This window comes from Salvia splendens, chromosome 12 (genome assembly GCF_004379255.2).
Source record: "Salvia splendens isolate huo1 chromosome 12, SspV2, whole genome shotgun sequence".
Lineage (NCBI taxonomy): Eukaryota > Viridiplantae > Streptophyta > Magnoliopsida > Lamiales > Lamiaceae > Salvia > Salvia splendens.
Window position 1 is genome coordinate 13,868,852 of NC_056043.1, and position 72,089 is coordinate 13,940,940.

The 72,089-nt window shown below is 40.0% G+C and overlaps 3 protein-coding genes across 6 annotated transcripts; 1 reads left to right on the forward strand and 2 right to left on the reverse strand.

Moving 5' to 3' along the window:
• Positions 1-9,672: 9,672 nt before the first annotated feature.
• On the reverse strand, positions 9,673-16,453 carry LOC121758988 (transaldolase-like). 4 transcript variants are annotated; one of them, XM_042154470.1, is made up of 12 exons: positions 16,361-16,453; positions 16,166-16,244; positions 15,962-16,036; positions 14,750-14,838; positions 14,557-14,661; positions 12,830-12,910; positions 12,657-12,721; positions 11,821-11,872; positions 11,664-11,731; positions 11,245-11,318; positions 10,781-10,878; positions 9,673-10,699 (listed from the first exon to the last, which is right to left on the reverse strand). In XM_042154470.1, exons 4-10 carry the CDS (start codon positions 14,768-14,770, stop codon positions 11,315-11,317), a joined length of 396 nt encoding a protein of 131 aa, XP_042010404.1. In that variant the 5' UTR covers positions 14,771-14,838; positions 15,962-16,036; positions 16,166-16,244; positions 16,361-16,453; the 3' UTR covers positions 9,673-10,699; positions 10,781-10,878; positions 11,245-11,314. The 4 variants fall into 4 exon arrangements, with proteins under 4 accessions (XP_042010404.1, XP_042010403.1, XP_042010402.1 ...); XM_042154469.1 differs by having other exon boundaries at positions 11,245-11,731; positions 14,750-14,833; XM_042154468.1 differs by having other exon boundaries at positions 11,245-11,731.
• Positions 16,454-25,421: 8,968 nt separating this feature from the next.
• On the forward strand, positions 25,422-26,366 carry LOC121757035. The gene has a single exon (XM_042152502.1). The coding sequence runs from the start codon at positions 25,431-25,433 to the stop codon at positions 26,061-26,063; it is 633 nt and encodes a 210-aa protein (XP_042008436.1). The 5' UTR covers positions 25,422-25,430; the 3' UTR covers positions 26,064-26,366.
• Positions 26,367-26,384: 18 nt separating this feature from the next.
• Positions 26,385-30,728, reverse strand: LOC121757034 (peptidyl-tRNA hydrolase ICT1, mitochondrial-like). The gene is made up of 7 exons (XM_042152501.1): positions 30,397-30,728; positions 28,465-28,521; positions 28,311-28,396; positions 27,476-27,540; positions 27,331-27,394; positions 27,142-27,212; positions 26,385-26,801 (listed from the first exon to the last, which is right to left on the reverse strand). The coding sequence occupies exons 1-7, from the start codon at positions 30,623-30,625 to the stop codon at positions 26,735-26,737; spliced, it is 639 nt and encodes a 212-aa protein (XP_042008435.1). The 5' UTR covers positions 30,626-30,728; the 3' UTR covers positions 26,385-26,734.
• Positions 30,729-72,089: the final 41,361 nt, after the last annotated feature.

Consider the following 72,089-nt stretch of genomic DNA (forward strand, 5'->3'; position numbering starts at 1 on the left):
AGAATGTAAACTCAACTTTTACATTGCAGCAGAAGAGTCAAGAGCAGATGACATCGTGTATGGAGACACGACGCATCCAAGTACTATTCTATCGAAGTATCTTCATTTGTCTGTGCTCAACACCGCCCGCCGTCATCACTACTCAACTGCACATTTTTAAAACACATGCAGGGCTGAGTACTTGGTGTACTCAGTGGACACGTGACGAAATATATTTTACTAAAAACTGGTTTTGTCAAGTCACTCCTAGTAAACTCTGAGTTTTAAGTAAAAGATCAGAGAACACTAAATCATTTTCCTTTTCCTTTATAAAAAACGATCTACCGATCTATTTTCCTGGAACATATGCCGTAGCTGAACTAACTCCTGGTTAAATAAATTCACAAAACTCCTGGTGAAACGAATTCACGAAACTCCTAGTGAAATGAATTCACAAAACTCTTGGTGAAACGAATTCACGAAACTCCTAGTGAATCGAAATTCACGAAACTCCTGGTGAACCGAAATTCATTAAACTCCTGGTGAACAAATTCACGAAACTCCTGGAGAACCGAAATTCACTAAACTTCTGGTGAACGAATTCACGAAACTCCTGGTGAACCGAAATTCACTAAACTCCTGGTGAAATGAAATTCACTAACACCTAGTCTAGTAGGGACATCGCCCTCGCTATACAAACAGATAGGCAAAGTTAAAAAAAACATGGCTTGACATAACTTTCAAAACTTCCTTTCCTCATAAACATTTTCGACCAGAACTCATTTTTCTATCTGTCAAAGCTGAACTCAAAATCAACAAAGGCTGACAGTTCGTAAGCACCTGTAAAGCAACACATAATATCACATAACTAAATAACATCACTTTCACTTGGTATAAATATCACTCATCATAAAATACTGTTCATAAAACTGTAATCTTAAACGGTACTTTTCATATCACCTTGGCACTTTTCATAAAAATTGTACTTTAAACATAAAGGCAACAATAGTATATTAAATAGAAAGCCCACAAAATATACTTCTCATAAAAACTGTAAACATATTTTAAACTGAAAGCTCACTAAAATACTTTAGTTCGAAAGCCCACAATCATATATCACAATAGAAAGCTCGTAAAAACTGTATAGTAACTAGAAAGCCCACCTCGCTTGCTTAAAACTCTTTAACTTGAATTTTCCTGACTCCACCCTTAACTCGCGGAGATAGCCTTTTGAAAGCAAACAACGTTCTAATAACACTCGAGAAATTCATATACTTATAGGAATGCATGCCCCTAATTAATTTCTTTTATCCTTTGTTCACTTCTAAGGGAATTTTTTTAGAAACTTGCATATTAATTAAATCGGGAAAATTTAATTAATAGCACTTCTTTCTTAAACTTGATTATTTTCGTGACTCGAGAACGTCGTGTCTCTCTTTCCTTAGCGGCTACCCGAGGCGTCGCGGGGCGATGCCGGTCGGCCCTACGCGTCTCAAACTTTAACATTTTCCATCTTCGGAAACTAAATAAACAATTAACCGGGCTCCCAAATCAAATCCATAATTTCCAGCCCAATCATAAGCAATTTAATCTGGCCCAAAACTCCAATTCAAATTCTGTAGCCTGAACTAAATTAAATCCAGGCAGCTCACTCCTTATTTAATTTCGGCCCAACTGTACTTAAATAAAGGCCCCAATACTCACTGGCCCATATTTCCTTTATCTAAAGAGGCCCACTTTATTTAATTCATTCCTCTAGCCCAATTTGCCTTGCTCCTTTCTCACTTATCGGTAAGAATGAATTCTTAACTTCCCAAACTAAATTCATTTCTTTTTTTTAAATCCCTAATTCCAAGTGAGAACGGTGCCCCTCTTCTTCTCTTCTCCTCTCCGGCGAAATCGTCGTCAACTGCCCATCTCCACCGGTCATCTCTGCCGACACTCTCACTGTGTCGACTCCCTCTTCTCTCCGTCGAGCTCCCCGGAAGGCAGCGACGCCATTGCCCTTCTCTCTATCTTCACTCGGCGGCGCCGGCACCAGCTGTCGCTGCCTCGCGCTGCTCCTGTCGGCTCTCCGGAGCCCTATCGTAACTCGACCATCGCCGGACATCCCCTTATGCCAAGCTAAGCCCTCTATCCAGTTTGCTACTTAACATAATTATGTTCGATGTTTGGGCAGTAGCTATGTGATGTTATTGTTGAATAAGGCTATGTTTTATTCATCTAAGTATCTCTTAATGATGGGAGAATACACGCCTCATATAGGCAGCAATACTATGTACATATGGTAAGATTTACCCTAGCTATAAATCAGGAAATGATCATTCTACATTAATTCTGTAATCTTCGTATAATCGCCGTGTGATCCTCGCGTGATCTTCGCTGCTTTCTAACACTCACCCTCAAGTTGAACAATGGGATCCCCTATGTTCAACTTGCCCAATACTTCACTGAAGCTCCTTGCATCCACTGCCTTTGTAAGTATATCTGCTAGCTGATCTCTCGAGCGAACAAATGGAAGGTCTATCACTCTTGCCTCTATATTCTCCTTGATGAAGTGACGATCCACCTCAACGTGTTTCGTCCGATCATGTTGCACTGGATTTTCGGATATGCTGATCGCTGCCTTGTTGTCACAGAAAAGTCTACACGGCTCGTTTGGCATCAAGCCAAGTTCTGTCATTAGCTTCTTTATCCATAGGATTTCTGTCAGCCCACTTTTGATTCCACGGAACTCTGCTTCTGCACTTGACAAGGCCACCGCCTTTTGCTTCTTGCTTCGCCATGTCACAAGATTACCTCCCACGAATGTAAAGTACCCTGCAGTAGATCTCCGGTCGTTTGGATTCGCTGCCCAATCTGCATCGGTGAATCCATGCACTGCTAAGTTCCCATGATTCTCAAACAATATCCCATGTCCTGGAGTTCCCTTTAAGTATCGCACAATCCTTAATGCTGCTTCCCAATGGTCGACTTGAGGTTTATGCATGAATTGACTTACTATTCCCACAGCATATGCAATATCCGGCCTTGTGTGAGAAAGATAGATAAGCTTACCTACCAGACGTTGATATCTTGTTTGGTGCGTAAGCTCTGCCCCTTCAGTTAGTCGGAGACCATGGTTCTGCATCATCGGTGTTTCTGCGGGCTTGCAATCCAACATTCCTATCTCCGTTAGGAGATCTAGAACGTACTTCCGTTGACTTATGAAGATTCCCTTCTTGGATCGCATTACCCCAATACCAGGAAATATTTCAGGAGACCCAGATCTTTCATTTCAAACTCCGCAAATAAGTTCTTCCTTAGCTGTTTTATTTCTTCTTTATCATCTCCAGTCAGGATCATGTCATCTACGTAGATGATCAGGCAGGTGATTTTCCCATCCTTTTTCTTTAGGAACAGAGTATGATCTGAGTTACTCTGTTTGTATCCGTACTTCTTCATCACTTCAGTAAATCTTCCAAACCATGCCCTTGGTGACTGCTTCAACCCATAAAGAGTCTTCTTGAGTTTGCACACTTCTCCCGTCTTGAATTCTCCCTCAAATCCTGGTGGAGCTTCCATATAGACTGGCTTAGTCAATTCGCCATGTAGGAAGGCGTTGGTTACATCAAATTGGTGTAGAGGCCAATCCTTTGTCGCAGCAATAGAAAACAGTACACGAATAGTATTCATCTTGGCCACCGGTGAGAAGGTCTCTGCATAATCAACGCCATAGGTTTGAGTATAGCCTTTCGCCACTAACCTTGCCTTGTAGCGTTCAATCGACCCGTCTGGCTTCCTCTTGATTGTGAACACCCATCGACATCCCACTAGTTTAGACCCTTCTGGCCTTGTGCACACCTCCCATGTTTTACTCTTCATCAGTGCACTCATTTCTACAAGCATTGCTTCTCTCCAGTGTGGGATCTGCATTGCTTCCTCGGCTGACCTAGGAGTCTCCTCTTCCTTATACAGAGCCGTCATGAATGCCCCTGCCATTTCCGTCAGATTTGCCTTAGCCAGATTTGCCACAGAATATCTATTTTTCCTCGAGATCCGTTCTGGACTGTATCGCTTGGGTGGGACGCCCCTTGTGCTTCGATACGGAAGTGTATACTGACTGGTATCCCCATCGATCACAGTATTTTCTACATCTTCGGTTGGTTCTACAGCTGAGTCATTAGGAATATTTGTACTATTGCCTTCAGTTTCAGAGATTACCTCGGATATCACTGGAGGAGGACTGTCGGGACACGGTATTTGAGGAGGCTCCACAGCAGGTGAGACAGGCTCGGCGGTAGCGCTAGCCGTCTCGGTTGGTTCCGCAACAGAGTCACTTGGAGATGGCACAAACCAGTTTAGGGGTCCACTTGTCCTATCAACATTACCCTTACTACTCTCCCCCTGACCGCTAAGACTGGCGCAGTAGTATTCACACTCCAAAAAATTACAGTTCATGGTTGTGATTATCTTCCTAGACGAAGGATCAAAACACCTATAACCCTTTTGGTTTATCCCATACCCCAAAAAAACACATTTTATGGCGCAAGCGGAAAACTTTGTTCTCTCGTGTTTGGGAACATGAACATACACGGAGCATCCGAAAATCTTAAGGGGTAAGGTAAGAGGTTCAGGCACACTGCCTAGGGAAGATAAAAGTTGTAACGGTGTTTGCATTTTCAAAATTTTCGTAGGGAGACGATTTACCAAATAAACAGATGTGGCGACTGCCTCAGGCCAAAGAAATTTTGGAACGTTGGAATCAAAAAATAGTGCACGAGTTATTTCCATAATTATCCTATTTTTCCTCTCGGCTACTCCATTTTGTTCAGGGGTATATGGACATGAGGTTTGGTGAACTAACCCGTGTTCCGTGAAAAAATTTGCCATTTCCTTATTGACGAACTCCCTCCCATTATCAGATCTAAGGACTTTAATGGTTGTCTGAAATTGAGTTTGAATCAGTTTGTAAAAAAGGAAAAATTTATCATAAACCTCAGATTTATTCTTTAAAAAATATACCCAAGTCATCCTTGAACAATCATCCACGAAAATAAAAAAATATCGAAAACCATGATCACCAATAACGGGCTCAGGGCCCCAAACATCAGCATGCACTAAAGAAAACAAATTCTTGACACGAGTTTCAGAAGACTTAAACGACTGTCTGTGGCTTTTCGCCAAAACACAAGACTCACACTCAAAATCCTTCAGATAGGAAAAACTAGGAAAAAGCAATTTAAAATAACCAAGAGATGGATGACCTAGACGTCTGTGCCACAACCAAGCATCTCGAGTCGCAGATCCGTGAGCTAGCATCGCGGCACTACCTTGGTGAACCATCTCATCCACATAGTAGAGGCCTTGACGCTTAGTGCCACGCCCAATTATCCTCCTCGTCCTGATATCCTGTAATACACAGAAATTAGGATGCATTAGCAAATGTACAGTTTAATTCCTTCGTCACATGGCTAATAGGCATCAACTTGTGAGACAATTTGGGAACATATAGGCAATTCGACAATCTTAATGTTGGTGAAATCTCAATTGTCCCACTCCCCTCTACCGAAGTCAATTCCCCATCTGCAGTCTGAATCTGACTTTTCATAGAGCCACAAAAATTAACAAAATCTTTCCTATCATGGGTCATCGTGTCAGTAGCCCCACAATCAAAAATCCACCTTCCATCTTTATCATCAATTTTACGTTTAACCGTACATGCAATAGGCAGATCGTGCAATATTTTAAAACTATTGGGACTGACTAAAGCAATATCACAATCTGAGGGGTCAGTTTTCGAAATAATCCTAGTGTGGGGGGCAGATTGCAAGACATGGGGTCTATTATGAGATTTAAGTAAACTTGGAGGGTGTTTAGGAAAGAAATTATATGGGTAGGGTTTGTTCAACCCTAGCCCATTACCTCCTTCCCCATACGGAGCGGCGCCGCTCTCCGACCCTCCGACGCGTCCGGCGAATGCAGCCTGCCCCACCTCTTCTCCACGTCTTCCGCCGCCGCCGCCGCCGCCGCCTGGAGCTCCATTCTCTGCACCGCCTCGTCCTCGGACGGTACTCTCTGTTCCGCCATTTTCGTCAACTCCGATGGCCAATTTGGCCTTGCCCCTCTGATTTTCCTCCCACCAATCTGGGAAACCAACCAATTTGAAGCAAGTTTCCCGGGTATGTTTGTTCATACCGCAATTCGAGCACCACAGCTTGGATTTGTTGGGTTTGGTTGCTCCGCGGCAGTTGTTGGAGGCGGCGTGGTGTGGTCCGAGACGGTTTGGCGGCTGCTGGGTCTGCGGCGTCTGGAATCGGGTGTTTCGGGCTCCAAATCCGAGCCCTACCCCATTTGCTGCGGCGATTGAGTCGGGGTTGGCCGGCGGCATTATCTTGAGCCGTATGACCTCCCTCTTCACCCAGCCATATGCGACGTCTACTGGGGGGGCTGGGCTCTCTTTGAGGATGTCCCTTCTTGTTCCTTCGAATTGGGGGTTCAACCCCGCCAAGAATTTGTATAATCGTTTCTGATTTGTGATATCTCGATACTCACCGACTCCTTTGTCACAGCAGGTTATCGTCTTTGTCTGGCACCGATCGATTTTCGATCCATACTCCATGTAGGGTTCTCCAATACGTCTCCAGATCCAAGTCCCCTTGGATGATTCGGCTGGCCTTATCCTCCAGGTCGTAAATCATGTACGAGTCCGACGTACTCTGGTACGTCACGGCTAAGCTGTCCCAGATGGCTTTCGCACTTTGGTGATGCGCGAAATCTCCGACAATTTCGATCTCCATATTGTCTACGATCCAGGAGAAGACCACTAAATCGGTCTCCTCCCATTCCAAGTATTCTTTATCGGTTGGCTTTGGTGGTTCCGGCACCCCGGTGATATGCCGTAGAGCCCTCCTGCTCCCGATGGCTACTCGCATCAGTCGAGCCCATAGGGGATAATTTCTCCCGTTTAGCTTGAATGCTACTGCAACATTCTTGCTTGCTTTGAGTTTAATGTCGCCGCTTTTGACATCGTCTCCTTCTGCCATTTTCCATGTCTCTCGCCGGTTGTCCGCCTTCAGGTCGGGACAGGTATCGGGCGATGATGAAACTATATTCTGAGCCCTCGTTTATTATGCTCTGAATGCTCTGGTACCATTTTGAATAAGGCTATGTTTTATTCATCTAAGTATCTCTTAATGATGGGAGAATACACAGCCTCATATAGGCAGCAATACTATGTACATATGGTAAGATTTACCCTAGCTATAAATCAGGAAAGGATCATTCTACATTAATTCTGTAATCTTCGTATAATCGCCGTGTGATCCTCGCGTGATCTTCGCTGCTTTCTAACAGTTATTACTTGGTGGTTCGACTAGTTCACAGTGGCGCATTATTTGGTTTCGGTTCCATTTGAAAGTTATGGTATTGAACTCTAAAATTCATGTGTTCTTGATCATCTACTGTTCTAAGTTTTCAAACTATAACTGGGATTTCTAACTTGATGCAAAGGGTGGTGTTGTGGAGTTTACCTTAGCTTGGGTGATACTTTGGGACTGCTCTCTTGCAGCCACTGCTCTTCCCTGCTCCCCTCTCAACTCCTTGCTGACTTTTGAAACTTAGAGGGTGTTGGAGTGTGGTGGGAGAAGAAGGGTGATGGTCCTTTATATAGCCACTAACCTTGGCTTCTTGAGGCAGCCCCTTGGGGTTCATACCTTCTATTTTGAGCTAGAGCTTCTCCTTACTTTTGTGCTTACTCACAAGACTCCTCATGCCAAACTTGTGAAGATTTTTGGGGATGGTGCATTTGGCTGATACTACATTTTGTTTGGTTCCTAAAGTCAGGATATGAATCACCATTTTGAGCATACAAAGTGAGCTCATCATCCTATGCCACTTTATTCCTATTTGGATTTGGAAGATACATTGCAGAGGCATTTTTTCAAGGATTATTTGATTCCTTCCACTTGTTTGCAAACACTTTTTCTTGGACTTGGCTAGAATCATTTCTAACCTACTTTTGGAAATCCTTCTTTGCAGGTAATGGCTGTCACTTGGAGTTCTGTGGCTACTTCAAAATTCGAGAAAGATGGGGGAAGGAGAATAGAAGATTTGTGTTGTAGCTTTCTTGACCAAAATCCTAATTTAGCTACTATCCATGCCCTAGATCTTTGGGGCAATTAAAGTGGAAGTGTTCTATTCCATAATTTAGCATTCATGATGTAAGCAAAATATGCATAGTTGGCGTACCCTTCTATGCATTCCCAAGTGTAGACTATTTGTGTCCAAATGTTGACTATGCTTTACTTAAGCTCTCTAGCATAGGAGTAGCTTTATTCCGTAATCTTGTAATTGAGGGCCCCACTTTTGTTTTCTTTACTCCTATTAGCTCTCTAGTAAAAATTCTTGTATAAGGTAGACATATTTTCTCTACTTGTTCCAAGATCCATGTAATCTTTTTCATGAAAGGTAGTTTTCCTACATTGTAAAGTATACCTCCAACTTTTCTTCTTTTGGATAAATTCCAATAAACACTTGTACACTTATTCATGTATATATATATGACATGTATGCTTGTAGCACATATGTAGTACTCTATTTGATTACTTGAAATTTCTATTTTCCAATAATTGTAGCTCATAAATTTGAAATCCCTTAAACTTTAATTCCATGAGGCCAAACAACGAAACAAAGCTTAAGTCCTTCACTTAAGATTAAATCTAATTTAATATCAAAATAAATCCAATCGTTTCTTCGTCCAATATTTTTTTTACTGCCCCAAAATAGGTGAATAAAAACTCTGGTTGTTACAAAACTCAAATCCATTTTTGAGTATACGTCACACAAAAAAGTAGTTTTATTCCAATCATTTATACCAAATTCAAAATTTACACAATTTTTTAGTTTTTGTCTCACAAAATTTTTGCAGTAACACCATATTTGGTATTGTTTCAAAAAAACACCAAAAATGAGTTTGAGTTTAGTGTATGGTTGGAGAATATTTCTACACCAAAACTCATTTTTAGAGTATGGTTGGAGATGGTCTAAAAATAGGAAGCGAACATCGGTTAAGAATATTATTTATTATGAATATCTTAAACGATACTTAATGATCTCCATAATTATAAAATGATTAGTTAATTAATAATGAAAATTATTAGATTTGTTTTTCAAATAGAAAAAATTATACAAAATTACTAATTAAATTCTATTACGACAAATACATTCTATCTCGGAATCGTAACCTGAAATAAAAAAAACTATACAATATTTAAAAACTATAAAAAACGATACTTACGATCAAATCGACGACGATTATCGATTCTATAAGTTCGGTTTCAATTTAAAACCTTTGAACTGATAAATAAGATGCACATAACCACCGTTTTCTGCCAAAAAAAATTGGGAAAATTGAGAAAAAAAAATAGTTGAAAAACAAAAAAAATCAATAAATACCAACTTAAATTTGCTGATTTTATCCGAAACCATAATCATATTCAAGGTTCGAAACCGCAACGATCAAATATGCTGTCTGATCGATTACAATTCCACTTCCCTTAAAATCATAAACACCTACTTTATTATCTCTCTTACTTTTTTCGTATCTCCTATTCTATTTTATTTTCATTTAATCCATTCAAAACAATTTCTTAATTTCAATGTACAAAAGTTTTGCCTCAATTTAATTGAAACAAGGTATACATACGCCATAAATTTGGTGTAATTCAATTTCTTTATTTATTGTTGTAAATCCAACTGACCTAAGTTACATACAATAAAATCTTTATCGAATAACCTGTTGTGGATATTTGTAATCTAGCTCTTACACTACACTACACCGAGAAGGGCATGGCACCCAACCATGTTCACAAATGGTGCCAGGCCGATACATGCTTGCGCCATGCCCACCTTCGACCATGTTTAAATTGCCAATTTTCATACACTTAAGAAGATGGATCATCCAGAAAAATTAAACAAGAGGAGTCGTGCAGCATCAGAAATTGAACTTAAGTCGAACACGAAATGCAATGTCCTCATAAGGTACTCTCAGATTATTTTCTAAACAACGACATCGATAACAACAGCAAATTGTGTGTTGGAGAACATAAAAAGGAGTAATTAGCAAGATCATCACCAATATGCTTCAAACATTAGGAGGTGGCCATATTTTTCCAAACAATTCTTCTACCCGCTTTGACTGGCTAGCATAACTATCCAGGGCAGAAGCAAAGCTATATTGGTCCCATGTCACAAGCTCAAATATTAACTCACAAACTTATATCACTACAACTTTATTTGATTTCTTAACCCTTCCCAAAATACGAAACGCACTTATCTCAATGCCACAGGAAAAAGATGACTTTATTTAACACTTGTTACCCATTCAGCACATACAAACAGCCACTTGGTTCAAAATATGTTACCGGTCTACAATGTTATTTAGTGCAACACCATTAAATACTTCAGAAATTCATTTAATATTATAATGTCAACAATTTTTCATAATACCTAAGGACCAAAGAGTTTTCCACCCGTCATGTTAGTCCGGCTACTAATTGTGCTATCTGACATAGAAAATTATAAAGTGAAACAAGGAAAGCTAACCTCTTCCTCACTGAAATTGTACGAAGCAGCTGATTGTGGTGACAGTCGTCTCACAAAAGAATATTTCTCATCAGGAGGTGTAACAGACTCTTTTAGAGACTGCAATATCTTCAATGCTGATATAATATAATCAACTCTGTAAGAGAAATAAAAAAGAGAATTTTAGATACTCAGAACAGGGACCGCATAACACACACACAAACACACAAGTAGTTACCCTAAAAGATTAAAAACATCCTGTTTGTTACGAACTGCTGCTGCCATTAATTTGGAATTATGCCCATACTTGTGCACGTAATTATAGGCTTTTGTCACCTGAAATGAGATATAAACATCATAAAAAATATTAGCAAATTTTTGGTTCTACTTCATTCTTTTAATACAAGATGAACAAGAGAGGGATGTGTGTGCGTGAGAGAGAGAATCGCCAATTTTGTTTTCTATGGCATTTCAATTGGTCCTCTACCTTGTGCAGAAAACAGAGAAGATGCCTCAGAGTTTGGGCAGTAGAATTAGAGAGTTAGGGGTTGTCTGGCTGAGCTTATAAAATAAAATCCTAAAGAATTTACAAGATTTAAAAATAAGCTTCAATAACTTAAAAGCTCCAAAATATTTAAGTTCATTAACTTCATCTTATTTTTCCATGATCTTATTAGCAACAATCAAATTTACAAAACTTACCCTACTACGACGTATACACTTCCCATTTCATTTGCCCATGATTCGCATATGACTCTCTCTCACTCTCTCATTATCTGAAATTGTGACAGCCTATAAGCTCTTGAGAAATTGCATTTTATAAGCTCTTCAAACATCTTACAAGATGTTGGAGTTTATGAAATGTCCAATATAAGCTTTAGCCTCAATGAAACAAAAAAGAAGCTGTGATAAGAATGCATATTTTATGTCATTTTTTACATTCTTGTTAAGGCTCTAGGTATGAACAAGAAACAAGACACATGCAGCATGACTATTCACCTGAATGCATATAATTGCTATTCACTTTGCCACAACAATGAAGCAAAGTGATGGATGATACATTATCACAGTGTTAGTATTAAAGTAGAGATAGAAAGATGGTTAAAATGACCAAAGCCAACCCGGGATCTTCTCCTCTTTTAAGAGCAGCTTCTATTTCCAGATCACCAGTATGGTTGCGTGCCCAGTCCTACTACCATGTATGACACTTCGTTATTCTATCCTATTTATAGTAAAAGAATATCATTTTAGTATCTACTAACTATAGGAAGATATTACCCTAAGGCGGCCAACAAAAATTTGAATAACGGAAGCACCAGCTTGTACGAAGCTGTTCATACACAACCACAGTGCCAAAAATGTTATAGCAGCAATTAAAACTATTATTGCATACACAAACTTGATGAATATAACTATAGAAACGGTTCAAACAAAAGCTTAACTCGGAGGATTTTTGTTTTTGTTTTTACATCTTCATGTTATAAATCAAGACCACTCATCTAAAATTCATGAACATATAATTTGTATAATGTTGAAAAAACCATAGGCCGCAAATCTAATTTAGAAATTACCACTATGAATGCGAGAAATTGCATAAGATTGCATTAGAATTTAGAAAGAAAGAATCGTCATATAATAATTATATAAGCTTTGAAGAACAAATCCCCCAATTATATGTCTGGACTTCTTGAGTTCTTGTTAGTTGTTTCCAATAAAAAATAAGAGAGAAATAAATAATGACAAAAGAAAAAATAATTGTCTGAACTGTTTGACAGTTAAAAAGGTGGAAATGCAGGGGAATCGATGTCGATTTTTCATTCAGCCAAAGGTTATCCACATAAATGGCAAACTAAAGCTTCCACAGTTACTTCATAATTACCAGCATTTTGAAATATTAAATAAATTATCAAGCTCAAGCACGGCACAAAAGGGAGATACAACATTCTTATTTCAAGAGAATTTTGAAGAGAAAATACTGGAACTGCAAGACTTAGAAGAAGCAAAAGGAATAAAGGCCACGGCTTGGCTCCAGCTAGTGTTAGTAAATTGTAACAAAATTGGAGGCATTGCTTCATATTTCAAATATAAGCTATCTAATACAAGCTTCAGTGTACCTGTATACAAAAGTCATATGAGTCTGTATACCTTCCAACTCTAGCAACCTTGATGCCTCAATTCCCTACAAATAAAGAGGTTAAAGGTAAAGCAGTAAACTAAGTAAAAATATTGATTAAAAGTCCAATACTCCTTCGAGAAAGCATATTGGATATTTATCTGTAATACTAACTTGCCAAGTTGAAGGGATTTTGAACAATAGACGCTCTGGAGACACTCCAATCTCATTATACAGCTTCAAAAGGTCATGCACCTGGGAAGCCGATACAGTTTCACATTTGAGTTGATTGTCAGTGAAAGCCAATGAAAAACTGACTAGATAAAGGCTGCCCGTATCCATCATACATTCATACATATATATATATATATATATATATATATAGGGGAGCGTTATTCTCCTATTCATCCCTTAGATCCTTTATTCTTCTTAATATGGGCCGTTAGATCTCATTCATCAACGGTCCAGGTCCAGATGATCTACATTATTACACTATAATGGTGCATTATTAGTCGGTGTGCATTATTCAACTGAAAATCTGCATTATTAAATGCCACGTGACACCAATCTAACCGTCGGATGACAAAATCGTGGGGCTGAGATTAAAAAAAACAAAGAACAAAAGATACAAAAAGGAAATGAATACATCCCTATATATATATATATATATATATATATATATATATAGGGTTTTGATCTATGCAAAACTAGATTAAATACAGAAACGCAGAACAATATCATACGTAGGGCACTTTTAGGTCATAATTAGTTAATTTTTAGGTCATGCTAACAAAGCATGACCTAAAATGATCTTAGCATGACATTAAACCAAAATATTATAATATGACCTAAAATTGCTTAATTATGACCTTCCGTGTTTTTGGTTAATTATTGACCATTAGATCATCTAATCCTGGGGCCAAGATTTGGGCTGCATTTATGGATTTAAATGCATTTTTATTTTGATCATCTCTCTCTCTCTCTCTCTATATATATATATATATATATATATATATATATATATATAGGACTGTGATCAATACCAAACCACTCTTAAACCTTAAACGCCGAACAATATCATTATATGATAACTTGGAGTTCATTATAATGAACTAATAACAAACTTATAATGAACTTCAAATTTCTAAACTATGCATGATGATGTCATTGTTTTTAAATCTCAGAATTCCCTATAATGAACTACAAATAAAGTTGTAATGAACTCCGCGTTATTATATAATGATGTGTTTGGCGTTTAGTGTTTTAAACTAGTTTGGTATATAATACAACTCTCTCTCTCTCTATATATATATATATAGGGTCATGATAATCTACAAACCCTCTATAATACAAACTATACAAACTTTAGGTGTTGACATTGTTGACATTCCCCCAGTGACGGAATTTGTATTAGGCGTTGACATTGACATATGAATCCCATTGTGAATCCCATTGCTAACCGTTGATTACTTACAAGGAGTGTGTAGGATTAAAGTTTGTAGTTTGTATTATAGATAGGGGTTTGTATTTGATCACACCTCTCTATATATATATATATACATATATACACACATATAACTCTATTCACATCGCTAAAATACAATTCACAGCAATCAAATGAAAAATAAATATAATAGCTGTCGAATAAAGTAGTTATGGCAAAAGAAAAGGAACCACCCTTTTAGCATCTTGGTAACTAAATGTGGCCAAGGAGGTTGTTCGTCAATGATGTCTCTTAGTCAAGCAACTCTCAAGCATAAAAGTACACAGTGGGAGCAATCTTTATAATATAAATCCTAAACATTAGTATTGAGGAGGTATTGAATCAGTCACTTTAACTATGCCAAAAACAAACTGCAGAAGCTAAAGCAGTAATTTGGAATATATCATGTAAAATTTACCTTCCTAATAATACCATGTGTATCATATGCAAGACGAGCGTCGACTTCGGTTGAAACACGACCAGGCACAAGCTTTGCAAGATCACCTCCAACATTTACCAAAGCCTGATGATTTACGCATCAGGAGTTTGGATTTAGTATCAACTAGAAAATAATAGTAATTGATTAAGTTTTCAAGCGTTACCAAACATACCTTGTCAAAGAAACAAGACATTCGATCATCAGAATTTTCTAAGGTGTAACACTCTGAAGAGGCCAATGCAGTATCAACAGCACTCTACTCTATAAAGGACAGTAATAAAGAAAATCAATAAAATATGGTATTGAAATCTATATACACACTATAAAATATGTAATCTTAGTAGGAAAAGTTGAGGGTTTCAAAAGATATTATCAACATTATTATGATTAATCTCTATTCTTTGGAAATAGTCTTCATTGGGATAGATTTGCTATTATATTCATTTGATATTTGAACTAGCTTTTTATTATCATACTGACTTGGTCTTCACCATGAGACCTTTTACCAATTCGTTTTCTATCCATGCCCTCATCATTACTCCCTCTGTCCCAAAAAAATGACATTTGGGATGGCACTGGAATTAATGCGTAATTAGTAAAGTAAATGAGATGGGGGAAAGAGTAGTTAAAATACTGTTAGTGGATAGTGAGACCCACATTATTATAAGTGTTTAACGGTGGGCCCTACTGGTATAAGTTGTAAATAAAGTGATGTATATGGGTAATGAGTTTGGAAGAACTTTCCATAAATGGAAATGAGATACTTTCATGGGACGGACGAAGAAAGAAAGTGTCCTTATTTTTATGGGATGGATGGAGTAAATTTTATTATCATCTTTGACAGCCATTTTGACTAGTAAGAATTGAGGATATGAATGGATGTGTGCATGGGGTAGAAAGGAGATACACATGTTACATGTATTGTAATTTCTCCTCTCCTGGTATCTTCTTCTTTATCTTGTGGAGTTATCTTTTGATATCTCACTGTACCTGGTCCTACGTGTTATATTTGGGAAATTATGCAACTAAATCTACGAATGCTTTCTAACACCAAAGCTTTTTAACACACCTCAGCAATTGTCCACAATAACACAGTTTCACCCACGGTCAAATTGTTTCCAAATTGAGAAACCAGTGTTTCCTTTCCTTTAATGCAGATCAAAGAGGACTAAACATAAATGGAACATCATACAAACACCAATATTACGCACTATAAATTACAAAAAATACATATATTTATCTTCCAAATATCTAAGAAGATACAGGACACATTTATACGTAGATCACTTCCTATAGAAAGGACCATAAGCCTATGTAAATCTAGATTGCTAAAAACCCAATCATGGAAAGCTTAACAGAAAATACAAAGTTAATCTCCGATTACCTTGAATTCTGTGTCGGGAAGCCTACAAATACCCAAGAGCAGAGAGGAGCTGACAGTGGCAGCAGTGGAGGAAACCTATAAATATGACAATGTCACACAATCAACAAACCAAGATTATATATTTTCCTAACAAAGAAGTAAAATAAAACAAAATGATTAACAAACTCAATAGGAAAGCCGTTAATTGATAATACTAAACGCAACCTCTAGAAATCGTCGAAAACAACAGTGTCGGGAACGATCTCGCTGTAACCCGTAACCACATCCAGTTCAGTGCTTAAACCTAACATCATTTTCATAAAAATAAATAAATAGTAAATAAAACAACGGAACGCCCAAATCTGACAATACGTGATCAAAAACCAGCAAAAAAATCAGATCACAACGGCATGAATTTACCAGCGTCTAGAGACGAAGAGGAGCTAGCAAAAGCACGAATTGAAGAAAATATTTCTGATGCTTGAATCCGGAGTTTGGCTTCGCGGATTGACTTGTGAACCCTATATATATATATATATATATATATATATAGGGGGTCATGATAATCTACAAACCCTCTATAATACAAACTATACAAACTTTAGGTGTTGACATTGTTGACATTCCCCCCAGTGACAGAATTTGTATTAGGCGTTGACATTGACATTCCCCCCAGTGACAGAATTTGTATTAGGCGTTGACATTGACATATGAATCCCATTGTGAATCCCATTGCTAACCGTTGATTACTTACAAGGACAATTTATGGAAAGACACGTGGAATTCTCTGATTTGTGAATAGGCGGGTCCGGTCCGGGGCGGACGCGGCGAATAGACATTGACATATGAATCTCATTGTGAATCCCACTATAGCCGGCGCGCCTATTCGCCGCGTCCGCCCCGGACCGGCGCGTCCTCGCCCCGAAGACGCCGATTGATCGTCCGCCCCGGAAATTTCGTCCGCCTCGGGGCGGACGTGCTCTCCACTATAAGGCGCCCCGTCCTCGCCCCGCCGCGGCGTATAGCCCGGCGGTTCCATAGTAGACACCCTAAGGGGTCGTTTGTTTTATAGAAAATGCTGAAATGTGATTTCTTCGATTTGGTCGATGGACAGGAACGATTGTTGCATGTTTTGCCGAACGAGATCGATTTGAACGATTTAAGATGTTTATTTAATATATTTTTGGGTTGTAGAGTTTATTAGATTGCTAATTATGCTTTAAATTGTTAATTTTCACGTGAATTGAGCTCTTATACTAATGTCAACTGTTGTATACCCAATGTCAACTAGTTGTTATACTAATGTCAATTGGTGTATACTCAATGTCAACTAGTTGTTTAACAATGTTAATCAAAGGATGTTAATGATAACTAAATTTTGTTAGTTAAAATTAATTTTTAGAAAATATCTCAAAACTTTAAACACATATACTATCTCGATTTAAACTATTTTTTCACAAAACATATATTGTATCAAATTAGATAATTTTATTAGGATTCTAATAAGATCCTAACTGCGTATGTTTTGACGATAAAATTTGATAATTTTATTCGAATTTTCAATATTTAAAGTTTTATTCCCTCCGTCCGCGAATAAGTGTCTCGTTTTTTCATTTTAGTCTGTCCGCGAATAGGAGTTCCGATTCATTTTCACTATAAATGGTAATAGTGTCTAACATTTCACTAACTCATTCCACTCACATTTCATTTAAAACTAATATATATAAGTGAGACTTATATTCCACTAACTTTTCTCCACCTAATTTTCTTAACATTTATTAAAACTCGTGCTGCAAATAAACGAGACTCTCAATGGCAGAGGGAGTACTAACAAACTAAAAAATTTATACTATAATTTTATTTTAATAGACTAAAATAAATTTATTTATTGGTTAAAACATTAAAAACTACTTACTATAATAGTATTATTACACTAGTATTTAATGTATATGTCCAATAATAATAACAAAGATAAAAAAATATCATTAGTTGTGTATATACATTTAATATATTAGCAAAAGTAACAATTATAACAATAAAATAATAATAATAATTTATAATTAATATTCTAGTAGTAAATTTATTGTGTATATGTAAATATTTATAGTATAAATTTCTAAAAATGTAATGTATATTCTTTAATTATTATTAATGTATATTATATTTTTGTACTGTATAAATTAAATATGTGATGTGAGATTTGACTTCTGAAAATATCAATGAATTTAGATGAAATAAGCATTCAAGGAGTTGGTGGCAAAAACCGAAAAAATAAGTTGAGAATGACCTGAAAAGTGATTAATGATTTTTTCAGATACTTGTATTAATAGTAGTTTTTATGAACTACTCCCTCCGTCCCACTTAAGATGACACATTTTCCTTTTTAGTTTGTCCCAACTAAGATGACACATTTTTTTTTTGGAAACTTTCTCTCTCCAATTAATACATTCAACCACTTTTTCTCATACCTAAAATATTCATATTTCTTTCTCTCTCTATTTTAATACTTACACCCACATTTTCTCTCTCCAATTAAACACATTAATTAATAACTCCTAAAATCCCGTGCCGGCCAAGGAATGTGTCATCTTAGCCGGGACGGAGGGAGTAGTTCAGAGACTAAGAGCATCCACTACGCGTCCCGCGCGCGGCTCATGTTCCGTCCCGGAGGGACGGTTCCGCCGCGGGATGCGTTGCAGCATATCTCCCGTCCCCAGCCTGTCCCGGAGCCCGTCCCGTATCCCGTCGCTGCGCGACTCGGGACGTGACGTCGCGCCACGCGCTCGGCCGACGTGTCGCTCGCCCGACGCATGCGTGACGCCCACTCGCTGGCCCGCGAGTGGGCGTTGTCACGGATGACGCAATTACTCAATTTTTTTTAAATTCTAATTTTAATTAAAAAAAATTTCAAACGGTAATGTTACCGTTTTGTTTTTTTATTTTCAATTTTTTTTAATTTTTTTTATTTCTTTACTCTATAAATACTCCTATTTCATACTCATTTCACACACAAACACACATCTATTCCTCTCAAATCCTCTCTATATCCACTCCAATTTCCATCTCAAATCAACTCAAACTAATGGATCATTTTGAGCAAATGCGTCAAATAATGGAACAATCACTTGAAGAAGATCGATGCCGAGAGACGGAGGAAGCCGCGCCGCCCCCACGACGCTCCCGGACGTACATCCATCGCAGCCGGGAGGAAGCCGCCGCAAGGTTAGTACGCGACTACTTCTGCGATAACCCGATTTGGGGAGAAACCTACTTCCGTCGCCGTTTCCGCATGAGTAAACCGCTATTTCTCCACATCGCGAATACTTTGGCGGCCCGGGAAGAGTTCTTCCGAGAAGGGTTCGACGCGGTCGGTCGTCCCAGCCACACGACGCTGCAGAAATGTACTGCAGCAATCCGTCAGCTTGCGACTGGACAAACGGCCGACATGTTCGACTAATACCTCCACATCGGAGACACCACTGGGCGCATGTGCTTGCTCAAATTCTGCAAAGGCATCCGGGCAGCATTTACCGACGAATTTCTCCGGAGGGCAAGCACGACCGATTGTCAGTTCCTCCTCGACCAGCACGAACAAGTGCACGGCTTCCCCGGGATGCTTGGCAGTGTCGATTGCATGCACTGGCAATGGAAGAATTGTCAGGTGGCTTGGAGGGGGTCCTACACGAGCGGCCACAAAGGCACCCACCCAACCGTTGTACTCGAGGCCGTTGCCGACTACCGGCTTTGGATCTGGCACGCGTACTTCGGGGGTCCCTGGGTCGAACAACGACGTAAACGTGCTCCACCAGTCCGACCTCTTTACCGAAGTTTTGGATGGTAAAGCGCCGGCCATCAACTTCGTCGCCAACAACCGACTGTATAAAATGGGGTACTACCTCGCCGACGGCATCTACCCGAAGTGGCCGACCTTCGTGAAGACGTGCAGCAGGCCTGCGAACCCAGAGCAAGATCTTTTTGCGCAGAAGCAGGAGACTGCTCGTAAGGATGTGGAAAGGGCGTTCGGGGTTCTCCAAGCGCGCTTCAACATCATCAAAGCCCCGGCTCGTTCGTGGTTCATGGAGAGCATGGTCGACATCATGTATACGTGCATAATCTTGCACAACATGATTGTCCAAGACGAAGGACCCGAGGCGGGAAATTGGTTTGACCCCGAATCCCCCGGAAGCTCAACCGCAACTAGTCCGCCGCAAAGTGGAGCGCATCCTTCAATACAAGAACGGTTGTCTATTCGGGCAAGGACACGCGACTCTAGCGCCCACGCCCAACTCCAAGATGATCTAATTGAGCACATTTGGGAAAACTTTGGTGGAGAAAATTAAATTATGTCATTTTTATTTTTTTAGGATTTTAGTTATGTCTTTTTTCTGTTTTTTTGAATTTTAATGTTGTTTTAATTTTAATGAAGTTTGTTTTTTAATTGAATTTGTTGGAAAAAAACATAAAAAACTGAAATTGAATGAATATTAATTTAAGGGACGGTTAAGGGACGGAGCGTTGCAGGTTCCGTCCCTTAGTTAAGGGATGGAGGAATAAAGTACAGTGGGGCCCTCAAATAGTAGTTTAAGGGACGGTGGGGGGACAGCGTAGTGGATGCTCTAAAATGTGCAAAGCTCATTTTTCATAGACCAATTTTGAAGTTCACTCTTAATTCTACTCCATCCGTCCGCCATTAAATGTCTCATATTTAACCGACACGGGTTTTAAGAAATTGTTTGACTTTATGAAGTAAAGTGGGTAGAAAAATTGGTGGAATGTGGAGCCTACTTTTATATATTAGTTTTATAATAAAATGTGAGTGGAATGAGTTAGTGGAATGTAGAGTCCACTTACCAAATATGGTGAAAGTGAAATGAGACATTTATTGGCTACATTATTATTTCTCTTACTTAATTTTTTCTCCACTTTACCTATTTATTATCATTATTCCAAAATTAATGCGAAAAAGAAGTGTGTCATGTAGCGTGAAACGGAGGAAATATAATATTAATTGTCAGTCCAAACTAAAATTACGAGTAATTTGAGACTTCTTCTTTACTTAAATCATTTCCGGTGTTAAAGATATAAATACCTATTGATAAATGTCAAATCTATTATCTGACTTTTATTAATTAATTTCTTTTTCCATGAGTGATCTAGTTCAGAAACCTTATTTATTACTTCCTTCATCCCACTTAAAATGATACGTTTTCCTTTTTAGTTTGTCCCAACTGAGATGACACATTTTCTTTTTTGAAAACTTTCTTTCTTCAATTAATATATTCAACCACTTATTTCTCACTCATTAAAATATTTATCTTTCTTTCCCTCTGTATTTTAATACTAACACTTACATTTTCTCTCTCCAATTAAAAATATTAACCAATAACTCCTAAAATCTTGTGCCGACCAAGAAATGTGTTATCTTAGCCGTGACGAATGGAGTATTATTCATGGAATAAATTCCAAGTGGTCATTTTTTTTAATAATGAAACTTCTTTCCAAACACATCTTGAGGATATTATCAAATTGGTCTCACCCAACACATGTGTCATTGTAATATAAATATTACCAACACTTAGACATTAATGATTACTATCCAATCTACCATGAATGTAAGGCAACAAAAGACTCTCACCATTTAATAAGTCAAATTAGTTCTCAATTAGTATCGTATGATCAATGTTATATCAACAATGATTGAGAAACGATAATCATCGAGACCTCGTCTTTCAGTAAATAAAAGGAAGACTTGTCTCATTATTATATTTGTTTAGTGCTATACCACACCAACATCGCTCATTTGCTAAGGTAAAAAAAATGTTTGGACTAACATCGCAACCTTTCAAGAAAGGTAACCAAAACCTATCTAAGCTGTAACTTTGTTTCTCTTCTGCAAGAACTGACTAAGTTAACTACTGTGAACGCCGGTCACAGCTAGTCTATTATACAGAAGACTTAGACTCGTTTGTTTCTTATGTATTTAAATGCAAATCAAAACATCTTATAAATGCATAAGCAAAACACATTGTAACAAAATATTCTTTCTCATTAATATGGTAAAATAGATAAAAGAGTTATTACATATATAAGAATTCGAAATATGTTTAACTGTATACTAAACTCTAACACTATGAACGTGATAAAGTACTATTTACCACTTCGAATTTGCACGAATTGTAAGTTACATACATCAGTATGAATTACTTCAATAGGTTTTGTGTTCCATTCTACATTATAAAACAGTAACTTGGTCATTTTTGCCTCAATACCTCACGGCGCACAGCACAAGACGAGGCGGGTGGCGGCGGCAGAGTGAGTGTGTGGGGTTCACAACCCATCACTTGTTCACATAATAAGTACACATAGAAATGAAACCACTTGCTATGAAACCCTGAAACCGAGCCGTAACCGCAAAAAACCACCGAAAATCAGCGGTTCGGAACCGTGAAAACTGTAAGAAACCATCGGTTCGTAACTGAAACCGAAATCACGAAACACTTTCGCGGTTCGGTTCCGATTCAGCAATTTCCAAAACCATAACCGGCGGTTCCGAACCGTAACTATCGGTTCCGGAACCGTGGGCACTTTTAGTGTGGAGAATCAGAAGATTTGGAATGTATGACAACATCACATAATCAAAATAAACCCTAAGAATTATTATTATTTTTAATGAAAAGGTTCAACCTGTGGGCTAACCTGCAAACCATCCTGATCAGTCCACATAATCCACCAACCTGAATGGGCTAACCCGTATAGGCCGTTTTTATATTCAGGTTGTGAGATTATAACCATAATCCTTTAATTTTATCGAGTTATTCGGGTATACCCGTGGGTTACGAGCTAGATTCATCATCCTAGTCCCAAGATAGTTGAGTCTTTCCAATTTTACAAATGTTTTATTCCCATTTAGAGCATTCACGATAGAATAATCCTTCCCATAGCCCTCCCACAAGTTCTCCCTGCCACATCATTAGCCATCCAAAAACTACCTCACAGGCTCACAGTCCTCCAACAACCCTCTCATTTAATTTATTTTAATTATTGGTGTTTATCAAATATTAAACAATAAAACAAGATTAATTAAAAAGAAAAAGAAAAATCCAAACATATTTCATTAAAATAAAAAAAATTAGAGTACATTTAAAAAAAATAAATAAATTAGAATATAAAGTGGTCGACTATTGATTCAATATACTCCCTCCGTCCCTCTAGAGTAGATGCGTTTCTTTTAGACACGGGATTTAAAAAAAGTTGTGTTAAGTGAGGTAAGTAAATGAATAATAAAGTAGAAAAGGAAAAAGATAAAGAGATGAAGAGAGAATAAAGTAAGAAAGAGTAAAGTAAGAGAGAAGAAAAGTTGTTGTTTTTTGCCAAAAAAAGGAAATAACTCAGCTATAGTGGGACAACCCAAAAATGAATACGACTCAGCTACAGAGGGACGGATGGAGTGATAAAGTTCTAAATGAGAAATAAATGGATTTTGCCAAAAAAACAAAAATTCAAATAAAACTCCTTCCGTTCCCTCATAATTGAGGCGAAACTTTTCCGCATAGAGTTTAGAAAATAGATGTTGAGTATGTTATTGATAAAAAAGAAAGAGAATAAAGTAGAGAGAATAGAATAGGAAGTGAATAAAGTAAAGAGAATTAAGTAAGAGAAAGTAAGGTTAGAAAGATAAAAAAATTGCTATATATGAAATGACTTAACTATCAGGAAACTTTTCAAAATGGAAAAAATGACTCAACTATGAAAGAACGGATGGATGGAGTTATCGACTCAAGGCAAACAACTACTCCGTATATTAAATGGGCTACTAAATGCCGTTGTGCTATAGTACTAAACATTTTACTGCCCAACAACCATAACATATTAACCCAATTCATCTTCTTCCTCAAGATACAACAGCCGCAACTGGATGCAGCACACCAACACTTTTGTAATTTCCGGTGGAATTAGTGGTCCGGCAATAAAAAAAGTGAAAAATAGCGGACGGCGGTAAGACGTCGCGCAATAGGCGCCGGGCGTGCAACGAGTGACTACCGACCCGCCCTCGGCGCCCGCCACCTCCCTCCCGCGGCTCGGCGGCCTGGCGGCTGCCTATTGTGAATGCTCTTATATATTACTCTTTCATACTTTATTCTTTCTTATACTCTATTCTTAGTCTTTAACAAATCAAATTCTTAAATGTCGAGCCTAAAACAAATGTTCAAATATCTTGAGACAGATGGAGTATATTTTTGGTTGACGATAAATGTATTATTTTATCTATCTATGCTAATCTTCATCTAAGAAGAAATTTAGCGAGACTTGTATGGATTTTTGAGTAGCATTATCTTTTGGTGTGAAAGTTCCAAACTATATACTCCCTCCATCCTATAGAAATAAGCCATTTGGGGTTGCGCGAGTTTTAATGTGTAATTGGTAAAGTAAGAGAAAAGAAGAAAAAATAGTTAAAATTGTGTAGTGGGTGGTGGAGCCTATAAATGATAAAGAAAAAGAGAAGGAGAAAAAAATGTCAAAATTAGATATGGACTATTTCAATGGGAATGACAAAAAAGGAAATATGGTCTATTTCTATTAGACGAAGTGAAGGGAGTATGTTAATATATGAATCGTTATATGGTATACAATATAGATCTATCCTCTCATGCAAAATGTTTTCAGCATTGGAATTCAACCTTGGATCCTTCGATCCGTTCTCGTCTCGACTCTTTAAACTCTAAATATTTATCTCTATTCGAACGTAGACGTGACGTGGCGATCAGATTAACCAATGGCAATGGGATGAGAATGTAATAATTTGAAGTCAACGACATTGTTTAAAATGTTCATCTTACAAAGTTTGAAAACCATTTACGACCATTTCCACCAATTTTACGAGGGGCTGATAAACAATTTCTTTCTTCCCACGTCAACTCTAGGCGCCATTTTATTATATTATATTATATTCATAGTTTTTTAGTTGTACGTTCAAGTATATTCGTGAGTCGATGTATCTATTCATAGGGAGTTTGCAAATCATTTTTCAGTCGTACATTTAAGTATATTTCCACCAATTAATATTTACTAAATTATATTCCCTCCTTCCCAAACTTAAAGAACAGCATTTTTTAGCATGAGAATTAAAAAGATAAACATTTAATTAGTTAAATAAAAGAATAAAGTAGGAAAGCAAAAAAATAGAATAAAATAAAAAGGAAATTAAAAATTACTACTGTAAATATTTTTGTTAAAGAGAAAATGCATCACTTATCATAAGACTTGGTGGAGGGAGTATTATATAGTATTTCCGTTTGAACAAGTGTAGGAAAATAAAATACAATGGTAAAATACAATGGAAGCCAGTCAATGCCAATCCACACGTTGGATTAGCCTGGATTGATTTTTTAATGGTTGACATGCTATTTTTTCTCTTTTCTTCACTTATAAAACCATGTTCTAACCTTTTTTTGCATCAATAACTTGGCAAACAAGGAAAAAGGAAGAGAAAATGAAGCTAGTTTGGTCGCCGGAAACAGCATCCAAGGCTTATATTGATACCGTAAAATCGATTAGTACGATGCAGTGTGAGCTTTCACATGAATCGAGCCTGGCGGAACTCATTTCCGCCATGGCGGCCGGATGGAACGCGAAAGTAGTCGTGGAGACATGGTCACGGGGAGGCGTTGAAACGAGCATTGGCCTTGCCGTGGCGACTCATCACAGCGGGGGCAGGCATATTTGTGTAGTCCCTGACAAGGAGTCGATGGCGGAGTACAAAGACGCCATGGCTCAGTCGGGACATATAGCCGATGAGGTTATAGTTGAGGGAGCCTTGGAGGGATTGGAAGGGATAGATTTTCTAGTTGTTGATTGCAGGAGAGAAGAGTTTGCGAGGATGATTAGGGCTGCTAAATTAGGAGAGAGGGGGGCTGTTTTGATATGCAAGAATGCTACTTCCGACCTCAGCTGGCGGGCCGTGCTACGGAGGGAGTCGAGGGTCATGCGGTCGGTGTTTCTGCTGATCGGGGACGGTGTCGGCATCGCTCACGTGGGTGGGACCTCCGCCGGAACAAAGCATCGAAGTAGGTGGATCAAAGGTATCGATCAGAAATCAGGGGAGGAAGTTATCTTTCGGAATTGATTATTTGTATGCATAAAATGTTATGGGATTTGAATGGACGATTATTTGATTCTTTTCGCATGTAGATAGGTGGAAATTTGTATAATGTACTTCCTCCATCCCGCTCCGTCCCGCAATATGAGTTCTATTTAATTATAACACGAGTTTAAAGAAATGTAAAGAAAAGTTGATTGAATAAGTTAGTGGAATATGAGTCTCACTTAAATATATTACTGTACTTTTTATAAGAAAATGCGAGTGAAATAAGTTGGTGGAATGTAGGGCCCTATTTATCATTTATGGTAAAGTGAAATATGACTATTATTATGGAGCGGGCCGAAATGACAAAACATGACTCTTATTGTGGGACGGAGGGAGTAGATACAAACAGCTTACTTCGATAAATTTATATGAAGCTGTTTTTCGATGTAGCTGTTTTCTTCACAAAACAATAGATCCTAGAAAAAATCTACAAAATGAAAGAGTGAGTTATTATGACCAATCTCAGACAAACAGCCAAAATCAAAGAATTCGTCTGGAGTTTCCTCCTAAGTCACATACATGGTAGAGGAATCTTCCTTTTCAATGTCAATTCATGCACTATTTTAAAATGATGGCGACAGCAGTTGATTGTTTGCCCAGCTTAAGTAGAAACGCAACAGAAACACCAACTGCGCTTTCCTGTTTACTCTTCAGAGCAGTTTCTTTTGCAATTGGGCTTTCTCCTTCTCTACTCGTTTTTCCTCTGCAAGAATGGACCTACGAGGCAAGAAACAGAATGTCAACTCATATCTTCGACTCAATATTTTTGTTTATCACAAGCTTCGGCTCAATATTCATACAAAGCACAAGGTGATGGAAGTGCTCAGCAAAGAAATAAGCCAAATGAAATAAGGGGAAAAAAGAAGAGAGAGACAAAATGAAATCAGATGAAAGCAAACTGACCCAAAAGTTTCCACAAAAGAATCTGCTAGTGTTAAAATATGATAACAAACAAGATCATCTATCTTTCATCTACCGGGGGGAGAGGGAGGGAGAGAGGGAGGGAGGGAGGGGGAGAGAGAGAGAGAGAGGGAGAGAGAGAGGATGAGTTTCTTACAACTCGGCAATCTTTTTTAGCGTCTCTTTTGAAGGAGGTACTGGGGCATATGAAGCAGCATCAATGATTGCCTGTCTCATTCATGTACAAACGATCAGTGATACCATGAACAATTTCGCTCATAAAGCATTTAACACCAGATACTACAATGACATCAGAAACAGATTGATTTCTTTAATCCAGACGTACCTGTAATTTCTTCTTTTGGTAACTGAATACCTGTAGTTTTGCAATGGCATCTTCAGCATTGCTCCTACAACAAAAAACAAGACATTAACTTCTCTAGCATAAATTGAAATAGATAATGCATGATAAAGAAGTCACAGATATTAACTTTTGAGCTTTACTCTTCTTTGAAGAAATTACAATCTCCCCATCTTTGTTGATCCGGTGCTTCTCCTGCCAATGACATCAGAAATTAGGAAACAACGATACCATGACCAAAAAAGACTTAAATAACATTAATATATGGAGATTTCCATCACAAGCAATTTTAATAATCCATGCTACAAAGTTTCATGTACAGGCTTCAAATCTATGGTAAATAATAATTGGAATTTTGGATACATACCCCTGAGATACATGAGATAAACTTGACTCTAACTCTAAGCCTAAAAAAATAGTACATAACTTCTACTTGTTGACTTTCAGAAAAGAAATTATTGCTACTACAAGTTTAACATTTTACTATATTTATTTATAGTCTTAAATATGCGTATGTATATATTGGAACCATTAACAAGTAAAATGAAACCTAAAACTGAAACCCAGAAAATGATTCAAAATACTAAACTTATTTGGTTGGTTCGTCTAGTCCTCGTGAAGCTAGGAGAATGATGGAGTGAAGACCCATTAGTTGAGACTTGGGAGGGCATGATGCCCCAATTATAACAGTCAAGCGGCAAGCAAAAGTTTATTGGCTTCTACAAGGTGAGCTAGAGACAAAGAAGCGTAAAACACCTGTCCTTCAAATAAGGATAAGGAATCACAAAATCTATGATTAAAAGCAGCAGACTTAGTTAGTGGTTAAATTGATAACTGCACATACACAAAGGTACCATCTATTTGAACTTTACCACACTAAGGAGAGTTGGAAGAAATAAAGAATTAACTCAAGAAAACTCAAACTAAAATCACAAGGAGAAGGGGAAAATAAAGTCATAACGCACCATTTGCATGATCCTTTCTCTCACTTTTTCATCCAACCATTGTGCAGTTTTTACATTGAACCGCATGTCCACCTTTGTGTTTACCGCTGATGAAGAAATGTAATTAGTGCATATAAGTACCTGACTAGGCAAGGATAAAACTGAGGTAACACACCTTTGTTGAAACCTTGCCCTCCCCCACCACTGTTTGCATAGCTTATTTTAACATGGTCTGCAAGGCAAATTGAAAATTATCTAACCTCATTATAGTCATTCATCGCTATAAACAAAAACATCAATTGCATCCTAGCTAAAAGTTTAAGAATTCAGAAAGTTTATAAGGAAAAGACAATTAGAGTGGTCAGGGGACAAACATGTAAAACATTTCTAGAGACCCTCAGTATTCCAAAATAAAAAAATGTAGAAGGGAAAAAGAGGTATACTCACAAAATAAGATACAAAAACTGATAGAACATATACCTTCCAGTTCGTATCCAGGTTTATCAATTTCGAGGTAAGCAGCCACCAGATTAGCTTGTTTTTTTTTCCTTAAGTTTTAATATTATAGAGTTCCTTTAGTTGGTCGAAGCCCAAGGGATCTTGCATGCGCCAGCTATGGTAGTATTCATTAGAAAGGCATGTGGGATTGTGCCTGAGGACCTTGTTTAAGGTTGTTCTTTTCCATTTAACCAATCTTTTTATTCAAGAACTTGTGCTTAACTTCAAATGAAACATTCAAGTGAGAGCTGTTCTGTAGGAAAATTGTTTTGCATGGCCAATCATCACGAAGCAATAGACCTCAACAGTACTCATAACATATCATCAACAGATAAACATACATAGACTATCTCAAATAGCAAAAATAATTCATTTAACAATACGAGATAGTGCAATATAAATATTAGGTTTAAGAAAATAAAATTCCATATTCCGAAATGTCAACAATGCATAGTAGGAGTAGGACACTTCAGAGATTTTTTACTCAAAAGGTCAAGATAAAATTTGAAACACAAGTGATATCAACATAATATAGATCAGAAATTTTCTTTCGGGAGCATAGTAAGATATACCCATTGGATCATTGTGTAATACTGATCAGCTAGGTTATATCCACTTGTAAAAAAATTATCTAACATCACTGAGAGGCTCTGTCAGGGCTTAGGTGGTGCACTATAATTCTATAGATGAATAAAAAATGAAATAAAAACTATGATGAACAAAATAGCATATAGCTCTACTGATCAGTAACCTGTAGATGATATTTCAATTGATAACTTATTGTACTTAAATAAGAAAAAGTAATAACAACATTGATGTCAATGTAGGAAGTTGCTGAGAAACTGGAACATGCATTGAGCATTACTGAGTAATTTTCTGTCACAGGGAAACAACTTTGACATTGAGAATAAGAACAGAGCACTAAGGTGGAAGGGACATTGATATATGCTTTGAATGATTCTATGGTTGCTGAAGGCTAAATATGGGAAATTTATCCCAGGAACATATGTTAAGAAGCACACTATGGCTCAACTAAGTCTTATTGGCTTCATTCAAACAATGCTTTCTGTTGAATCAAAACCATAATGAGGATTATTATAAGTCATATTTAGATGAGGAAAATGAATTGTTTAACACGACATAAAGTGCAAAAGCAATGGGATCTATTATAAAAACAAACTCCTATGAGCCATGAGCTAAGTGTGCACCAAAGATCCTTACACAGTCTTACTTTTCCGGGTAGTCTTAGCTTGCTTTCTTCTCAAAATAACCAAAATACTAGCATTACCAAACCAATAATTATTTCCGTTCAATCTTATGACTATTAGCAGTAATCTACTTGTAATTATTTTATAAGCATTACATTTAAATTCCAACTACTACAGATGCGACTTCAAATCAATAGCAATTTCACCGCTACAATTCATTAACATCAAACAGCCACTATAACAAAATTATTAAACCTCAGACAGCTGATCTTTGAACCATTAACTGACAAACAACCATATATTCATAAAAAATTGATTCGAATTCATAAATAAATCCCTAACCAAAACAAATAATATTTCTCACTGAAACTCAATAAATAACAACAGGGGATAAAAATTACCGAGCGTTACTCTGGGGATAGGCTCGACGCCTCCAGACGGCTTGTAACGCTCCTCCGCCTGATACAAGAGCCGCTGAACCTCCACAAGCCGCGGCGAAGATTTGAAGGATTTGGTGGAGGCGCGACGCTGCGCGCCACCGCAATCCAGTGGCGTCAACGTCGTGCGAAGGAGGCGAATTGATGGAGCCAATATTGCCTTGCCATCTCTCGCTCTAAGCAATGCTGCCATTACCACCAAGTCACGAATTTCAGTTTTCGAGAATACGGAAAGTGAACTTCTGTTCTACAAGTGAAAATGAACGCAATTGGAATTTGAGGGCAGAACAAATTGGTTTTCTTGGCCCAATAATACCATTAGGGCCTGGTTTGCCTATATACCTATGTCTTCTTCTTTTTTTATTTTTTATTTTTTATTTTATAAAAAACAAAATATATCATGTCAAAACATGACCCAAACCCAAAATAACTTGAGTCCAAAGATAGAACAAGAGACCGTAAATAGGAAGCCCCACATATCAGGAACCACCACATTATCAAAACTAAACTAAAACTAGGATGAACGAATAGCTAAAAATAAAATATCATATACTAAACTAAGAACAATATCAATTCACATCTCTACGTCGAAAGCAGAAATTAGGATAACCAAGTTGGTCCATCCTAACATGCGTCTTCATATATAGGTTTGCCTATAAACCTATGTCAACAGTAGTATATTTTTGGTTACGTAAAGGGCATGTCTTTCCTAATTTAATCGTAAAGGGCATGTCTTTTCTAATTTAATCCTACTATATGGTCTCTAACTTCAAATATAATCTTTGTTTGAGTAAAATCCAATTATACAAATAGAATTTAAATGAGAGAAATGGTTATTCTACAAAAACTGGGTGCATGCGGCGCCAAGTGAGCAAACCGCCGAGTTGGCGTTTGTCAACGTGAGTGGTTCATTGTGCAAGGGATTTTACGTTTTTCATGATTTATTGTCTTTTAGGTCTCAATATTAAAGATATACCTTATATATTTCAAATTATCATATCCCAGCCTCGTCCACACCGTAAATATGTATGCCTTAACTCAAAAATAGTTATCTAAGAATTTATCTATAAATCTAGCTTCCGCTTTAGGGTCTATATTGTAATCCATTAGTAGGATTTATTATTATGATACATTAGGATATATTATCTCATCATATTTCTTCATCTATATCTTTATCTGAAGAGAGCTTTAGTAGTTCATCAAGCAAAATAAGACAAGAAATCCTAAGAAATCTAAAGTCAAAAGAATTTATTCTATACAAGAAATTTTCTAGTTTTACTTAATGTTATTCTTGTAATTATTTTTAGCAATATTTGTTATGATGGCCAAATGGGTAGTGGGTAACAGGTGATTCTCATCCCGACCCGATACCCGCTGCTCGACCATAGCGCGAAGCAGGGCGAGATCGAGTATTACAATTTAGTGTGTTGAGGGTATTGGGTATATCTGAAATACCCGCGAATACCCAATTTTATTAGTAGGGTTTTGAAATTATAATTGTGGTTGATTAAAATAATATATGACTAAGCAAGTTCTGGTATGTTTCTTTCGTTTTTTGCTTTTCCATCCCATTTCTTTCATAGCTTCATAACTTCATTAGGTCATTTCAATGGCTATACCTATATTAACACACACACACACACACACACACATATATATATATATATATATATATATATATATATATATATATATATGGTTTTGATCCATGCAAAACCATTCTTAATACAAAAATGCAGAACCAAGCATACAAAAGTCATTTTTAGGTCATTGTAAGCTTATTTTTACGTCATTATAGTAAGGATGACATGAAATGGTCTTAACATGACCTCAAATCCAAAGTTTATAATATGACCTAAAACTGCTTTACAATGACCCTCCGTGTTTTTGTTTAATTATTGACCATTGGATTGTCAAATCTCATGGTCAGGATTTGGTCTGGATTTTGTATTGAGATCAAGTTTTGTATTGATCATTTTCCTATATATATATATATATATATATTTTGTATGAACTCTAAACTATGATGTTAACTATTAGAAAATATCAACAAATGATAAAATAACAACAGCAGTCAACAGTTAATGCTGTGTTGACAATGTGTTGACATTTTCTGTTGCTATTATTTTATCATCTGTTGACATTTTCTAATGGTCCAGATTCGGGCCGGTACCCGCAGCGTCGGGTGTGGGATACCCGACTCCAGTATCAGGATTACCCGATTTAGTGTAGGACAAGTATCGGGACAACTATTCTGGCCGAAATCGGATACGGGTACCCGTGGGTAACCCGTTTCGTCACCCCTAATAATTGTATAAGAGTAGCTAAATTTCTTAGAAATTATAGGGTTTGAAAGTAATTGACTTTAACGTTCTTTTGATTACTTTTTATCTTCGAAAAGTTTTGAATAACTATGTGACATATAATTGAATGGTTTAATACCCAAGATCCAGTGTTATTTTATCTATTCATTAGGATATCTTATTCCATCATATTTCTTCATCTATTTCTTTATCAGGAGAGAGCTTTGGTAGTTGATCAAACAAAGCAATACAAGAGATTCTAAAGAGGTCTTAAGTCGACAGAATTTATTCTCTACACGAAATTTTCTAGTTTTACTTAATGTGACAATTTATTCTTGTATTTGTTTTAGTAATATAAGAGTAGCTAAATTTCTTAGAAATTATAGGGTTTAAAAGTAATTAACTTTTAATGTTCTTTTGATTACCTTTTGACTATGTGATAAATAGTTATTTTATATCAATATCTTGATTTATTTTATATCAAGATCTGGATTTATTTTATCTATTATTGTCAAATAATGTGTCCGATTCTCTGATAAATTATTGGATGATTAAGTAGTATGCTATGATAGAACGCTAGACAAAATAGATTATACAGTAGATCAATAAGACTTAGAGGTTTAAGACTAATTAATGAGGACATTGATGCTTTAATCGACCTTAAGTGTAATCTACAATTTAGATTGTTTGACAAGAGCTTTAGAAAACATTAGTGATCATCTTAGTAATTCCTAACAATCACCATAAGACTGAGTTTATCAATTAGAGAGTAGTAGTACTTTCTAACTCTTAGGAGTCGTTTGGCAATCAAGATGAGTTATGACTACGTGTGGGCTCCTACTCGGTTTATAATCGGCTGATGTTATGACTCATAATGTTACGATCTCTCGTCGTAACCTCCCTATCTTAGCTCAACTCCACCGAGATTCCGCGATATCCGCAATCACAACACACGAATGATCAAGGAATGAACGTTTTATTGAATCACAAACGAAGAGTTACACAATATGAATGAACAAACGAAGAGGAACTCTAGATCCACGACCTAAGTTCCGAGCTTACAGCTCAGCAACACAATATCAACGCTAAAAAACAAAAGAAAGAGTAGCTAAGCTTATTTATACTCCGTTTCCTAGCTCGAGCTAGCTCATGCCGCCTCCTAGCTTAGTATCCTCCACGTAGGACCCTTCTCATTGGCTGTTAATACGTCATTGCCTTCTTCTCATTGGTCGAGACCTCTTAACTAATGCCACGTCACCGCGCTCTCACTATATATCGCATGCATGTTCGCTAATGTTGCATGCATGTAAGCTAATCACGGTTTATACTCATGCATGCAACAATGCTCCCCTCTTAAGGTTCCTTTTCCACAAGGAACCATGGAAATCTGGCTTTAATCACCTCCGCAAACTCCCATGAAGCATCTGCTGGCGATTTTCCCTCCCAATGGATGAGCCATTTAGTAGCCGCTTGATTCTGTCTCTTAACCATTTTTCTGTCGAGTATCGCCTGAGGAATAGCGTCATTTAAGTGAGATATCTCTGGTAGATCAGTTACGGGGCCTGTTGGAGGAGAAGCTGGTTTCAACAATGATACATGAAACACATTGTGAATTGTAGCCGAGGCTGGTAGATTGAGTTTATAAGCTACTGCACCAATCTTATCCAATATCTGATATGGACCAAAGTATTTGGGCTCAAATTTGTGGTGTTTTCCTCGGATGGATCTCTGCCTATACTCTCTCAATTTCAACCAAACCCACTCCCCTATCTCAAACTCCTTATCACTTCTGTGTTTGTCCGCTTGTTTCTTCATTCTGTCAGCCGCTTTCTGGACATTTCGTTTAAGTATAGCAAGCATCTCTTCTCTGTCTCTGAGAGCAAGATCGACTGCTTCAATATTGGAATCACCCGGTAAGTAAGGAACATGTAAAGGAGGTGCAAAGCCATATAGAGCTTCAAAAGGAGTCATTCTAATACTCGAGTGATAAGTAGTATTGTACCAGTATTCAGCCAAACTCAACCAATGGAACCAAGTATGCGGTTTCTCTCCCATAGCACAACGTAAATAGCATTGTAAACTTCGGTTGACTATTTCAGTTTGCCCATCCGTTTCTGGGTGATAAGCCGTGGAATACAACAGCTCAACCCCTAACAAGCTCATGAATTCTTTCCAGAAGCTCCCCACAAAGATAGCTCCTCTATCACTCACAATCTTAACTGGCATTCCATGCAATTTAAACACAGAATCCATAAACACCTCAGCTACTTTCTTTGCTGTAAATGGGTGTGAAAGAGCCATAAAATGTGCATATTTACTTAGCCTATCCACCACCACAAATATAGTGTCATAACCTTGAGAGCTCGGCAAGGCTTCAACAAAATCCATTGAGATATCTGTATAAATTGCAGTAGGTATTGGGAGAGGCTGTAATAATCCAGATGGAGAAGTATTACCCGGCTTGTATTTTTGGCAAGTAACACATAGTCGCACAAACTCTCTGACATCTTTTCTCAGTTTCGGTCAATATAACAGGGCAGCTATCCTCTTGTAAGTTCCCAATACTCCTGAATGACCAGCCAAAGCAGATCCATGGAAGGTAGATAAGATCTGAGCCTTAAGTAACACATCATTTCCCACCACCAGCTTGCCTTTTCTTCTCAGTTCTTCCCTCTCCCAACTAAATTTTGGATGAGACTCTGTATTCTGCTTTTTTTCTTCCAAAATTTTCTGGATCAGAGTGTCTTTTTTCCATGATTCCTTAACTTTTGCAATTAACTCAAGAGGAATCACAAAGGAGGTTAGAGCATAAGTCATCACTTCTGGAACTCTAGACAAAGCATCAGCCACTGAATTCTCAATGCCTTTCTTGTATCTAATTTCATAATCAAATTGCATTAGCTTGGTCATCCAAGCTTGTTGAGTAGGTGTAGTCAGCTTCTGATCCATCAAATATTTCAAGCTCTGATGATCAGTCAGAATGATGAACTTCTTGCCTTGCAAATAATGATACCACTTCTTCACAGCCATTAAAATAGCCAACAATTCCTTCTCATATACTGATAAAGTCTGATATTTAGGAGATAGAGACTTACTAATGAAGGCTATGGGATGCTTATCTTGCATTAGCACAGCTCCAATTCCAAATCCTGAAGCATCAGTCTCTATAACGAACTCTTTAGTAAAATCTGGCAAGGCCAACACAGGAGCTGTTATCATAGCCATTTTCAGTTTTTCAAAAGCTTCTTGTGCTTCATTTGTCCACTTGAATATATTGCCCTTAATCACCTCTATCAGTGGTCTAGCTATCACTCCATAATGATGCACAAATCTCCTGTAATAGCCAGTTAAGCCAAGGAAGCTTCTCACTTGTTTGACAGTCTTAGGCTGAGGCCAATGTTTCACTGCTTCTATTTTTCCTTCATCAGTTGAGACCCCTTCATGAGATATAACATGACCGAGATACTCCACTTTCTTACACCCAAAAGTACACTTGCTCCTTTTAGCTAATAAGCTATGCTCTTTCATCAATTCCAGAACTACTCTCAAGTGTTGCTCATGGGCCTCTTGGTTGCTGCTGTAGACTAGAATATCATCAAAGAATACCAGTATAAATTTCCTTAAATAACTCCTGAAAATTGTGTTCATTAAATTCTGAAATGTTGTTGGAGCATTTGTCAAACCAAATGGCATGACTAAAAACTCATAGTGCCCGGAGTGAGTTTTAAAAGCAGTCTTGTGGACATCCTCCGGTCTCATCCTTACTTGCCAGTAACCTGACCTTAAATCAATCTTTGAGAACCAAGCAGCCTTACCCAATTCATCTAGCAACTCCTCAATAACAGGTATAGGGTACTTGTCTTTGACCGTGATAGCATTCAATGCTCTATAATCCACACACATTCTCCAAGTAGAGTCCTTCTTTTTAACCAACACAATGGAACTTGCAAAAGGGCTCTCACTATGTCGAATAACTCCAGCCTTAAGCATATCTTCAATCATAGCCTCAATAACATTTTTCTGATGTGCAGCATATTTATAAGGTCTCATGTTGATGGCATCTGCTCCCTCTTTTAAAATAATTTTGTGATCCAGTTCTCTCTGTGGAGGTAGTGTTTTCGGCTCCTCAAATATTTCAGCAAACTCTTTAAGAATCATATTAAGCTTTGGCCAAATTTCCTCAACACTAAGCTCATAACATAAATCTGTCTCCAACTCAACAGCAGGTATCCACTGACTGAGCTTTCTCTCATTAACATCAGCTTCATCTGGATTCATTATGTGTAGAAAATTCAATTGCTCAACCTTAGGTGACCATCTCTCACCTTGTAGCTTCACTTCCTCTCCATTCAACTTGAAAACCATACTGAGATTGTTAAAATTCCACTTAATCTCACCCAAAGTGGATAACCATTCTCCACCCAATATCAGATCATAAGTCTCCAGAGTAATAAGATAGACTTCACTCTGAAATCTGGATCCTTGCATCTCCCATTCCAACCTATTGCATTTTTGGGTACATTGCAGAATCTGCCCATTAGCTACTTCCACAGCTTTTGAATTAACAGGAAGTAGTTCACAATTGATTTTTCTAGCCACTTTCGAGCTTAAAAAATTGTGAGTGCTACCAGTATCTATCAATATTCTCAAGATCTTACCCTGACATTTCCCTCTAATCCTCATTACTTGAGGTCCATCCTTTCCCCACACAGCATGTAAGGAGAGCTGCAGATCAGATTTCTCATCTTCTTCTTCGTCCTCACTCACTTCCTGCACCTCATTACTTCCCACTTCTCCTACCTCAAGCAGCTGCACAACATATGATCTTCTCTTACTACACTGGTGGTTTGGAGTGAATTTCTCCGTGCACCAGAAACACTCTTTTCTTGCCCTTTTTTCATCCATTTCTTTTGGAGTCAAATTGGTACTAGCTCTAACACCATTCGGTCTACCAACCTCCTTGTTACTTCCATTCCAGTTATTCAAAACTCCAACCTTATTAGTAGCAGTCACAGCCAAAGGTTTGCTATTAGAATAGTAGCTACTGCTCGCTTGAACATGGCTCTGACTAACCTTTGTTTTAACACCTAGAGCTCTCACAGTCAACTCTTGTAGTTTAGCTAAAGAGTAAGCCTCAGATAATGCCTTAGGTCTAAACATACGCACATGCATTTGTAGTTCATCAATTAATCCAGATAAGAAGAAGCTCAAAGCTTGATCCTCTCTAATTCCAGCTCTAGGATATAATTCATCAAAGGTATCCATGTAATTTTGTAGCGTACCTGTTTGTTTGAGGTTCCTGAGGTCAGCTAATGGATCCTCATATGCGTGAGCACCAAAGCGAGCGGCCAAGGATGAGCTATAGCTCGACCAATCCGCGTACGCCATATCTCCATGTAAGCTTTCAAAACCTCGATGCCACTGCAAAGCCTTCCCTTCTAGATGAATTGCAGCCACTCTAACCTTATCCTCTTCAGGTACCTTAGCCACTTGGAAAAAGTACTCAGCTCTCATCATCCACCCTTCAAAACCGTCTCCATCGAATTTAGGAAATTCATATCGCGTCGATCTTCCTCCATTTTCATACCTATTCCAACCAGTCTCCATTTCATTATTTTTCTGATTCTGCAAATTAAGCGCAGCAATTGTTTGCGACATCTCCATCATCTCGGCCTTATGCTCTTCTCGCATCTCTTGCAATTTCTGCTCCATCGCCTCCAACATTTTCTTCTCCATTTCCGCACCTCGAGTAACCGTTCCGACGTCCGGAGATCGATTGCTCTGAATACCAATTGTTACGATCTCTCGTCGTAACCTCCCTATCTTAGCTCAACTCCACCGAGATTCCGCGATATCCGCAATCACAACACACGAATGATCAAGGAATGAACGTTTTATTGAATCACAAACGAAGAGTTACACAATATGAATGAACAAACGAAGAGGAACTCTAGATCCACGACCTAAGTTCCGAGCTTACTCAGCAACACAATATCAACGCTAAAAAACAAAAGAAAGAGTAGCTAAGCTTATTTATACTCCGTTTCCTAGCTCGAGCTAGCTCATGCCGCCTCCTAGCTTAGTATCCTCCACGTAGGACCCTTCTCATTGGCTGTTAATACGTCATTGCCTTCTTCTCATTGGTCGAGACCTCTTAACTAATGCCACGTCACCGCGCTCTCACTATATATCGCATGCATGTTCGCTAATGTTGCATGCATGTAAGCTAATCACGGTTTATACTCATGCATGCAACACATAACAATCCAGTTGTTTGGTTGCATCATTCAATTATTTAGACCATTCCCATCCTTTTGTTTGGTTGACTGTAGTCGTATAGATAGTTAATTTGTGATGACTTTTTTGCCCCTGTGGTTCCACTTATTTCTTGATTGAAGAATGTTAAAACCGCGAATTCCACTTGGATTTTCATCATTCACGCGCTGTTTCTCCTCCTCCCCCCCCCCAAGGCAACGACTACAAAAGGTCCTCCACGGTTACGAACTAAATCCTTTCCAGGTTAGATTATCTTATTTTGTTACGTGTTTCCCAATGTATTTCGATAATTGCTAGATATAAAATCGTTTGTTTTTATTTTCATTTTTCTTTTCCATAATGCACTCCTGGTTCTTTGTTAAAATCATGAAGACATAGACAACTTGGTTTGTTATGGTGTATGAGGTGTGTTTATCATTGTTTGTGTCGCATATTAGAATTTCAATGTCAAATGCTACTTTGATTGTTGGCTTTTTTGCTTAATTTCTTGGCAGTGTTGTTCTCTTTACCTTGCTTGGTACTCATTCTTCTATTGATAGTTGTTATTTGTTAACTATGGCTAAATTTTACTCTGGCCATGACTCCTGTTCTTTCATTCTTCGAAGCTATGGCCGATCCTCGAAGATTTGCACCCTTCGGCGACGACAACCAAGGCACTCAAGGTTTGGATTGTTATGAACATACTCCTATCCATATTTTGGTCTCGTCTGAATACTTACACATTTTATATACTTGCTTGCCTGTATTACTCATTGTGTCCCCGGGAGTAGCCAATACCGAAGGTCAAGCTTTCATAAATCCGACAAAGCGCGTTGTTATTGGTCTGATGAAGTACTCATGTCTGCCTTAAGGATTTGGTGGTCCTTGGGTAGAAATCGGATAATGGGTTCCGAGGTGGCTACTTGAACAAGGTGGAAGAATGGCTGCAAAAGGTGTTTCCGAGATCTTATTTAAAAGCAAATCCACATATTTAGTCTAAGATAACAGCGTAGAAAAATAACTACAACTTACTGTTGGAAGGCCTCGAGAGGGGCGCGAATTCGGACCAAGTTATATTGAAGATAATCGAACCGATTGGATCAGTTAGCAAATGTCATTGCCACTTGATCGATTCGAACTCGCTCTCGCTCGTTTCCTACCAACGTAATTTGTAAACTCCCAATTTTGCACTACTTTAACAGTAAAGCGGCAAGCTCGGGGTCGATCCCACAGAGAAGTTGGTGTGTCGAGTGTGTGAGTAGTGAACAGGGGGGTTGGCTGCTGCCACGCTTTAACTTGGGAGTTTTTAACTACTGTTTTTACTCTAGACAGAATTAAATTTTGCTAACTTGATCAAAGGAACTTTAACTACTGGGTCAAGTGAATTGCAGGTGACAGCGGAAAAGTAAATGCGCAGATTAAAATAAAACAACTTCGATTAAAATTAAACTAAATACATCGTAAATTTGAAACTAAGCTAATACTTCGGATAATAAGAAAGCAAGTAAAACCGAGAAGAATCTCGACGGGAAATTTGGGAATACGCCGATAGATAACAAGTATTCTGCAGCGCTTATTTGATTGCCCTTTCTAACTACGCATTACTTTATCTAAGCTAAGCTATTCTAGAGAACTGTACTAAGCTAAACTAAGCTAAACTAGACGGAAAGTAAAGGATCGGTTTTTCTTTTCATGTGGTGGCACATCCTCTATTTATAAGCTCGACTCGGCCTCCAGCTGGATAACGATCTTGACAGGGAATATTCACTCATTTTAAAAATGAGCGACTCATGGATTGCTACATGCTCTTCTTCTAGAATCGACGACGCTTTTCAGTAACAAATCCGTGACTCAGCTCCTAGAATGTTGTCCTTGATAACAGATTGTTGTGCACCATCCAGCTCATAGCCTCGCATATCCTTCTTCTGATACCCAATGGTCCCCTCCTTAACTGCTTGACTACTCCCCTTGATCAACTTCCCTGATTTTTGGCCTTTTTTTGCCTTTTGTACTTACTTGATCAGTTCGGCCTTGCTGCCTTGGTCAAGCGGCATTTCTGCACAATTAACACTTGTTTTTGCTCGATAAACCGATCAAGTAGTACACATTTTACCCTTAAACCGATGCATGGAATGAGCCTTATCAAACTGCTCAAGTATATAAAAAAAGAAAAGAAAAAGATAAGGCAAATTTCAGGAATGGTTTACTCATTTCACAAGTAAAAGAAGACGAAAAGAAAAAAAAGACTCAAAACCAAAAACACATATTTACATGTATGCATTAGACCGAATAAATTTCCAACAATCATACCCTAGGTTGAGGTCAATCCATTTGCCAGTAGCTTATGTTTCTTCTTTTTTGCGTTTGCTTGATCAAGGTGTCAGTTTGTCAAGATTGCTCAATCTAAACCACTGTTGGATTCACTCAGTCGCTCATTTCTCACCAGAGATGTTAAGACTGTTCACTCGGTATTGCCACAATTTTAATACCTTGAATCGGACTGCACAAGATAGTTCCTTAAGGTCTTTGTTTTTAGTTGTAACAGGGCTTAAGAATAGTAACGTATTAGGGTAGGGTGGTTCTAAGTTTAAAATAAAAATTTTAAATTGTAAAAAGAAAAATCGCATGAGTCAAAGATCAAAGTTATGACTAGACTTGCTGGATCAAGTTGGGATATTTATTTTTCTACTAGATACTTACTTTGGTCAAAAAAACGTCCTATAGCCTTTTAAATTTTTGGCTTATTTCCTAACTTTCGATTTCCCGGGTCAGGTTACAACTTTTTCCTGCCCTTTTCTTTTTCTCAAATTTTTCTCAACACATTTTTTTTGACTTGGTCAACCTGATCCTCTAACTTGATCAACCCGGCTACCCTTTATTTCGACTATTCTATTGCTATCCCCTTTTATTTCCCTTGAAAAACTTCATATCTTCGACCTTCTTTCCTCATGTGATATGAAACTTGAGTTCGGTTTTAAGGCTTCAAAGAACGGGTAAGAGTGTATGAGCTCAAAGTGGTTAACTAAGGGGTGCCTGATTAACGAGGCGGGTTCGTGGAACGAAGGAAAAGAAACGGCTCAAATGGCTAAGTCCTAGTGCCTTTAGCCCTTACTACTTGTGCAATTTTCATCTCAATATTAAAAGTCAGCCTCTCGTAAAATTTTCTTTTGTAAAAATAGTAGAAAGTGTTCTACTTTTGGCTTATAACTCACGTATAGAGAGGCTTCACAGCTGGTTTAGAAATTGAGCGTTTCCATCATACTTGCGGCGTTCAAATTGATCAAGTTTTTGCAATCAAGTTTTTACATGTGAGCATACTGAATCATTTTTCTAACTCTTCCAAGAAGTAATCAAGTCTTCCATTTATCCAATTTCATGCATATTGCCTATTTCATTACTAACTGGAATTTGTTATTTTTTTTGAAAAATTTTAGCATGTATGATTTTACTGTAACTAACCCGTCCCCCCTCCCCACTGCATATGAACTCGTCCTCGAGGGACTAGATGCAGTGGAAAAAGGGTTAGGCACAGGCAACGACACAATAATAGCAAGGGAAACTTCTCACACTTAGACCAGACACTGGGCTAAGTGTGAGACAGTGCCGACAATCAAAACATGCTAACAAATATAGAAAAACAATAACAAAAGACACATAAGGCAGTCAAACAAAGAAAAATGGCATGTATACTTCTCACACTTAGACCCAACACGGGTCTAAGTGTGATGCGGAATAGAATGACAGTTATACATACCAAAAACAAATTAAAACTAAAATTGTTTTGAAATTAACGTGAGCTGAGATGGGGGGTTTGTACTTAGGGTTCCCGGTGAAGCTGACTTGGGGATGCTGAAGGTGGCCCGGAGGATGTTTGGCGCCGAGGTGGAGGAGAGCTTTCTGAGGGAGGTGGTGGTCGCATAGCAAGAGTCAGTTGGCAGATAGCCTCTAGAACCTTAGCTTGAGCGATCAGCTGGGCTTGTGAATTCTCCACTAGATGCGTTAGTATTTGCTCCATGCGGAGCCTCCATTCATTGTTAGCGCGGGCAGCCTCCTCTGGCTCTGTGACGGTCATTAGCTCCAACCTCTGCCTTGGCGGCCTCGCTGAGCTTTCCGGGCGGTCCATCATCCTCCTCTGTTTCTCACTTCTGGCTTCTTCCAGCTCTTCTAGCCTAGTCTCATGTTTCTCTGCCTGCTTCTCCTTCCGAGCCTTAGAGATGAAGCGAAGTCTCCCGTCGCGCAGCCGTTCAAGCACCTGAATTCTTACAAAGAAATCAATGTTAAACAGTTCAGGTTTTGGGTAGCGACTGGGGAGCTCCACACCCTCCTGGAATTCCAGGGTCCAATTTCGCCTTAGGTATGCTCCGAGAAGGTGGAAGACGTTGAGGTGGCGGGCAGGGCGGCTGGCAATCTGACTTATCGAGTAGGCAATCCAGTAGCCCAGGTGCACCCTCCTTTGCTCCTTCATGCACCACATAAAGTAGAGCTCGACCAGAGTAATGAGTGCCAATGTATTAGCTTGGCCAAGGAGATTGCTGGCTAGGTAGACTAGGGCAAGACGGAGGGCCGGATCAGCAATATGGTCCCCTCTAGACTCAGAAGCTTTAAACTCGGGGGCACGTCCGTTGCATAAGGTTTGCCAGACTGCCTGCTGATCAAAACCCGGCCTCCTCTGAGGATGGCCAATGTTGCGCCCGAACCACTCTCCACTAGCTACCTGGGTCTCTGTATGGAGTCCAATCCTCACAGAGAACTCGTTCAAGCTCATCTTTTGCTTACGCCCGAACACCCGGAAGAAGACGTTCCTGGCCTCCAAGTTTGTACTTCCAGTAAACCGGAAGGATGTGAAGAATTATTTGGCCAGGTCCGCGGGCATGAAGGTATCCTCGATCTCCAGCAGCCAGTCAAAACCAATCCCAGTAATATATTGGGTAAATCTCTCCTCAACCCGGATCGTCTCCAGGGCTGGCTGGTGGAGCCTCTTGTCTGCCTTCATCTGCTTCGTAGCCGTCACCCTATGGTGGACCTCCTCATTCCACTTGGGGTTTTCAAATACCAGCATCTGCCGGAGGAGGTCCGTAGTCAACACCACAGTTTGTTTGGCATATTCGGCAGCGGGGGGTGATGCACGCCTTCCTTGTTGCCTGCGGGACGTTCGGGCCCACCGGAGTTCCCTCTCCTCAGCGTCACTGCCCCCATCTCCTTCTCTTGGAGGGGCAGGTTGGTCAGCAATAACAATGCCCCGAATTGCGGGGCGCATCCTCTTCGGGGGAGGAGGGACAGTCTCCTTCCCTTTCCTTTTCTTCTCAACTTTGTGGCGGCTGTCCTCAACAGCCCTCCTGTCTTTCTCGGCCTCTCCGGCCTCCTGGTTTATCGCCCCAACGGCTCCTAAGTTCTCCGTCTCATCCGGCTCATTCAACAGCTGCCGCGCTACACAGAGTCTTTCCTCCTGCCTTTCCTCTGCTCTCTGCATGCTGGCCATTCTGGCCCCTACCTCCTCCACCAGCCTGTTGACTTCCACCATGCGCGCCCGACGGTGCAGCAGCTCCTGCTCCCCCGATTCATCCACTGCATGAGGAATGAAGTTCCATTCCGCTTCCCTTTGTTGTAATATTTCGCTGGGGGAGGCAGAAGGTCCTCCGTAGAATCGTCGTCGATGTTTACAACATTGATTGGTTGTGTCGGCTCTAGGAGAGTAGGGGAGTTGGAGCCTCCGCCAATAGGTGGTGTCGGAGCGTTGGGAGCAGCGGTGCCTTCTTCATGTGGCGGCGGCACGGACGGTACTTCTTCGGCCGGGGCGGCGGTGGGCTGCGCCCCTCCCTCTTCTTCAGAATCGTCCCCACCATACGGTACCAAGGGAACGAAGGGTGTAGGCTCAGGGATACGAAGGGGGGCTTGTGTTTGGAAAGATGGAGGGTTTTGTGGTGTGGAGGTTGTGGCTCGGTCCTTTGACAGGGAATGTAACGCCCCGTTTTTCTAAACCTAATTTGTGAACCCTAAATTACTTATGCTTTTAATTTTGCGTAGTCCGTGAAATGATTGTCGGTGAATTAATTGTTGGTGAATTAATTGTTGGAGGACTAGAAGTTGTGAAATAAAATATTACGCGAATTTAAATAATTCCTTTCCGTGAGGAATATATTTATTGAACTTAATTTGCGTACTGGATCGAATAATTGGACTAATAATATAAAAGTCCAGTCCGTGATAAATGAATTGTGAACTGTATAATTTAAAGAAAATACAAAGGGGTCGTGAATTAAACCAAATCAAATTCTCTTCCGGTTGACTTGGTCACCAAGTCAAATTTAATTTGAGATTCTATAAAGATTATCCTCCTCCGTGAAAAGATATTCCTCCTCCGTGATCTGCAAATAAATACCAAACAAATCCAAATTAAATTAAAATCACATAAAAAAAAGGAGAATTCGAAATCCTCCTATTTCCCACGACTCCAAAACCGTTTCTCCCCTCTCTCCCATAAATCTCTCCCCAAACCTAAACTACCATTAACCACCTTCCATATTATCTATTTTATTCACTCCAAATTAGTTTCTTTCTCCTATCCGTTCTTTGCATCAGGAAAACAAGCTTCAATCTTTCAAGGTAATCTCACAAATTTCTCTCTATGTCACATGATTTGAAACCAACTCATTTAATTTTCCGGCAGAAATCAAGAACCAAATTCAAGAGAGAGATACCGGTTGTTCTTTCAAAATCTGTTCAAGGTATATCTTCTACCCAATTCTAAAGCATGAAATTTTAGCATTCTTCACCACATATCATCATAACCCACCTCCCACATAACTCAATCAACCAACATCACCGATCAAACCACACCACCAACGAACCGAAAAATTAATAATCGAACAACCGCGGTAATTAATCGAAACCGCAAAAGAACAAAATTTAGTAAAGAGAACTTATCTTGTAGGGTGGTTCGGGTTGGGTTCGGGGCTGAGCGGTGTCGTTTCGGAGCTGTTCGGGGACCGTCGAGCAGCCACCGGACAGCAACAACGGGCAGCGACAGCAGGCTCCGAACTCGGCGCTGTTGTACGACAGTTGTGACCCCCACGCTGTGACGGAGGGGCGAGCAGTAGCTGACCGACGAGCAGAGGCCGCCGGCGTGAGGGTCGACGCGATGGTGGAGGATCTGGACGAGTCGACAGCAGCGTCTCCCGGCGCCGAGCGACGGTGACTGCACAGCAGCGATCGTCGGCGAACAGCAGCGATGCAGCAGATTTCTCGGTGGAAGAAATGTGGGCCGTCGATTCTGGAGGTGAAATGGGAGACGACGATGGAGATTTGGAAATTTCCGATTTTGGGCGAGAGAGAAAGAGAGAGAAGAAGAGGGGGAGAAGAAGAGAGTGAGATAGGCGTGAGAGATTCGGAGGAGACGATGGAGTTGGAAGAATTTGCTGGTCTTCTTCTTCAATTTGGGTCGAGCGAGAAAGAGAGAAAGAGAGATAGGAAGAGAGAGAGACGTGGGGATGATGGGGGATAATTGGACTCCTTTGATTTTTTTTTAATTGTTGGGCTTTAATTTGTAATTGGAGATATAAGGTGGGGAAATAATTAAGTCTTGGGCTTTTAATTATATCTTTGGGCCAATAACTAAATAAAATTTTGAGTTAAAAATTAAATTAATAGTGACGAATTATTTAGTTAATTCTCGAAATAATTCACAAATAATTTACCCCAAGTCTTGAAATAAATATAATTGCGAAGGGAAATAGTTGTGATAATTTAATCATGCGCTAAAATAATTTTTGGGAATTTATTTGACATCGTGGTGGAAAATACGAGGAGCCAACGGAGGATTTATGGGTGCAAGCGGCCGCCGAATAATCGAAAAACTGAGATAAATCGAGATAAAAGACTTTGCCTAGGATGCATGCATTTTCATTTATTTATTTGAAACAGTGTGTTGATTTATCTATTATATAAATTGTTAAAGGTGAATCATCGCAAGGAATCGTGACCGCAAGGGAAAGAATGTAATTTCCAATTAAGCACTCGAGGTGGACTTTCTTTTAAATAAGGACAAGGTCCTAAATATTTTTTATCGATGGAAATGAAACTGTATTTATCATGCCGTGATTTGATTTTTAACATGCCTATCTGATGTGGCTATGCGCCATTGTTATATAAATCGAATTCGGGTCCTTGTAGGGCCGCAAACCCTACCTGGACTAGTGTACACCTATGGTAGATCGTGTGCTAGCGTACGGGCTGGCCAGTCTAGTGGCTTGGTTTGTGGCCACATTCCAAGTCATGTATTGGCAGATATGGTAAACGTCTATGGGAAAATGACTGATCAGTCGACTTTTACAATGGGAAATGATTTTGAGTGCCTCGGGCCTTTCTAAAGCTAAACCCCGATGGTTACTTATGTATGACATGATAAATGATATTTTGATTGAAAATGTTTTCGGCATGAGCCCATTGAGTATATTTTATAGTACTCAGCCTTGCATGTGTTTTCCCTATGTGCAGGTTGAGCGGCGACGAGGATGTGGTGGTGTTGAGCAAGTGAATTTAAGAGATTATTATTGTCTTTGAACCTTGAGTGCCGTTGTGTCTTCACACATGGCGTCACTCTTTCTCTTGGTCGTTTCCGCTGTGTCGTTTCGTTTAATTATGTTATATTTGGGCCGACAACTTTAATTATTAGGATAATGGATATTTTGAATTTCTTGTTGGATAATATCAAACTCTTGGTTATTTATTGGGATATTAATTGTTGGTCCAACTTGTGATTGAAACCCTAATTCTTTTCGTCTGTTTATTTAATACTTTTAATCACGATCGCCCGTATTTATTAACCCTAAAAGGGCGGTCGTGACAGTTTGGTATCAGAGCCTCAGTTTCTTTCCGCTCTGGACCCAAGAGTCTTTTGGAGTCAAAATCTATCCTTGTATTAATTGGCTAAAGTGTTAAATCTCGAAGGCTCAACACCACAACTCGTCACGCCCAACCACGAAAGAAGCGGTAAGAACATTTTGGCGATTTTTTTTAAATGAATTACCGAAAATTTTGAAATTTGGTGGGAAAATGGTTCCTTGCAAAAATGGCAATTCTGGGCCTATTGGAATTTTAAAGTAAATGCTATGGCTTTTGGAAAATATTGTGGTCATACGAGATGCGACAAACTATGGGACGTGAGACACTATGGAAGTATGTTATTGAAGGTGTTGAATGTGATGGATATTGAAGTATGAAAATGAATCGCATGCTTGAGACGGGGACTTGTTATTACATGTTTGAACCGCGAATTTAATTTGAAAAACATATATGTTGAATACTTGAACGGCGAAAATTCTAATGCATATTTTGTTGAAATCATATGATTTTGGAACTATGAAACGCAAACTATGACGCGTGTGTAGTTGCAATTACGTGATTGTGGTATAAAGATGGACATGAATTGCATGATTTATGAAATGTGATTCCATGGGCGACGGATTGATTGAGTTACTATTTTAAATACTAATATATGCTGGATGAAATGCTATGGAATGCCAAATGGTTTATATGGATAAACATGTTTGACTGCGCAATGTATAAATGACATTTTATGTGATAGTTCATGATTGATGAAATACTATAGAATCAATATGAAAGTGAAATGTTGAATTTTGAACCTTGTTGCAAACGTAGAACCCATATGAAGCTTGAATTAAGCAACGATCGAATATGTGTTGAAGTATGAGACTATGAACTATGTCTGGAAAACATAGAGTGCCTAAGAAGTATGCTAGGCTGAACGTGCTTGAACATAGTTGTAAATTGATGACCACAATATCACTTTCCTGAGTGATGGGACAAACGAAAACATATACTTCGAACTAGACGGATAATTGTAATTGTCTATTGTCTTCCCTGGATGATAAGAACAAAACGAAAGGAAGTTTCTAACGAGATCAAGGCAAGAAGAAATGTTAGGTGATGTATCCTTACAACGACGAGAATTTGTGCCTGCAATCAAATAGAGTGAATGCAATTGGGCATAACATGTTAATGCGACGACGCGTTACAAATATGACAACACTTATGACACGTTAAGGCCGGGAGGGTTATTACCATGTTTTAATGAGAATGACCGCTAGGGCGTGCCAAAAACAATATGAAGATATGACCTTCAAGGACAATTAATTGCTGTAATGACACCAAGAGTCTTGACTTAGAATCTAGAGTTTTCGAGAACGCTTCTATTATCTTCGGGAAATGACGGAGTGCCACCTTTGTAGCTAGAATGGATGAATTTAATTGACGGTACTTACTTGGATTATCAGAAATTTCTTTCTATGAAGCTCCTTGACAATGATATTCTTTTCGTGCATTTAGAACTTTTGATTGACCTGCAATTTGCAAGTGATGCATCACTGTTTCCTTTTAATGAAAGTAGTGACTCATTCTTGTTCCTCTTGAGTCATTTTCGGAGCCATTTTAAATCAAGGGCAATTTCAATAGTGCTCCTGATGTTGAAACCCATTCTGATCCAAGTAAGACTGTTAAATAGATTTCTAAATTCTTGATACAAGACTCTCAAGAAAGACAATGGCTCGATCTCTGCAAACACATATGAGGAATAAGTTTCAAGAGACACATACAAAATGATACACCAACAACACGAGGAGTCGAATATTTTCGCATCTATGCTTAGTTGTAGCAAGCAGCCAAAGAATCGAACGTTACGTCATACCAGACATTAGGTCTTGAGAAACAAAAGTTTAGAGAAGTCGTGTACATCAAATGATCACGTTTTGCGGCTCAGAATTTATGTAAGTGGTTGATCAAGGGAGATACGGATAACAACTGAGAGTCGGAGTATTAAGGTCGTCGCATAAGATCATCGTTGTACGATAGTAATGGAATGAAAATACGAGTACCCTGATAGATTGAGATATACGAATGAAGGTCGTAGACGAGAGGAAATCGTCCAGCAAGTGGCGAAATTGAATCAACTAAAATGTGAAACAATCGAAAGGAGAAACCCGTGCAAGCACCATCACCATCACCTCCTCCACCTAAGCCAGAATGGCATATTGAATAGTTTTTGCTAAAGCAAAATCCTCCTATATTCGATGGGATAGGAGAGCCAGCAAAGGCCGAGACTTGGATACGCGTATTGGAGAGCATCTTCGAATTCTTGAAGTGCACTGAGGAAGAGCAATTGATTTATGTAACCTACCAACTCACGGATTCGGCCGACTTTAGGTGGGACCAAGCAAGGGACCTGACCCCTAAGAAAGTGGGTAGAATGACTTGGGAGAACATTAATGAGACGATATATAGCAAGTACATACCAAAGAGCTACTAAAAGGCAAAGGCGGCTGAGTTTTACAACTTAACCCATGGGCGTATGTCAGTGACTGAATATGACTGCACACTCTGCGATATGACTCGGCATGCACCTGAACAAGTTGACACTGATGAGGAACTGGCCGAAAAGTTCCGTGAGGGTCTAAGGCATGAGATCAAGATGACATTAGCCAGTCATGGGAGGCTTACATATGCGGAGGCGTTGGCCCTTGCGCTAGATGTTGAGGCAGCTATGCCCAAGGAGAGGGTGACGGAGAACACTACACTGGCACTGCCTCCACCACATTATTCTTGAGAGAAGAGAAAGTGGGATAGGAATAGGACCCACTAAGAAAATAAGAGGTACCAGCCCAATCAAAACCAACCACCGCATGGGGGTAGACAAAATTTCTCTAACCAGAGGGGTGACTTCCAACCCAGACCACCACAATGCAATGTGTGCTCCAGGTACCATTTTGGAGAGTGTAGAGTGCAGAAAACTACCAAGTGCTTTAACTGTGGGAGAAATGACCACTTCTCTAGAGAGTGTCCGAGCAAGAATGCGGGGATGGGGTCAAGGCAGAACAATTAACGATTCTGTCAGCAGTCGAGGGCACCACCGGCTGAACTAAGGATGAATCGTGATCAATCTCCGCGACAACAACAACCTCACCTCCCAAGACTTCCCTCCTAGGCTAGAGCGTATGCGCTGAGTTCTAGACAAACCAAGACTGAACAAGGGAGTCACGAGAGCGGAAATTTGGCAGAACTATGTGTGGACACATTAAGTTGCCTGCTAATAAATCTGAACATAAGATGATGGTGACCTCACCAGTGGGAGGGGTAATAGAAATTTCTCGAACATGCTCGAACATAGAAATTGTTATGGGAGTACTTAGGCTAGTTGCGCACGACTTACAAGTTATGGCCATGAAGGATGTCGATGTAATCTTGGGAATGGATTGGTTGACTGCAAATTTTTCTACGATTCGATGTAAGGAGAGACGAATATCATTACAAGCCCCCGGAAAGGAACCAATCGTGTATCATGGAATCACGATGAACAGAAAAACGTCTATCATCTCCGCACTCCAAGCCACAACGATGTTGAGAAAAGGGCGTCCTGCCCATCTGGTCTATCTACCAGGAGATGAGAAGGAGGAAAGGAAAGTGGAGGATGTCGCTGTGGTACGGGAATTTCCAGACGTCTTTACTGAAGCGTTACCTGGACCACCGCCAGATCGACAGTTGGAGTTCACAATCGACCTAGAGCCAGGGTCGGCACCGGTGTCTAAGGCCCCATATCGAATGGCGCCAAAAGAGTTGGAAGAACTCAAGATACAACTTCAAGAGCTTATGGACTTGGGTTTCATTATACCCAGTGTTTCACCGTGGGGGGCGCCTGTGCTTTTTGTTAAGGAAAAAGATGAGTCGATGAGAATGACTATAGAGAGTTGAACAAGATGACTCTCAAGAATAAAAATCCACTACCGAGAATAGATGACCTATTCGATCAACTTCGAGGAGCTGGTGTGTTCTTAAAGATGGATTTAAGGTCCGGATACCATCAGTTGAGAGTCCGACGAGAAGACATACCGAAGACTGCTTTTCGCACGAGATATGGTCACTATGAGTTTGTGGTGATGCCGTTTGGGTTGACGAATGCACCTGCGGTATTCATGGATTTGATGAACCGATTATTTCACCCATACTTGGATAAATTCATTTTGGTATTCATAGATGATGTACTCGTCTATTCGAGGAATGAGAAGGAACACAAGGAGCACCTGCGAATCACTTTGGAGACATTGAGCAGTGAGAAGTTGTATGCCAAATTCAGCAAGTGCGAGTTTTGGCTCAAGGAAGTGAACTTCCTTGGTCACATTGTGTCAGCAGAGGGAATCCGAGTGGTCCCCGCCAAGGTTGAGGCGGTACAGCAATGGAGAGCACCTTCAACACCAAACGAGATTCGGAGTTTCCTAGGCATGGCAGGATACTACCGAAGTTTTATAGAGGGATTCTCCAAGATAGCGAGACCCATGACCAAACAACTCGAGAAGGGGGTAAAAGTCAATTGGACCCCAGAGTGTGAGGCAAGTTTACAACTGTTGAAGGAAAAGCTAACTAGTGCACCGATTCTAGCTGTGCCAGAGCCTGGAGTGAACTACGTGGTGTACACTGACGCTTCGAAGGTGAGACTTGGATGCGTATTGATACAAAATAACAAGGTGATTGCTTACGCGTCACGACAATTGAGGCCACACGAGTTGAACTCTCCAACCCACGACTTGGAGCTAGCAGCGGTAGTACACGCCTTAAAGATTTGGAGACATCATCTCTACGGAGTTCGATGTGAGATCTTTACGGATCACAAAAGCCTGAAGTATTTCTTAGAGCAGAAAGATTTGAAAATGCGGCAACGAAGATGTCTCGAGTTGGTAAAGGACTACGATTTTGGAATCAATTACCACCTCGGCAAAAGCAAATGTAGTGGCAGATGCTTTAAGCCAGAAGGACCATTCCCAACTGGCCACTTTTCTCACCAAAAAAGAAAGCCTGATTCACGAGTTCAGCAAGATGCGTTTGGAAGTAGTGAGGGCACCTGAAACAGTGGATGCACAAATCGCCACTCTAGCTGTTGAACCTGATCTAAGGTCGAGGATCATTGAAGCACAACGGATTGAATTTCTTGTTGGATAATATCAAACTCTTGGTTATTTATTGGGATATTAATTGTTGGTCCAACTTGTGATTGAAACCCTAATTCTTTTCGTCTGTTTATTTAATACTTTTAATCACGATCGCCCGTATTTATTAACCCTAAAAGGGCGGTCATGACAGTTTGGTATCAGAGCCTCAGTTTCTTTCCGCTCTGGACCCAAGAGTCTTTTGGAGTCAAAATCTATCCTTGTATTAATTGGCTAAAGTGTTAAATCTCGAAGGCTCAACACCACAACTCGTCACGCCCAACCACGAAAGAAGCGGTAAGAACATTTTGGCGATTTTTTTTAAATGAATTACCGAAAATTTTGAAATTTGGTGGGAAAATGGTTCCATGCAAAAATGGCAATTCTGGGCCTATTGGAATTTTAAAGTAAATGCTATGGCTTTTGGAAAATATTGTGGTCATACGAGATGCGACAAACTATGGGACGTGAGACACTATGGAAGTATGTTATTGAAGGTGTTGAATGTGATGGATATTGAAGTATGAAAATGAATCGCATGCTTGAGACGGGGACTTGTTATTACATGTTTGAACCGCGAATTTAATTTGAAAAACATATATGTTGAATACTTGAACGGCGAAAATTCTAATGCATATTTTGTTGAAATCATATGATTTTGGAACTATGAAACGCAAACTATGACGCGTGTGTAGTTGCAATTACGTGATTGTGGTATAAAGATGGACATGAATTGCATGATTTATGAAATGTGATTCCATGGGCGACGGATTGATTGAGTTACTATTTTAAATACTAATATATGCTGGATGAAATGCTATGGAATGCCAAATGGTTTATATGGATAAACATGTTTGACTGCACAATGTATAAATGACATTTTATGTGATAGTTCATGATTGATGAAATACTATAGAATCAATATGAAAGTGAAATGTTGAATTTTGAACCTTGTTGCAAACGTAGAACCCATATGAAGCTTGAATTAAGCAACGATCGAATATGTGTTGAAGTATGAGACTATGAACTATGTCTGGAAAACATAGAGTGCCTAAGAAGTATGCTAGGCTGAACGTGCTTGAACATAGTTGTAAATTGATGACCACAATATCACTTTCCTGAGTGATGGGACAAACGAAAACATATACTTCGAACTAGACGGATAATTGTAATTGTCTATTGTCTTCCCTGGATGATAAGAACAAAACGAAAGGAAGTTTCTAACGAGATCAAGGCAAGAAGAAATGTTAGGTGATGTATCCTTACAACGACGAGAATTTGTGCCTGCAATCAAATAGAGTGAATGCAATCGGGCATAACATGTTAATGCGACGACGCGTTACAAATATGACAACACTTATGACACGTTAAGGCCGGGAGGGTTATTACCATGTTTTAATGAGAATGACCTCTAGGGCGTGCCAAAAACAATATGAAGATATGACCTTCAAGGACAATTAATTGCTGTAACGACACCAAGAGTCTTGACTTAGAATCTAGAGTTTTCGAGAACGCTTCTATTATCTTCGGGAAATGACGGAGTGCCACCTTTGTAGCTAGAATGGATGAATTTAATTGACGGTACTTACTTGGATTATCAGAAATTTCTTTCTATGAAGCTCCTTGACAATGATATTCTTTTCGTGCATTTAGAACTTTTGATTGACCTGCAATTTGCAAGTGATGCATCACTGTTTCCTTTTAATGAAAGTAGTGACTCATTCTTGTTCCTCTTGAGTCATTTTCGGAGCCATTTTAAATCAAGGGCAATTTCAATAGTGCTCCTGATGTTGAAACCCATTCTGATCCAAGTAAGACTGTTAAATAGATTTCTAAATTCTTGATACAAGACTCTCAAGAAAGACAATGGCTCGATCTCTGCAAACACATATGAGGAATAAGTTTCAAGAGACACATACAAAATGATACACCAACAACACGAGGAGTCGAATATTTTCGCATCTATGCTTAGTTGTAGCAAGCAGCCAAAGAATCGAACGTTACGTCATACCAGACATTAGGTCTTGAGAAACAAAAGTTTAGAGAAGTCGTGTACATCAAATGATCACGTTTTGCGGCTCAGAATTTATGTAAGTGGTTGATCAAGGGAGATACAGATAACAACTGAGAGTCGGAGTATTAAGGTCGTCGCATAAGATCATCGTTGTACGATAGTAATGGAATGAAAATACGAGTACCCTGATAGATTGAGATATACGAATGAAGGTCGTAGACGAGAGGAAATCGTCCAGCAAGTGGCGAAATTGAATCAACTAAAATGTGAAACAATCGAAAGGAGAAACCCGTGCAAGCACCATCACCATCACCTCCTCCACCTAAGCCAGAATGGCATATTGAATAGTTTTTGCTAAAGCAAAATCCTCCTATATTCGATGGGATAGGAGAGCCAGCAAAGGCCGAGACTTGGATACGCGTATTGGAGAGCATCTTCGAATTCTTGAAGTGCACTGAGGAAGAGCAATTGATTTATGTAACCTACCAACTCACGGATTCGGCCGACTTTAGGTGGGACCAAGCAAGGGACCTGACCCCTAAGAAAGTGGGTAGAATGACTTGGGAGAACATTAATGAGACGATATATAGCAAGTACATACCAAAGAGCTACTAAAAGGCAAAGGCGGCTGAGTTTTACAACTTAACCCATGGGCGTATGTCAGTGACTGAATATGACTGCACACTCTGCGATATGACTCGGCATGCACCTGAACAAGTTGACACTGATGAGGAACTGGCCGAAAAGTTCCGTGAGGGTCTAAGGCATGAGATCAAGATGACATTAGCCAGTCATGGGAGGCTTACATATGCGGAGGCGTTGGCCCTTGCGCTAGATGTTGAGGCAGCTATGCCCAAGGAGAGGGTGACGGAGAACACTACACTGGCACTGCCTCCACCACATTATTCTTGAGAGAAGAGAAAGTGGGATAGGAATAGGACCCACTAAGAAAATAAGAGGTACCAGCCCAATCAAAACCAACCACCGCATGGGGGTAGACAAAATTTCTCTAACCAGAGGGGTGACTTCCAACCCAGACCACCACAATGCAATGTGTGCTCCAGGTACCATTTTGGAGAGTGTAGAGTGCAGAAAACTACCAAGTGCTTTAACTGTGGGAGAAATGACCACTTCTCTAGAGAGTGTCCGAGCAAGAATGCGGGGATGGGGTCAAGGCAGAACAATTAACGATTCTGTCAGCAGTCGAGGGCACCACCGGCTGAACTAAGGATGAATCGTGATCAATCTCCGCGACAACAACAACCTCACCTCCCAAGACTTCCCTCCTAGGCTAGAGCGTATGCGCTGAGTTCTAGACAAACCAAGACTGAACAAGGGAGTCACGAGAGCGGAAATTTGGCAGAACTATGTGTGGACACATTAAGTTGCCTGCTAATAAATCTGAACATAAGATGATGGTGACCTCACCAGTGGGAGGGGTAATAGAAATTTCTCGAACATGCTCGAACATAGAAATTGTTATGGGAGTACTTAGGCTAGTTGCGCACGACTTACAAGTTATGGCCATGAAGGATGTCGATGTAATCTTGGGAATGGATTGGTTGACTGCAAATTTTTCTACGATTCGATGTAAGGAGAGACGAATATCATTACAAGCCCCCGGAAAGGAACCAATCGTGTATCATGGAATCACGATGAACAGAAAAACGTCTATCATCTCCGCACTCCAAGCCACAACGATGTTGAGAAAAGGGCGTCCTGCCCATCTGGTCTATCTACCAGGAGATGAGAAGGAGGAAAGGAAAGTGGAGGATGTCGCTGTGGTACGGGAATTTCCAGACGTCTTTACTGAAGCGTTACCTGGACCACCGCCAGATCGACAGTTGGAGTTCACAATCGACCTAGAGCCAGGGTCGGCACCGGTGTCTAAGGCCCCATATCGAATGGCGCCAAAAGAGTTGGAAGAACTCAAGATACAACTTCAAGAGCTTATGGACTTGGGTTTCATTATACCCAGTGTTTCACCGTGGGGGGCGCCTGTGCTTTTTGTTAAGGAAAAAGATGAGTCGATGAGAATGACTATAGAGAGTTGAACAAGATGACTCTCAAGAATAAAAATCCACTACCGAGAATAGATGACCTATTCGATCAACTTCGAGGAGCTGGTGTGTTCTTAAAGATGGATTTAAGGTCCGGATACCATCAGTTGAGAGTCCGACGAGAAGACATACCGAAGACTGCTTTTCGCACGAGATATGGTCACTATGAGTTTGTGGTGATGCCGTTTGGGTTGACGAATGCACCTGCGGTATTCATGGATTTGATGAACCGATTATTTCACCCATACTTGGATAAATTCATTTTGGTATTCATAGATGATGTACTCGTCTATTCGAGGAATGAGAAGGAACACAAGGAGCACCTGCGAATCACTTTGGAGACATTGAGCAGTGAGAAGTTGTATGCCAAATTCAGCAAGTGCGAGTTTTGGCTCAAGGAAGTGAACTTCCTTGGTCACATTGTGTCAGCAGAGGGAATCCGAGTGGTCCCCGCCAAGGTTGAGGCGGTACAGCAATGGAGAGCACCTTCAACACCAAACGAGATTCGGAGTTTCCTAGGCATGGCAGGATACTACCGAAGTTTTATAGAGGGATTCTCCAAGATAGCGAGACCCATGACCAAACAACTCGAGAAGGGGGTAAAAGTCAATTGGACCCCAGAGTGTGAGGCAAGTTTACAACTGTTGAAGGAAAAGCTAACTAGTGCACCGATTCTAGCTGTGCCAGAGCCTGGAGTGAACTACGTGGTGTACACTGACGCTTCGAAGGTGAGACTTGGATGCGTATTGATACAAAATAACAAGGTGATTGCTTACGCGTCACGACAATTGAGGCCACACGAGTTGAACTCTCCAACCCACGACTTGGAGCTAGCAGCGGTAGTACACGCCTTAAAGATTTGGAGACATCATCTCTACGGAGTTCGATGTGAGATCTTTACGGATCACAAAAGCCTGAAGTATTTCTTAGAGCAGAAAGATTTGAAAATGCGGCAACGAAGATGTCTCGAGTTGGTAAAGGACTACGATTTTGGAATCAATTACCACCTCGGCAAAAGCAAATGTAGTGGCAGATGCTTTAAGCCAGAAGGACCATTCCCAACTGGCCACTTTTCTCACCAAAAAAGAAAGCCTGATTCACGAGTTCAGCAAGATGCGTTTGGAAGTAGTGAGGGCACCTGAAACAGTGGATGCACAAATCGCCACTCTAGCTGTTGAACCTGATCTAAGGTCGAGGATCATTGAAGCACAACGGATTGAATTTCTTGTTGGATAATATCAAACTCTTGGTTATTTATTGGGATATTAATTGTTGGTCCAACTTGTGATTGAAACCCTAATTCTTTTCGTCTGTTTATTTAATACTTTTAATCACGATCGCCCGTATTTATTAACCCTAAAAGGGCGGTCGTGACAGTTTGGTATCAGAGCCTCAGTTTCTTTCCGCTCTGGACCCAAGAGTCTTTTGGAGTCAAAATCTATCCTTGTATTAATTGGCTAAAGTGTTAAATCTCGAAGGCTCAACACCACAACTCGTCACGCCCAACCACGAAAGAAGCGGTAAGAACATTTTGGCGATTTTTTTAAAATGAATTACCGAAAATTTTGAAATTTGGTGGGAAAATGGTTCCATGCAAAAATGGCAATTCTGGGCCTATTGGAATTTTAAAGTAAATGCTATGGCTTTTGGAAAATATTGTGGTCATACGAGATGCGACAAACTATGGGACGTGAGACACTATGGAAGTATGTTATTGAAGGTGTTGAATGTGATGGATATTGAAGTATGAAAATGAATCGCATGCTTGAGACGGGGACTTGTTATTACATGTTTGAACCGCGAATTTAATTTGAAAAACATATATGTTGAATACTTGAACGGCGAAAATTCTAATGCATATTTTGTTGAAATCATATGATTTTGGAACTATGAAACGCAAACTATGACGCGTGTGTAGTTGCAATTACGTGATTGTGGTATAAAGATGGACATGAATTGCATGATTTATGAAATGTGATTCCATGGGCGACGGATTGATTGAGTTACTATTTTAAATACTAATATATGCTGGATGAAATGCTATGGAATGCCAAATGGTTTATATGGATAAACATGTTTGACTGCACAATGTATAAATGACATTTTATGTGATAGTTCATGATTGATGAAATACTATAGAATCAATATGAAAGTGAAATGTTGAATTTTGAACCTTGTTGCAAACGTAGAACCCATATGAAGCTTGAATTAAGCAACGATCGAATATGTGTTGAAGTATGAGACTATGAACTATGTCTGGAAAACATAGAGTGCCTAAGAAGTATGCTAGGCTGAACGTGCTTGAACATAGTTGTAAATTGATGACCACAATATCACTTTCCTGAGTGATGGGACAAACGAAAACATATACTTCGAACTAGACGGATAATTGTAATTGTCTATTGTCTTCCCTGGATGATAAGAACAAAACGAAAGGAAGTTTCTAACGAGATCAAGGCAAGAAGAAATGTTAGGTGATGTATCCTTACAACGACGAGAATTTGTGCCTGCAATCAAATAGAGTGAATGCAATCGGGCATAACATGTTAATGCGACGACGCGTTACAAATATGACAACACTTATGACACGTTAAGGCCGGGAGGGTTATTACCATGTTTTAATGAGAATGACCTCTAGGGCGTGCCAAAAACAATATGAAGATATGACCTTCAAGGACAATTAATTGCTGTAACGACACCAAGAGTCTTGACTTAGAATCTAGAGTTTTCGAGAACGCTTCTATTATCTTCGGGAAATGACGGAGTGCCACCTTTGTAGCTAGAATGGATGAATTTAATTGACGGTACTTACTTGGATTATCAGAAATTTCTTTCTATGAAGCTCCTTGACAATGATATTCTTTTCGTGCATTTAGAACTTTTGATTGACCTGCAATTTGCAAGTGATGCATCACTGTTTCCTTTAATGAAAGTAGTGACTCATTCTTGTTCCTCTTGAGTCATTTTCGGAGCCATTTTAAATCAAGGGCAATTTCAATAGTGCTCCTGATGTTGAAACCCATTCTGATCCAAGTAAGACTGTTAAATAGATTTCTAAATTCTTGATACAAGACTCTCAAGAAAGACAATGGCTCGATCTCTGCAAACACATATGAGGAATAAGTTTCAAGAGACACATACAAAATGATACACCAACAACACGAGGAGTCGAATATTTTCGCATCTATGCTTAGTTGTAGCAAGCAGCCAAAGAATCGAACGTTACGTCATACCAGACATTAGGTCTTGAGAAACAAAAGTTTAGAGAAGTCGTGTACATCAAATGATCACGTTTTGCGGCTCAGAATTTATGTAAGTGGTTGATCAAGGGAGATACAGATAACAACTGAGAGTCGGAGTATTAAGGTCGTCGCATAAGATCATCGTTGTACGATAGTAATGGAATGAAAATACGAGTACCCTGATAGATTGAGATATACGAATGAAGGTCGTAGACGAGAGGAAATCGTCCAGCAAGTGGCGAAATTGAATCAACTAAAATGTGAAACAATCGAAAGGAGAAACCCGTGCAAGCACCATCACCATCACCTCCTCCACCTAAGCCAGAATGGCATATTGAATAGTTTTTGCTAAAGCAAAATCCTCCTATATTCGATGGGATAGGAGAGCCAGCAAAGGCCGAGACTTGGATACGCGTATTGGAGAGCATCTTCGAATTCTTGAAGTGCACTGGGAAGAGCAATTGATTTATGTAACCTACCAACTCACGGATTCGGCCGACTTTAGGTGGGACCAAGCAAGGGACCTGACCCCTAAGAAAGTGGGTAGAATGACTTGGGAGAACATTAATGAGACGATATATAGCAAGTACATACCAAAGAGCTACTAAAAGGCAAAGGCGGCTGAGTTTTACAACTTAACCCATGGGCGTATGTCAGTGACTGAATATGACTGCACACTCTGCGATATGACTCGGCATGCACCTGAACAAGTTGACACTGATGAGGAACTGGCCGAAAAGTTCCGTGAGGGTCTAAGGCATGAGATCAAGATGACATTAGCCAGTCATGGGAGGCTTACATATGCGGAGGCGTTGGCCCTTGCGCTAGATGTTGAGGCAGCTATGCCCAAGGAGAGGGTGACGGAGAACACTACACTGGCACTGCCTCCACCACATTATTCTTGAGAGAAGAGAAAGTGGGATAGGAATAGGACCCACTAAGAAAATAAGAGGTACCAGCCCAATCAAAACCAACCACCGCATGGGGGTAGACAAAATTTCTCTAACCAGAGGGGTGACTTCCAACCCAGACCACCACAATGCAATGTGTGCTCCAGGTACCATTTTGGAGAGTGTAGAGTGCAGAAAACTACCAAGTGCTTTAACTGTGGGAGAAATGACCACTTCTCTAGAGAGTGTCCGAGCAAGAATGCGGGGATGGGGTCAAGGCAGAACAATTAACGATTCTGTCAGCAGTCGAGGGCACCACCGGCTGAACTAAGGATGAATCGTGATCAATCTCCGCGACAACAACAACCTCACCTCCCAAGACTTCCCTCCTAGGCTAGAGCGTATGCGCTGAGTTCTAGACAAACCAAGACTGAACAAGGGAGTCACGAGAGCGGAAATTTGGCAGAACTATGTGTGGACACATTAAGTTGCCTGCTAATAAATCTGAACATAAGATGATGGTGACCTCACCAGTGGGAGGGGTAATAGAAATTTCTCGAACATGCTCGAACATAGAAATTGTTATGGGAGTACTTAGGCTAGTTGCGCACGACTTACAAGTTATGGCCATGAAGGATGTCGATGTAATCTTGGGAATGGATTGGTTGACTGCAAATTTTTCTACGATTCGATGTAAGGAGAGACGAATATCATTACAAGCCCCCGGAAAGGAACCAATCGTGTATCATGGAATCACGATGAACAGAAAAACGTCTATCATCTCCGCACTCCAAGCCACAACGATGTTGAGAAAAGGGCGTCCTGCCCATCTGGTCTATCTACCAGGAGATGAGAAGGAGGAAAGGAAAGTGGAGGATGTCGCTGTGGTACGGGAATTTCCAGACGTCTTTACTGAAGCGTTACCTGGACCACCGCCAGATCGACAGTTGGAGTTCACAATCGACCTAGAGCCAGGGTCGGCACCGGTGTCTAAGGCCCCATATCGAATGGCGCCAAAAGAGTTGGAAGAACTCAAGATACAACTTCAAGAGCTTATGGACTTGGGTTTCATTATACCCAGTGTTTCACCGTGGGGGGCGCCTGTGCTTTTTGTTAAGGAAAAAGATGAGTCGATGAGAATGTGTATTGACTATAGAGAGTTGAACAAGATGACTCTCAAGAATAAAAATCCACTACCGAGAATAGATGACCTATTCGATCAACTTCGAGGAGCTGGTGTGTTCTTAAAGATGGATTTAAGGTCCGGATACCATCAGTTGAGAGTCCGACGAGAAGACATACCGAAGACTGCTTTTCGCACGAGATATGGTCACTATGAGTTTGTGGTGATGCCGTTTGGGTTGACGAATGCACCTGCGGTATTCATGGATTTGATGAACCGATTATTTCACCCATACTTGGATAAATTCATTTTGGTATTCATAGATGATGTACTCGTCTATTCGAGGAATGAGAAGGAACACGAGGAGCACCTGCGAATCACTTTGGAGACATTGAGCAGTGAGAAGTTGTATGCCAAATTCAGCAAGTGCGAGTTTTGGCTCAAGGAAGTGAACTTCCTTGGTCACATTGTGTCAGCAGAGGGAATCCGAGTGGTCCCCGCCAAGGTTGAGGCGGTACAGCAATGGAGAGCACCTTCAACACCAAACGAGATTCGGAGTTTCCTAGGCATGGCAGGATACTACCGAAGTTTTATAGAGGGATTCTCCAAGATAGCGAGACCCATGACCAAACAACTCGAGAAGGGGGTAAAAGTCAATTGGACCCCAGAGTGTGAGGCAAGTTTACAACTGTTGAAGGAAAAGCTAACTAGTGCACCGATTCTAGCTGTGCCAGAGCCTGGAGTGAACTACGTGGTGTACACTGACGCTTCGAAGGTGAGACTTGGATGCGTATTGATACAAAATAACAAGGTGATTGCTTACGCGTCACGACAATTAAGGCCACACGAGTTGAACTATCCAACCCACGACTTGGAGCTAGCAGCGGTAGTACACGCCTTAAAGATTTGGAGACATCATCTCTACGGAGTTCGATGTGAGATCTTTACGGATCACAAAAGCCTGAAGTATTTCTTAGAGCAGAAAGATTTGAAAATGCGGCAACGAAGATGTCTCGAGTTGGTAAAGGACTACGATTTTGGAATCAATTACCACCTCGGCAAAAGCAAATGTAGTGGCAGATGCTTTAAGCCAGAAGGACCATTCCCAACTGGCCACTTTTCTCACCAAAAAGGAAAGCCTGATTCACGAGTTCAGCAAGATGCGTTTGGAAGTAGTGAGGGCACCTGAAACAGTGGATGCACAAATCGCCACTCTAGCTGTTGAACCTGATCTAAGGTCGAGGATCATTGAAGCACAACGGATGGATGCGAAATTGGAGGAAATTCGTATAGAAGTGCGAACTGGTGAATCTGGGAATTTTAGTAAAGAATGTGATAATGCCCTTACTTTCGAAGGAAGACTATGCATGCCGGATAACGAGGGACTAAAAAACGAGGCTATGAGTGAAGCGCATGAGACTTCTAACACCGCTCACCCAGGAAGTACGAAAATGTATCAAGATCTGAAGAAGTCCTTTTGGTGGAATGGTATGAAGAGGGACATAGCATCATTTGTCGAGAGATGCCTAGTCTGCCAGCAAGTGAAGATTCTACATCAACGACCGTATGGGAGGTTACAACCACTAGAGATTCCTGAGTGGAAATGGGAGCACATCGCCATGGATTTCGTGACAGGTTTGCCAAGGACTCTAAGAGGGAACACCGCCATTTGGGGTAATTATAGATCGACTTACCAAGAGTGCGCATTTCATACCGATTCTCATAAGCTATGGGTCCAACAAACTAGCTCAAATTTACATAATGGAGATAGTTCGATTGCATGGAGTCCCAGTGACTATCATGTCCGACCGTGACCCAAAATTCACCTCAACATTTTGGATGAGTTTACAAAAAGAGCTTGGAACTAAATTTTGAACTTCAACACAACATTTCACCCGCAAACCGATGGACAGTCCGAGGGAACGATCAAAACTCTCGAGGATATGTTGAGAGCCGTGGTACTCGATCGATGAGGAAGTGGGGAGGCAACACTACCACTGATCGAGTTCGCCTACAACAATAGTTTCCAAGCAACGATAAATATGGCGCCGTATGAGGCATTATACGGGAGAAAGTGTAGATCACCGCTCTATTGGGACGAAGTTGGCGAGAAAAGAATACTTGGACCCGATGCAGTTGAAGAAATGGTAGGAATGGTTCAGAAAATTCATGAAATGATAAAAGAAGCTCAAGACAGACAAAAAATCATACGCGGATGTCCGACGAACTGATTTACAATTTCAAGCTGGCGACAAAGTTTTCCTGAAAGTATCCCCGTCAAAAGGGATATCACGATTCGGCGTCAAGGGCAAATGGAAGCCGCGATTTATTGGGCCTTATGAAATTCTTGATGGAGTGGGCCGCGTTGCATACCGTTTGGCGCTACCACCCAACCTTGGAAATGTTCACAACATTTTTTTTTCATGTGTCATAGTTACGAAAATACGTGTTTGACTCGAAGCACGTGATCCATTTTGAGGAAGTCGCGTTGAATCCAGATTTGAGCTACGAAGAGAGACCCCAATCTATTTTGGACCGAAAGACCCAAATTGTGAGAAATAAACCTATTGCTTGTGTGAAAGTACTATGGGAAAATCATGGGCATGTAGAAGCCACGTGGGAGAATGAGGATAAGATAATGGAATTGTACCTAGAACTCTTTACTTGAGAGTAACAAATTTCGGGACGAAATTTTTGTTAAGGTTGGTAGGATGTAACGCCCTGTTTTTCTAAACCTAATTTGTAAACCCTAAATTACTTATGCTTTTAATTTTGCGTAGTCCGTGAATTGATTGTCGGTGAATTAATTGTTGGTGAATTAATTGTTGGTGGACTAGATGTTGTGAAATAAAATATTACGCGAATTTAAATAATTCCTTTCCGTGAGGAATATATTTATTGAACTTAATTTGCGTACTGGATCGAATAATTGGACAAATAATATAAAAGTCCAGTCCGTGATAAATGAATTGTGAACTGTATAATTTAAAGAAAATACAAAGGGGTCGTGAATTAAACCAAATCAAATTCTCTTCCGGTTGACTTGGTCACCAAGTCTAATTTAATTTGAGATTCTATAAAGATTATCCTCCTCCGTGAAAAGATATTCCTCCTCCGTGATCTGCAAATAAATACCAAACAAATCCAAATTAAATTAAAATCACATTAAAAAAGGGGGAATTCGAAATCCTCCTATTTCCCACGACTCCAAAACCGTATCTCCCCTCTCTCCCATAAATCTCTCCCCAAACCTAAACTACCATTAACCACCTTCCATATTATCTATTTTATTCCCTCCAAATTAGTTTCTTTCTCCTATCCGTTCTCTGCATCAGGAAAACAAGCTTCAATCTTTCAAGGTAATCTCACAAATTTCTCTCTATGTCACATGATTTGAAACCAACTCATTTAATTTTCCGGCAGAAATCGAGAACCAAATTCAAGAGAGAGATACCGGTTGTTCTTTCAAAATCTGTTCAAGGTATATCTTCTACCCAATTCTAAAGCATGAAATTTTAGCATTCTTCACCACATATCATCATAACCCACCTCCCACATAACTCAATCAACCAACATCACCGATCAAACCACACCACCAACGAACCGAAAAATTAATAATCGAACACCCGTGGTAATTAATCGAAACTGCAAAAGAACAAAATTTAGTAAAGAGAACTTATCTTGTGGGGTGGTTCGGGTTGGGTTCGGGGCTGAGCGGTGTCGTTTCGGAGCTGTTCGGGGACCGTCGAGCAGCCACCGGACAGCAACAACGGGCAGCGACAGCAGGCGCCTAACTCGGCGCTGTTGTACGACAGTTGTGACCCCCACGCTGTGACGGAGGGGCGAGCAGTAGCTGACCGACGAGCAGAGGCCGCCGGCGTGAGGGTCGACGCGATGGTGGAGGATCTGGACGAGTCGACAGCAGCGTCTCCCGGCGCCGAGCGACGGTGACTGCACAGCAGCGATCGTCGGCGAACAGCAGCGATGCAGCAGATTTCTCGGTGGAAAAAATGTGGGCCGTCGATTCTGGAGGTGAAATGGGAGACGACAATGGAGATTTGGAAATTTCCGATTTTGGGAGAGAGAGAAAGAGAGAGAAGAAGAGGGGGAGAAGAAGAGAGTGAGATAGGCGTGAGAGATTCGGAGGAGACGACGGAGTTGGAAGAATTTGCTGTTCTTCTTCTTCTTCAATTTGGGTCGAGCGAGAAAGAGAGAAAGAGAGATAGGAAGAGAGAGAGACGTGGGGATGATGGGGGATAATTGGACTCCTTTGATTTTTTTTTAATTGTTGGGCTTTAATTTGTAATTGGAGATATAAGGTGGGGAAATAATTAAGTCTTGGGCTTTTAATTATATCTTTGGGCCAATAACTAAATAAATTTTTGAGTTAAAAATTAAATTAATAGTGACGAATTATTTAGTTAATTCTCGAAATAATTCGATGTACAAATAATTTACCCCAAGTCTTGAAATAAATATAATTGCGAAGGGAAATAGTTGTGATAATTTAATCATGCGCTAAAATAATTTTTGGGAATTTATTTGACATCGTGGTGGAAAATACGAGGAGCCAACGGAGGATTTATGGTTGCAAGCGGCCGCCGAATAATCAAAAAACCGAGATAAATCGAGATAAAAGACTTTGCCTAGGATGCATGCATTTTCATTTATTTATTTGAAACAGTGTGTTGATTTATCTATTATATAAATTGTTAAAGGTGAATCATCGCAAGGAATCGTGACCGCAAGGGAAAGAATGTAATTTCCAATTAAGCACTCGTGGTGGACTTTCTTTTAAATAAGGACAAGGTCCTAAATATTTTTTATCGATGGAAATGAAACTGTATTTATCATGCCGTGATTTGATTTTTAACGTGCCTATCTGATGTGGCTATGCGCCATTGTTATATAAATCGAATTCGGGTCCTTGTAGGGCCGCAAACCCTACCTGGACTAGTGTACACCTATGTTAGATCGTGTGCTAGCGTACGGGCTGGCCGGTCTAGTGGCTTGGTTTGTGACCACATTCCAAGTCATGTATTGGCAGATATGGTAAACGTCTATGGGAAAATGACTGATCAGTTGACTTTTACAATGGGAAATGATTTTGAGTGCCTCGGGCCTTTCTAAAGCTAAACCCCGATGGTTACTTATGTATGACATGATAAATGATATTTTGATTGAAAATGTTTTCGGCATGAGCCCATTGAGTATATTTTATAGTACTCAGCCCTGCATGTGTTTTCCCTATGTGCAGGTTGAGCGGCGACGAGGATGTGGTGGTGTTGAGCAAGTGAATTTAAGAGATTATTATTGTCTTTGAACCTTGAGTGCTGTTGTGTCTTCACACATGGCGTCACTCTTTCTCTTGGTCATTTCCGCTGTGTCGTTTCGTTTAATTATGTTATATTTGGGCCGACAACTTTAATTATTAGGATAATGGATATTTTGAATTTCTTGTTGGATAATATCAAACTCTTGGTTATTTATTGGGATATTAATTGTTGGTCCAACTTGTGATTGAAACCCTAATTCTTTTTGTCTGTTTATTTAATACTTTTAATCACGATCGCCCGTATTTATTAACCCTAAAAGGGCGGTCGTGACAGGGAAATTCCCAGTCGAGCCTTCAGGGTGGCATAAGTAATGGGGACATCCAAATCGGAGGGCATACTCCGGAGGATTTTAGTCAAGCGCCGTTGAGCTTCTTCATCCACTTCGGGTAGTGAAGCGTTGGTTGGTGCAGGTGGGCTCTGGTTTTGTATATGGGCTTGAGAGGAGGCTTCTTGGTTACCACTATCGGCCCGGGTACTGGAAGACGAGGATGAAGTTGGGATTTGTTGGATCAACATTGTTACAGATCTTGGTAAAGAAGATGATGTTCTGGAAAAGGGTTTGATCTTGGGAGAATTCTTGACGAGAGCAAAAGGAATGAAAGTTAGACGGCTTGGGTAAAAGTGGTATACGGATCTAAAAGCTGCTTTTTATAATGATATCGCGGCTGTTGGGATTCTCGATTGTTGAGATCCCTGCGGCTGTTCAGATCTCTGCGACTCTTCACGTACGGGCGCGCCTTTTCAGAGTGCCAGCTGGCTTAGCTTCTCTGATACGCTTCCTCCTTCTCCCTAAGGCGTCCTTTCAATGCAGCAGTTGGCGTTTCCTGACACCTTTTCAGTGACTGCACACGTCCTTTCATCACCTGCCCTGATCAACTCAATCACTGCATCACCATTATATTCAAATTGTACTGATCAAGTGGACAATTAATTTTCGATGAAACTCAATTTGTTCCACTTGATCAGTTTCCTTCCTTTCTTCCGACTTTTAATTAACTAAGAAAATAAAACTAACATACTAAAAACTATTTACACTAACTACTAAGGACTTGACCGGGTTCCCCTAGGATGTCACTTGATCAGTTTAAAAGATTAAGACTTTGTCGCTTGATCAAGCAGACTATCCATGAGTACCCACCCGATCATCCCCTTTACCTGATCACTAAAGAGAGTTAGGCATGAGTAGTGGAATGTCGTCCACCACAAATGCCTCCATTCCTTCTCTGTATGGCTTCACCCTATGACCATTCACCATGAAGGAAGGCGAATCCGGATTGCTTCCTTGGAGTTCAATTGCTCTATTCTTTCGGAGGGCGATAATGGTATAAGGACCTATCCACCTTGATCTGAGCTTCCCTGGCATCAATTTCAGTCTGGATTGGAACAGCAGTACCCTCTGGCCCACCTTGAGTTCCTTCTTGCGAAGGTTCTTATCGTGCCACATCTTAGTCTTTTCCTTGTACCACATGGCAGAGTCATAGGCATCCAGACGGAGCTCTTCAAGCTCCTGTAGATGCATTCTCCTCTCTGCAGCTCCAGCCTCTGTGTTCATATTCATTTCTTTGATTGCCCAGTAGGCTTGATGTTCCACCCCCACAGGTAAATGGCACATTTTCCCAAATACCAATCGGTATGGGGACATTCCGATAGGCATTTTGAATGCGGTCCTGTAGGCCCAGAGTGCGTCCTCCAGTCGGCGGCTCCAGTCTTTCCTGGTGGGATTGACTGTCTTTTCTAGAATTGCCTTGATTTCTCTATTAGAAACTTCAGCCTGTCCATTGGACTGCGGGTGGTAAGGTGTGGATAGGCGGTGGTGGACTCCATACTTTCGCATCAAGGCTTCAATAGTTCTGTTTACGAAATGAGTTCCTTGATCAGAGATAATAGCCCGTAGCACCCCGTATCGGGTAAATATGTTCGATTTCAAGAACTTTGCCACTTCTCTGGACTCACACGTCCTAGTTTCCTTCGCCTCGATCCATTTGGACACATAGTCCACTGCCACCAGTATGTAGAGATTGCCTTCAGATGCGGGAAAGGGTCCCATGAAGTCCATTCCCCATACATCAAATATTTCACAGATAATAATGGGGATTTGAGGCATCTCATCTCTTGTAGATATCCCTCCAGTAAGCTGGCATCGAGGGCACCTTTTGCAGAATTTGTAAGCATCTTTATGGATGGAAGGCCAGTAAAACCCACTATCCAGTATTTTCCTTGCTGTCTTCTTCGGTCCAAAGTGGACACCGCAAGCTAGTGCGTGGCAGTGGATCATCACATCTTCCTGCTCCCATTCGGGTATACAGAGTCGATTACTTGATCTGCCCCCATTTTCCATAGGTAAGGATCGTCCCAAAAGAAGTACCGGGAATCGCTTTTAATTCTTCAACTTTTGTGCCCTTGTAATCTCATCACCCCCATGCAGCTCTCCTGTTACCAAGTAGTTGGCCATGTCAGCAAACCATGGCTCTTTCCGCGTGTGTTGTTCCTTGCTTCCTTGCTCAGCTTGATCAACCCCTTCCACTTAGTTGACCCACTGACATTCAGACGTTGTCTTGACCAGATATAGGTGTTCCTCAGGGAAGGCGTCTGAAATGGCTTCACCGTTATCGTCTTGCGGAATTCGGCTTAGGTGATCAGCCACTTTGTTCTCACATCCCCTTTTATCCACTGCTTCCCAATCAAACTCCTGTAAGAGGAGTACCCATCTGATAAATCGCGGCTTCGATTCCTTCTTCGTCAATAGGTATTTGATGGCTGCATGGTCCGTATACACTATCACTTTAGACCCTAGCAGGTAAGGTCTGAACTTCTCGAATGCGAAGACCACCGATAGCATCTCCTTCTCGGTCACGTCATAGTTCCTTTGTGCCCGATTCAGAGTTTTGGAAGCATAGAAAATGACGTAACTCTTTCCTTCGATCTTCTGACCTAATACTGCCCCCACAGCATAGTCACTAGCATCGCACATCACCTTAAAGGGGTGATTCTAGTCGGGGGCACGTTTTATTTGAGAGCCTATCAATCGGTCTTTCAGAAATTGGAACGCGGCTTTGCAGTCATCTGAGAATTCAAACTCCACATCGTTCTGGAGAAGTCTCGTCAGAGGCTGGGCTATTTTCACGAAATCTTTGATGAATCTTCTATAGAACCCAGCGTGCCCCAAAAAGGCTCTGATCTCCTTCTGGTTGGTGGGGTATGGGAGCTTTGCAGTGAATGCTACTTTTGCTAGGTCGACCTTGATTCCCCTGCCTAACACTACATGTCCCAAGACTATTCCTTCAGTAACCATAAAATGGCATTTCTCGAAATTCAAAACCAAGTCCTTCTGGCGGCATCTTTCTAAAACCATGTTTAGGCTATGCAGCCCTTGATCGAAATCGTCCCCATAGACAGTAAAGTCGCCCATGAAGATCTCAATGCAGTCTTCCAACAGGTCCAAGAAAATGCTCATCATGCATCTCTGGAAAGTGCCCGGGGCATTACAGAGGCCAAAGGGCATCCTCCTTTAAGTGTAAGTGCCAAAGGGGCAGGTGAACGTCGTCTTCTCTTGCTCATCTGGATTTATAGCGATCTGGAAATAACCACTATAACCATCCAGGTGTTAGGGTTTTGTATACTAGAAATCACCTTTCGAGTGATTGGATACTGTAAAACTCTAATTAATATTTTCCAATAAATGCAACAGATTATTTTTTTTTCATAATGTTGTTATGTTTTACATTTAATGGTTGTTTATTGCATATTTAAATGTATAAGCAAACGTAACAAAGTCTAAGTCTTTGTTTTAGTAGACCGGTTGTGGGAGTCGTCCAATTTAAGGTAACACGGTCAGTTCTAAACAAAGAAAAATAAGAATTTCACAACCTAGATAGGCCTAGACTACCTATCGTGAAAGATTGCAATGTCAGTCCGATTATTTCTAAGCCTTATTGAAATAAGATGACGTTGGTGTGGTATAGTACTGAATGGATCTGACAGCAAGACGAGTCTTTATGCTATCTACTGAAAGACGAGGTCTTGATAATTAATTTCTTAATCAATGTACGTTAGCATTGAGCATACGATATTGAGTATCTACTACTTTGACTTACCAAAGGTGCGGGTTCGTCACCCAACGATCCCGGTATATTCGGTAGTGGCGATCATTATCTAGCGGTGCTAGGATTGCTATTACGTTGAATCGTGCGCGAGGGGAGTCTCGTTTGATAACATCCACAAGAGGAGCTCGAAACAAGGTTTTATTATTCGAAACCTAGCTAGTTGGAGTTTAATTACTCCATGAATAATAAATAAGAGTTTCTTGCTAAGTCCACTCTTGGAGATTAAAATATGTTAATTAATTAAGTCCATAGCAGACAATAATTAATTAATGGATGTTTCTATCTTAAGCGCGGGAAATAAATTAAATGCAATTAAAGGAAACTCGGAATACTTGTAATTTCG

Coding starts and splice junctions, on each gene's coding strand:
- LOC121758988 (XM_042154469.1), bottom strand. CDS start 14,770: ATGTCTTGTTTCTTTGACAAG. Junction 12,722..12,829: donor AAATCCCTTCAACTTGGCAA/GTTAGTATTACA, acceptor CTTTATTTGTAG/GGAATTGAGGCATCAAGGTT. Junction 11,732..11,820: donor TTTTTGTTGGCCGCCTTAGG/GTAATATCTTCC, acceptor ACATGGTAGTAG/GACTGGGCACGCAACCATAC.
- LOC121757035 (XM_042152502.1), top strand. CDS start 25,431: ATGAAGCTAGTTTGGTCGCCGGAAACAGCATCCAAGGCTTATATTGAT.
- LOC121757034 (XM_042152501.1), bottom strand. CDS start 30,625: ATGGCAGCATTGCTTAGAGCGAGAGATGGCAAGGCAATATTGGCTCCA. Junction 27,213..27,330: donor ACCAAAAGAAGAAATTACAG/GTACGTCTGGAT, acceptor TGAATGAGACAG/GCAATCATTGATGCTGCTTC. Junction 26,802..27,141: donor CTAAAAAAGATTGCCGAGTT/GTAAGAAACTCA, acceptor CTTGCCTCGTAG/GTCCATTCTTGCAGAGGAAA.